We start from the raw sequence: 72,089 nt of genomic DNA, 5'->3' as shown, positions 1-72,089 counted from the left end.
TAAACACAGCAGAGCACTCTTAAACGCACGGCGGGAAGCAAAGGGAAAATTACGTTTAACGAAGCGCTTGGCTCCATTTACTCCGAGGGGAAATCTCCTGAGCAAAGTCCGTGTAGTTAGTCTGCCATGATTATTAAGCATGCGCCTGACTTCGTGTTGCCTAAAATGCATTAATAAATTACGTTTTTTTGGTAATTAAAAAATGAGGCGGTATTACTAATTTTATCGTGAATTATCATTTAACCGTTTACCGTTACATCCCTAGTCCATTAACTAGTAAAAAGTCAAGGGCGGTCACGGCATGTTCTTGCCGTCAATTTTCTAGGGCTTTACGTCAAGTCACAAAGGCGGTCGCGGCTTTTGCCGTGGTTTCCGTGGTTAAATTCGAGCCCTGAAATCAGTATTACAGATAATTCCCACCAATGGAATGATATTGGTGCAGATTTCAATGATTGTAATCCAAATCTAATTGTATAACTGCTCTAGCAGCATAGTGTTTCATTGATTGAAACAAAAAAAGGGAGCCAAATATTGAGAAGTCGTTCTTTTCAAAGAGCCATAAATCCCACAGCAGCTGATGGACGCTGTATTGAGAAAATTAAACCAACATCAAATAGTTTTTGTCTTTCGTTGTATACTTTTAGTGTGGGACAGATGCGTATATTGTCCACACCTGTCTCCATCTAAACACAGCAGAGCGCTCTTAAACGCACGGCGGGAAGCAAAGGGCAAATTACGTTAAACGAAGCGCTTGGCTCCATTTACTCCGAGGGGAAATCTCCCGAGCAAAGTCCGTGTAGTTCGTCTGCCATGATTATCAAGCATGCGCCTAACTTCGTGTTGCCTAAAATGCATTAATAAGTGACGTTTTTTCGGTAATTAAAAAAGTATCATTTAACCGCTTGCTGTTACATCCCTAGTCCATTAACAAGTAAAAAGTCAAGAGCGGTCACGGAATGTGCTTGCCGCCGATGATGGTCAGGTTTTAGGGCTTTACGGCAAATCACAAGGGCAGTCGCGGCTTTTGCCGCGGTAAAATTCGAGCCCTGTAACCAGTATTACAGATAATTCCCACCAATAGAATGATATTGGTGCAGATTTCAATGATTCTAATCCACATCTAATTGTATAACTGCTCTAGCAGCATGGTGTTTCATTGATTGAAACAAAAAAGGGATCCAAATATTGAGAAGTAGTTCTTTTCAAAGAGCCATAAATCCCACAGCAGCTGATGGACGCTGTATTGAGAAAATAAAACCAACATCAAATAGTTTTTCTTGTTCGTTGTATACTTTTAGTGTGGGACAGATGCGTCCGTCTCCAATATTGTCCACACCTGTCTCCATCTAAACACAGCAGAGCGCTCTTAAACGCACGGCGGGAAGCAAAGGGAAAATGACGTTAAACCAAGCGCTTGGCTCCATTTACTCCGAGGGGAAATCTCCCGAGCAAAGCCCGTGTAGTTAGTCTGCCATGATTATCAAGCATGCGCTTGACTTCGTGTTGCCTAAAATGCATTAATAAGTGACGTTTTTTTGGTAATTAAAAAATGAGGCGGTATTACTAATTTTATCATGAATTATCATTTAACCGTTTACCGTTACATCCCTAGTCCATTAACAAGTAAAAAGTCAAGGGCGGTCATGGCATATTCTTGCCGTCAATTTTTTAGGGCTTTACGGCAAGTCACAAGGGCGGTCGCGGCTTTTGCCGTGGTTTCCGTGGTTAAATTCGAGCCCTGAAATCAGTATTACAGATAATTCCCACCAATAGAATGATATTGGTGCAGATTTCAATGATTCTAATCCACATTTAATTGTATTACTGCTCTAGCAGCGTGGTGTTTCATTGATTGAAACAAAAAAGGGATCCAAATATTGAGAAGTAGTTATTTTCAAAGAGCCATAAATCCCACAGCAGCTGATGGACGCTGTATTGAGAAAATAAAACCAACATCAAATAGTTTTTCTCTTTCGTTGTATACTTTTAGTGTGGGACAGATTCGTCCGTCTCCAATATTGTCCACACCTGTCTCCATCCAAACACAGCAGTGCGCTCTTAAACGCACAGCGGGAAGCAAAGGGAAAATTACGTTAAACGAAGCGCTTGGCTCCATTTACTCCGAGGGGAAATCTCCCGAGCAAAGTCTGTGTAGTTCGTCTGCCATGATTATCAAGCATGCGCCTGACTTTGTGTTGCCTAAAATGCATTAATAAATTACGTTTTTTCGGTAATTAAAAAATTATTATTTAACCGTTTACCATTACATCCCTAGTCCATTAACAAATAAAAAGTCAAGAGCGGTCACGGAATGTGCTTGGCGCCAATGATGGTCAGTTTTTAGAGCTTTACGGCAAGTCACAAGGGCAGTCGCGGCTTTTGCCGTGGTTAAATTCGAGCCCTGTAATCAGTAATACAGATAATTCCCACCAATAGAATGATATTGGTGTAGATTTCAATGATTCTAATCCACATCTAATTGTATAACTGCTCTAGCAGCATGGTGTTTCATTGATTGAAACAAAAAAAAGGGAGAAGTCGTTCTTTTCAAAGAGCCATAAGTCCCACAGCAGCTGATGGACGCTGTATTGAGAAAATAAAACCAACATCAAATAGTTTTTCTCTTTCGTTGTATACTTTTAGTGTGGGACAGATTCGTCCGTCTCCAATATTGTCCACACCTGTCTCCATCTAAACACAGCACGGCGGGAAGCAAAGGGAAAATGACGTTAAACGAAGTGCTTGGCTCCATTTACTCCGAGGGGAAATCTCCCGAGCAAAATCCGTGTAGTTCGTCTGCCATGATTATCAAGCATGCGCCTGACTTCTAATCCACATCTAATTTTATAACTGCTCTAGCAGCATGGTGTTTCATTGATTGAAACAAAAAGAAGGGAGCCGAATATTGAGAAGTCGTTCTTTTCAAAGAGCCATAAGTCCCACAGCAGCTGATGGACGCTGTATTGAGAAAATAAAACCAACATCAAATAGTTTTTCTCTTTCGTTGTATACTTTTAGTGTGGGACAGATGCATCCGTCTCCAATATTGTCCACACCTGTCTCCATCTAAACACAGCAGTGCGCTCTTAAACGCACGGCGGGAAGCAAAGGGAAAATGACGTTAAACGAAGTGCTTGGCTCCATTTACTCCGAGGGGAAATCTCCCAAGCAAAGTCTGTGTAGTTCGTCTGCCATGATTATGAAGCATGCGCCTGACTTCGTGTTGCCTAAAATGCATTAATAAATTATGGTTTTTCGGTAATTAAAAAATTATCATTTAACCGCTTACCGTTACATCCCTAGTCCATTAACAAGTAAAAAGTCAAGAGCGGTCACGGAATGTGCTTGCCGCCGATGATGGTCAGATTTTAGGGCTTTACGGCAAATCACAAGGGCAGTTGTGGCTTTTGCCGCGGTTAAATTTGAGCCCTGTAACCAGTATTACAGATAATTCCCACCAATAGAATGATATTGGTGTAGATTTCAATGATTCTAATCCACATTTAATTGTATAACTGCTCTAGCAGCATGGCGTTTCATTGATTGAAACAAAAAGAAGGGAGCCGAATATTGAGAAGTCGTTCTTTTCAAAGAGCCATAAATCCCACAACAGCTGATGGACGCTGTATTGACAAAATTAAACCAACATCAAATAGTTTTTGTCTTTCGTTGTATACTTTTAGTGTGGGACAGATGCGTCCGTCTCCAATATTGTCCACACCTGTCTCCATCCAAACACAGCAGAGCGCTCTTAAACGCACAGCGGGAAGCAAAGAGAAAATGACGTTAAACCAAGCGCTTGGCTCCGTTTACACCGAGGGGAAATCTCCTGAGCAAAGTCCGTGTAGTTCGTCTTCCATGATTATCAAGCATGCGCCTGACTTCGTGTTGCCTAAAATGCATTAATAAATGACGGTTTTTCAGTAATAAAAAAATTATCATTTAACCGTTTACCATTACATCCCTAGTCCATTAACAAGTAAAAAGTCAAGAGCGGTCCCGGAATGTGCTTGCCGCTGATGATGGTCAGTATTTAGGGCTTTACGGCAAGTCACAAGGGCAGTCGCGGCTTTTGCCGCGGTAAAATTCGAGCCCTGTGACCAGTATTACAGATAATTCCCACCAATAGAATGATATTGGTGCAGATTTCAATGATTCTAATCCACATTTAATTGTATAACTGCTCTAGCAGCATGGTGTTTCATTGATTGAAACAAAAAAGGGATCAAAATATTGAGAAGTAGTTATTTTCAAAGAGCCATAAATCCCACAGCAGCTGATGAACGCTGTATTGAGAAAATAAAAGCAACATCAAATAGTTTTTCTCCTTTGTTGTATACTTTTAGTGTGGGACAGATGCGTCCGTCTCCAATATTGTCCCCACCTGTCTCCATCTAAACACAGCAGTGCGCTCTTAAACGCACGGCGGGAAGCGAGGAAAAATGACGTTAAACCAAGCGCTTGGCTCCATTTACTCCGAGGGGAAATCTCCCGAGCAAAGTCCGTGTAGTTAGTCTGCCATGATTATCAAGCATGCGCCTGACTTCGTGTTGCCTAAAATGCATTAATAAGTGACGTTTTTTTGGTAATTAAAAAATGAGGCGGTATTACTAATTTTATCGTGAATTATCATTTAACCGTTTACCGTTACATCCCTAGTCCATTAACAAGTAAAAAGTCAAGGGCGGTCACGGCATATTCTTGCCGTCAATTTTTTAGGGCTTTACGGCAAGTCACAAGGGCGGTCGCGGCTTTTGCCGTGGTTTCCGTGGTTAAATTCGAGCCCTGAAATCAGTATTACAGATAATTCCCACCAATAGAATGATATTGTGCAGATTTCAATGATTCTAATCCACATTTAATTGTATTACTGCTCTAGCAGCGTGGTGTTTCATTGATTGAAACAAAAAAGGGATCCAAATATTGAGAAGTAGTTATTTTCAAAGAGCCATAAATCCCACAGCAGCTGATGGACGCTGTATTGAGAAAATAAAACCAACATCAAATAGTTTTTCTCTTTCGTTGTATACTTTTAGTGTGGGACAGATGCGTCCGTCTCCAATATTGTCCCCACCTGTCTCCATCTAAACACAGCAGTGCGCTCTTAAACGCATGGCGGGAAGCGAGGAAAAATGACGTTAAACCAAGCGCTTGGCTCCATTTACTCCGAGGGGAAATCTCCCGAGCAAAGTCCGTGTAGTTAGTCTGCCATGATTATCAAGCATGCGCCTGACTTCGTGTTGCCTAAAATGCATTAATAAGTGACGTTTTTTTGGTAATTAAAAAATGAGGCGGTATTACTAATTTTATCGTGAATTATCATTTAACCGTTTACCGTTACATCCCTAGTCCATTAACAAGTAAAAAGTCAAGGGCGGTCACGGCATATTCTTGCCGTCAATTTTTTAGGGCTTTACGGCAAGTCACAAGGGCGGTCGCGGCTTTTGCCGTGGTTTCCGTGGTTAAATTCGAGCCCTGAAATCAGTATTACAGATAATTCCCACCAATAGAATGATATTGTGCAGATTTCAATGATTCTAATCCACATTTAATTGTATTACTGCTCTAGCAGCATGGTGTTTCATTGATTGAAACAAAAAAGGGATCCAAATATTGAGAAGTAGTTATTTTCAAAGAGCCATAAATCCCACAGCAGCTGATGGACGCTGTATTGAGAAAATAAAACCAACATCAAATAGTTTTTCTCTTTCGTTGTATACTTTTAGTGTGGGACAGATTCGTCCGTCTCCAATATTGTCCACACCTGTCTCCATCTAAACACAGCAGTGCGCTCTTAAACGCACGGCGGGAAGCGCTTGGCTCCATTTACTCCGAGGGGAAATCTCCCGAGCAAAGTCTGTGTAGTTCGTCTGCCATGATTATGAAGCATGCGCCTGACTTCGTGTTGCCTAAAATGCATTAATAAATTACGTTTTTTCGGTAATTAAAAAATTATTATTTAACCGTTTACCATTACATCCCTAGTCCATTAACAAATAAAAAGTCAAGAGCGGTCACGGAATGTGCTTGCCGCCGATGATGGTCAGTTTTTAGGGCTTTACGGCAAGTCACAAGGGCAGTCGCGGCTTTTGCCGCGGTTAAATTTGAGCCCTGTAATCAGTATTACAGATAATTCCCACCAATAGAATGATATTGGTGCAGATTTCAATGACTCTAATCCACATCTAATTGTATAACTGCTCTAGCAGCATGGTGTTTCATTGATTGAAACAAAAAGAAGGGAGCCGAATATTGAGAAGTCGTTCTTTTCAAAGAGCCATCAATCCCACAGCAGCTGATGGACGCTGTATTGATAAAATAAAAGCAACATCAAATAGTTTTTCTCCTCCGTTGTATACTTTTAATGTGAGACAGATGCGTCCGTCTCCAATATTGTCCACACCTGTCTCCATCCAAACACAGCAGAGCGCTCTTAAACGCACGGCGGAAAGCAAAGGGAAAATGACGTTAAACCAAGCGCTTGGCTCCGTTTACACCGAGGGGAAATCTCCCGAGCAAAGTCCGTGTAGTTCGTCTGCCATGATTATCAAGCATGCGCCTGACTTCTAATCCACATCTAATTGTATAACTGCTCTAGCAGCATGGTGTTTCATTGATTGAAACAAAAAGAAGGGAGCCGAATATTGAGAAGTAGTTCTTTTCAAAGAGCCATAAATCCCACTGCAGCTGATGGACGCTGTATTGAGAAAATAAAAGCAACATCAAATAGTTTTTCTCTTTCTTTGTATAATTTTAGTGTGGGACAGATGCGTCCGTCTCCAATATTGTCCACACCTGTCTCCATCCAAACACAGCAGAGGGAAAATGACGTTAAACCATAAATCCCATCTCCGACTTTCCAGAAAAATGGAGGATGCCAGTTGGGATACATTGCGAATGTCAAACGTGTCATTTTACAACAGTGTTTATTTGTTATTTTCAGACCCTTTTGTTATCGATGAAGTGGACGATCATCCCAGCACTCGCTGGGCCGGCCGCGCGCCACGTTCCTCGGACCCCGGCCAATCGCAACCTAAAGGCTCTCCCAGGAAAAAGAAGAAGAGGAAGAAGAAAGAGAAGCAAGACGTAGCCGAGGACGCGGGACGAGGTAAAAACAGAAAGGCAAAGCACAGCAGCAGGGACTGCAGGGTAGAAAAGCGAGAGATGAAGGTGCGGGACCTGGGACTCGGGTTCGACTCGGACGAGATCGTCCTCTTCAAGTTTTGCGTGGGCACCTGTCAGTCTTCCAGGACGAACTACGACCTGGCGCTGAAAGCCCTCCTGGAGAACGGCTCGCTCCCGCGACGCACCTCCCGCAAGGTCAGCAGCCACCCTTGTTGCCGACCCGACCGCTACGAGCCCGTGTCCTTCATGGACGCCCAGACCACATGGAGGACCATCCAGTCCCTATCCGCTGCCAGCTGCACCTGTATGGGCTGAGGGAGCTACCAGAAGATACAGGAAATGATTGGTTTCTCTTTTTGGGCGCAGCCAAGGACCAGAGGAGGCCATCACGGAGCCACAGTGTGGAGTCATTGTTACGTCCTCAAAGAGAACACTTGTTTCTGTGGACTAGGTGAACGTGTGACTGCTTCGCGTCACCTCGCGTGACACCCAGAGTGTCGACTCTGTGTTTATCTTGGAAAAGCAGCAAACAGACTGCTAAACGTTCAATATTTACTACTCACGCCGATGCCAGCTCTTCCCAGAAGTTCAATAACAAGTAAATGGGTTCAACGTTCAAGTGAGCCCAGCCAAATGGATGCCATGCATCTTCACGTATTACTGTATAAAAGTAAAATATATTTATTTCTGATAAGTTATTTATTTATTATAGCTTCGTATGAGAGCTGTTCCAGTCAACTCTGTATCGTGGATGTATATCTATTTATTGCCAAATGTCTGCTCCCATACGCTACATGAAGTTTGTTTCAGCCTGGTCATGAAGCGCCTCAAAAAACTCAGACCGAGCACCTGATACGGAACCTTCATTCTGCTTCTATTCTAGAGAGAACCAAAAACACCTTGATAGAGTTTGAAAATTCACCACAAACTGACGTCCAGTGGATTGACATTGTGTGCATAATAAATATATTTACTTTACAGTACCTCACATACTTGAGTCTGATGATTGATTGCTGTTGTGGCAGATGTTGACTCACCAGCCCTAACAACTACACTGGAAACATGCAATCATGTGTACACATCTGAACTTGTTCATTTAATTTCTCCTTTTAATTTGCATCTTTTTTTCAAACAAGACCCATTCCCTACTTTTGCCCAGATGAGGTATTTTTTAACAATAATAATGTTTTTTTTTGTTCTACTTCCGGTACCACTTACGGTTTTTATATTTCATCCTCCCGTTTACCTGTTTGTCACTCTCAGTCCAAGTCGATGTCGACCAGCTTTTTTTGGGGAAAAAAATATTTTTATTTGCTTCTTTTTTTTCAAAGAAGGGCCATTCCCCACTTTTTCCCAGATTAGGTATTTTTAGCAATAATTTTTTTTTTTGTCGTACTTCCGGTCCTACGTCCGGTTTTTATAATTCATCTATCTTTTTACCTGTTTGTCACTCTCAGTCCAACTCGATGTCGACCAGCTTTTTTATTTTTGGGAACAAATTATTTTAATTAGCATATTTTATTCAAAGAAGGCCCATTCCCCACTTTTGCCTAGATTAGGTATTTTTAACGATAATAATAGGTTTTTTTTGGTGGTACTTCCGGTACGACTTCCGGTTTTTGTAATTCATCTTCCTGTTTACCTGTTTGTCACTCTCAGTCCAACTCGATATCGACCAGCTTTTTTTTGGGAACAAATGATTTTAATCAGCATTTTTTTTTTTCAAAGAAGGCCCATTACCTACTTTTGCCCAGATGAGGTATTTTTAACAATAATAATGTTTTTTTTTGTTCTACTTCTGGTACCACTTACGGTTTTTATATTTCATCCTCCCGTTTACCTGTTTGTCACTCTCAGTCCAAGTCAATGTCGACCAGCTTTTTTTTGGGAAAAAAATATTTTTATTTGCTTCTTTTTTTTTCAAAAAAGGGCCATTCCCCACTTTTTTCCCAGATTAGGTATTTTTAGCGATAATATTTTTTTTTGTCGTACTTCCGGTCCTACTTCCGGTTTTTATAATTCATCTATCTTTTTACCTGTTTGTCACTCTCAGTCCAACTCGATGTCGACCAGCTTTTTTATTTTTGGGAACAAATGATTTTAATTAGCATATTTTATTCAAAGAAGGCCCATTCCCCACTTTTGCCTAGATTAGGTATTTTTAACGATAATAATAGGTTTTTTTTGGGTGGTACTTCCGGTACCACTTCCGGTTTTTATAATTAATCTATGTTTTTACCTGTTTGTCACTCTCAGTCCAACTCGATGTCGACCAGCTTTTTTTTGGGAAAACAATATTTTAATTTGCTTATTTTTTTCAAAGAAGGGCCATTCCCCACTTTTGCCCAGATTAGGTATTTTTAGCGATAATAATATATTTTTTTTGTCATACTTTCGGTACAACTTCCGGTTTTTATAATTCATCTATCTTTTTACCTGTTTGTCACTCTCAGTCCAACTCGATGTCGACCAGCTTTTTTTTGGGAACAAATGATTTTAATCAGCATCTTTTTTTCAAAGAAGACCCATTCCCTACTTTTACCCAGATTAGGTATTTTTAACGATAATAATAATTGTTTTGTTTTTTTTGTACTTCCTGTACTACTTCCGGTTTTTATCATTCATCTTCCTGTTTACCTGTTTTGAACTCTCAGTCCAACTCGATGTCGACCAGCTTTTTTTTGGGAAGAAATTATTTTAATTTGCATATTTTTTTCAAAGAAGACCCATTCCCCACTTTTGCCCAGAATAGTTATTTTTAACGATAATAATAGTTGTTTTTTTATGTACTTCCGGCACTACTTCCGGTTTGTATAATTCATCTTCCTGTTTACCTGTTTGTCACTCTCAGTCCAACTCGATGTCGACCAGCTTTTTTTTGGGAACAAATTATTTTAATTTGCATCTTTTTTTCAAAGAAGGCTCATTTCCCACTTTTGCCCAGATTAGGTATTTTTAACGATAATAATAGTTTTTTTTTTGTGGTACTTCCGGTAAGACTTTCGGTTTTTATAATTAATCTTCCTGTTTAGCTGTTTGTCACTCTCAGTCCAACTCGATGTCGACCAGCTTTTTTGGGGAACAAATGATTTTAATTTGCATCTTTTTGTCAAACAAGGCCCATTCCCCACTTTTGCCCAAATGGTATTTTTAACGATAATAGGGTTGTTGTTTTTTTGAGGTACTTCCGGATTTTATAATTAATCTTCCTGTTTACCTGTTTGTCACTCTCAGTCCAACTCGATGTCAACCATCTTTTTTTTGGGAACAAATTATTTTAATTTGCATCTTTTTTTCAAAGAAGACCCATTCCCCACTTTTGCACAGAATAGTTATTTTTAACGATAATAATAGTTTTTTTTTTTAATGTACTTCCGGTACTACTTCCGGTTTGTTTAATTAATCTTCCTGTTTACGTGTTTGTCACTCTCAGTCCAACTCGGTGTCGACCAGCTTTTTTGGGAACAAATTATTTTAATTTGATATATTCTGGCACTGTTGTTGTGTATTTTAATCCTATATTTGTGATGTTGGACGAGAAAGAGCACTGGAAATGTAGCCCGCTACATTAGCATCTCGAACTAGCTAGTTAGTTAGTTAGCTAGTTAGTTCTTGTCACGTGACACAGTTAAAAAGGTAAAGTGGCTCTCTTTATATTTTCCTAACAGCAGTATGTTGAAATGTGGACTGCACAATTTGACTTTGTAAGGAATTATTTAAATTGTGGCATTGTAACATACAGTACACATTACCATACATATTTCTGCTTACATAACTACAAGTAATAAGGTTCGCTGTCAGCTTTAACTCGTTTTTTTTGTGTTCTAGCCCCCTCTGCTGGTGCATGACAGGTAGGTCACTCACTGGAAATAATGAGCTCATCAGTGTCATTTTATTTCTCTGCACAAAAACCACATGTCATTCAACACATTTTTTTTCCTCACAGCAGTATCAAAATACACGCAAGTATGTGATATAAAACATGAATTAAGTTGTATACATTCACTTGTCCTTGCATCACTTTTATGTGGCACATAGCAGCATGTCCTTTAAAAAGTACACCTCGACACCATCATGCATTGTGTTTATAAACAAAAGCACATATATCTACATTTGAAGACAATATTGTACCCATGGGGTATATGTAGTAATCGTGTTATGTATACTTTTCCTTGCTTGGAAAATGGCACGGCAGAATTTTAATGCACTGTGTTTGTTTATGGACCTGCAGCTCATGTTTACGGTTCTAAAACAGACCAACCCTGAAGTGACACCGGAATCAAAACACCGCCATGTGCTGGTATGGCCCTCTTTCCATGTTGTTCTTTTTTTCAAATACACAAGCTGATAAGATGTTTTATGGGGGTCAGTGTTGTTAGACAGGCTGTCAAAAAAAAGAAAAATATGGCAAAATTTAAAAAGCACACCATTATAGATTTGTTGTGCCAGCAGGTTTAACTATTGACGTCATAATAATAGAATATTAGTCACAGTTTGTTGAAATATATCCATGGGCCGAACCATTACATACACACTTCCACTCAATCTAAAAAGATTCAATAGCCCCTATACTTACACTCACTTATCACAACATTGGCTACACCTGCACAGACCAATGACAACCAAAACGAGCTGTATCAAAACAACAATACTTAGTTTATTGTTACTGCATCATGCTAGGGATGGAGCTGTGGTTTAACTGGGTTGCATACGACGTCACGTCCGTTTTTCTTCTTAATTGAGACGACAGTCGAGCAGCGTGAGCGTAGCATTAAAACAAGTGAGAGCGAGTGTCGAGTTTGGGCAGAAAGTGTCGTATTGCTGTTCTGTTCTTGGGTGTTCCAGTCGTTCGAATAGAGAGAGTCCCGAAAAAAGTGGTAATAAAGTCAGGGAAAACTGCTAAAGTGCACTGAAAATTAAAAATAGCACTTTCATCATCTTGTGGAATACAATCGGACCATGCTCGTGTCTGCGGTGATCACTTTGGAAAATGTTTGTATGAACATTTGATTTGTTTGAGAAACTTCCTGTGATGCAATCCAGTTTATTCTCTACACTATTAGTAGTGTTTGAGAGCAGAGCTAAACATAAAGAATGGACAAGAGATGGCATTAGTTTGTGTTATTTTGTGGTTGCTATGTCTAAATATAACTAGAGGACCTGCTTGTGCAAATAAACGAACGTCATGTTAAGTCTTAGTAATAAATATTGGGATTGTTGGTCCAATCCACCGTATTTTTTTTGTCCATGTTCATAACAAAAACTAAAACTTAGTTGTTGTTGTACAGGAAAGACAAGTGTTTTATTCTACACGGATGACCACATTATAGCGTCTTTGGTGATATTTGTTAGCGTCAATAAAATATCCTTCTTAGTATTAGTAAAGTAGATGAATGAATCTCAACAGCATATACTGAATCTTCATATGGCTCGCAAACATTGCTGAACAACAGGGACATCTACAGCTAAATAATGAGACAAAATATCAACTTCACAGCATAAAAACAACTGCAGACATGAATTGTAGATGACACTAATATTTGTAGCAGGAAATCAACTGCAAACAAACTCATCCTTTTTCTCATTGGCGTCACGATCACAGCAGCACTCCTTATGTCAATCAAATACGTTACTTAGCAATACACCGATAAGTCCAACTTTGTCTTTCACCCTTTAATGTTTAATGTATGGACCCCTCAGATGTAAAGACATGATGTGCCTCTAATCTTTTCTTCTCTAAATCCTTGTAAGTGTCAAAGGAAGTGAGCAGTAACGTCTACTTCGGTGATGATGAATGGTTTAAATATTTCAAAAATGATTTGACGTAAGGGTGTGTAAATGCACTCCATCTTATTTTAAATATTTTTCCAGATGATATAGTTGTCTCCAAACCTTTCAAAATCAACCCAAATATGCACTGATGCAGGTAAATAAACAGGACTCCAGAGTCTAGACCAGGGGTCGGGAACCTTTTTGGCTGAGAGAGCCATGAAAGCCAAATATTTTAAAATGTACCGTATACTACCAAATAAACGCCCTTGTGCAAATAACCGCCCATGTCCTAATAGCCGCCCGGGGTCTGACCCCATTTTGTGAATTAACCGCCTCTTCCTAATAACCGCCCATGTCCAAATAGCCGCCCATGGGCTGTTATTTGCATAATTTGGATTAAAATCATATTGATTTCCTTAAACCCAATTTATAAGCTAAAAGGAAAAGCAAAGGTGCAATAATTCTGGTCATTACGGTAACAGCAGACGTTACGTGGGGATTCTGGGTAATCAACATACTGCAATGGGTCACCGCATATAGCGTAACACACACTCAACGACAACAACAAACCCACGAGGAAAAGTTTCAGCATGGCAAGTAGCAGTGAGTTGAATGAACAGGATACCGGTACACCACAACTGATGGACGGGAATACTTTAAGGGGGAAGAAGAACAGAAAGTTTGACTTAAAGTTCAAGCTAGCGGTTGTGAAGTATGCGGAGCAGAATTCTTGTTTGGCAGCGGCCAGGCAGTTTAAAGTTGACCCAAAACGTGTACGAGAATGGAAACAAAAAAAGGGAGAACTACTATCTCAGTCGGCAATCGATGGAAAACGGGCTCGCTTATCTGGTGGAGGTAGGAAGAAAGTGAGCGACGAGCTTGATGCTAATTTGTGTCAGTGGATACATCACGTATGCTTCTTTATTTAAAACTTGGAGTACTGTAGCCTTTATTTTATTTAAGTGACAGTATAATTGTTCTGTTTTGATGGTGGGTTTTATACTTGAGTACGTGGTACCATAATTTTATTTTTCCCGGTAGGCTGCTTTATTTAAAAAGTTTATTTATTTTTAGTATTGGTATTCTATTTGACAATTGTTGCACTCCTGCCATGTTGAGGCCTTGTTGATCTCTTGTCTTTTGATAGCCTACCTCATGTTGATCTCTTGTTTTTTTCTTTGTATGTTTACAATAGCTTTTACATTTAAAGTTTTTTGTACGAAAAAAAAACTACTGGACAGTAACCATTGTAACCAAATAATGGCCTGGTGCAGGTTGGTGCAAAAATAAATAAAAGCCTTGTGCAAATAACCGCCCATGTCCTAATAGCCGCCCGGGGTCTGACCCCATTTTGTGAAATAAACGCCCGGGCTACTATTTGGTAATATACGGTATTTCCGTGAGAGCCATATAATATTTTTTAACACTGGATACGACTAAATGTGTGCATTTTTAAGTAAGACCAACATTTTTTGAGTATAATGAGTCTCTTCTTCTTTTTAATAACATTGTTATTCTGAAGTGAAGTGAAGTGAAGTGAATTACATTTATATAGCGCTTTTTCTCAAGCGACTCAAAGCGCTTTACATAGTGAAACCCAATATCTAAGTTACATTTAAACCAGTGTGGGTGGCACTGGGAGCAAGTGGGTAAAGTGTCTTGCCCAAGGACACAATGGCAGTGACTAGGATGGCGGAAGCGGGGATCGAACCTGGAACCCTCAAGTTGCTGGCACGGCCACTCTACCAACCGAGCTATACCGCAGTCTTAAGCTAACCAATAATGAATAAAATAGTTCTTACCATAAATGCGACTTCTTGAACAGGCGCGGTAGAAAACGGATGGATGGATTAAAATGCATGAGAATGTTTTATATGTTGAACGTTATTTTTCACACGGTGATTACCAGCGGAATTATTCATTACTTATCGCTGTGTTTTCCAACCACTGTGCCGCGAGATACAGTCTGGTGTGCCGTGGGAGATTATATAATTTCACCAGTGACGTGCAGTCACTAGAGGATCATGGAAAGAAAAAAAAAATGTAAAAAGAAAACATTTTTATTAAATTGTTATATGTATTCAGTGATTATACTATAAAGTTATTTTCCATTTAACTTCACCAGTTTTAGATTATTTTTTATTTAAAATCGCTGAATTTTCACATTTGCCGTTCAAATACTGAGAAGAGACGGTGCGGTGAACAGCAGCCAGTTGAGGCACGTCACTCAGTGCCTCAACATGGATTGCGGACTCGGCTAACTGCTGGCCTGCTGTGCAGTGAGACTGTATTGCTATATGAATTATATTATACATTTCCATAGTTTAGTTAGCTGAGGTATATAATGTACAGTGTATTTTGTCAACAACTGCATGTGTGTAACGTATTTCTTGTGCTGAGCGATCATAAAACGGCTGCAAAAGACGCACTGGCTGAGGCTCGCAGTAATCCCGCCTCCTGCACCCCCGCCGTAGAAAGCACCCCCTGACGGGAGTGTTATATCAACTAAAGCCCACACTTAAACTATCCACGTGCAAGATTGAATCTATTTAAAAAAGTTATTTCATAAGAAGCCAAAAAGTGCAAAAACAATAATGTTCGTGTTGGAGGAGTTGTGAATGACTGCAGGGCCACAACATTAGGTACACCTGCAGACTGCAGGTGTACCTAATTCACAACTCCTCCAACACGAACATTATTGTTTTTGCACTTTTTGGCTTCTTATTAAATAACTTTTGTAGCGTATTTTTATGGGCTTTCCTCTTTGTGATGTTAAGTTCCTGTTATGCGCTGTTATACAGTATATGCCTTGAGCTCTTACTTTGAAGGCGCTAAGAGCGGAAGTAATGACACGTTGGAGTGGAGCGGAGGTTTTTGAAAGAATGTAAATAAAGTGGTCCTCGTGTAAACTGGAGCCTCCGTGTTTGTTATTTTGTAGTTTCATACAGTATAGGCGACATTTATAAACCCTCGGTTACACTTTTTTAAATAGATTCAATCTTGCACGTGGAAAGTTGAAGTGAGGGCTTTAGTTGATATAACACTCCCGTCAGGGGTGCATTAATCCAGCACAACAGCGGCGCATGGACTTCATTTATAAGTAAAGGTAAGACCATAATACCGTTTTTTTAATTAAATGTGCTTTTTTGTGTGCTACAGTTTGTATGTGTAAAGTTAAAGTTAAGTTAAAGTACCAATGATTGTCACACACACACTAGGTGTAATGAATTTTGTCCTCTGCATTTGACCTATCCCCTTGATCACCCCCTGGGAGGTGAGGGGAGCAGTGGGCAGCAGCGGCGCCGCGCCCAGGAATAATTGTTGGTGATTTAACCCCCAATTCCAAGCCTTGATGCTGAGTGCCAAGCAGGGAAGAATGCTGGTATGAGCTTTTAAACATAACCCGTTAACTGCTGCCAATCAAATGGTGAATAAGATACTCTTTAGGGTTCATATGTTTGTAAATCTGACTGTGATGAAGTCAGTGCCTCACCAGCCATCAACCTCACCGCACGTCACTGCATTTCACCTAATTGGGTTAAAAATATTATTTGCAAACCAGTAATTAGAGTCTGCTAATGATGTGTTGTTGTTGAGTGTCGGCGCTGTCTAGAGCTCGGCAGAGTAACCGTGTAATACTCTTCCATATCAGTAGGTGGCAGCAGGTAGCTAATTGCTTTGTCGATGTCGGGAACATGGTTAGTCGCGATCACAACATGCGGGAGGCAACGTGTAGGTAAAAAGGTATCCAACACTTAAACCAAAAATAAACAAAAGGCGAGTGCCGCTAAGAAAAGGCACTAAAACTGAACTGGCTGCAAAGTAAACAAAAACAGAATGCTGGACGACAGCAAAGACTTACAGCGTGCAGAACAGACAATCAACAATGTCCCCACAAAGAAGGATAGCGTCCGCACAACTTAAATAGTCTTGATTGCTAAAACAAAGCGGGTGCGGGGAATAGCGCTCAAAGGAAGACATGAAACTGCTACAGGAAAATAGCAACAAAAGAGGAAAAGCCAACAAAATAGGAGCGCAAGACACACAGGAAAACACCCAAAATCTCCAAATAAGTCAGGGGGTGATGTGACAGGTCGTGACAGTGCACCTACAATGAGACAAGAGCTATAGTGATGCATGCTTGGTTATGGTTTGAATTCATATCCAAAAATTGCGAGAATGACTTTTTATTGTCAATATCAACTACTGAGTTTCATTTTTTTTTTTATGTTTTCTGCTGGTGGTGTGCCTCAGAATTTTTTCAATGCCTTGGCTCAGAAACGGTTGAAAAACACTTGACTTATCGTGTTAAGCAATGTCAGCTAAGATTGATCTGAGAGCCAGATGCGGTCATCAAAAGAGCCACATCTGACTCGAGAGCCATAGGTTCCCTACCCCTGGTCTAGACCATCACCTGAAACCTTGCAACCCAGCTATAGGACGCTGTTGGTGTGCGGGCAGGTGTTCCTAATGTTGCGTCCAGTGATGGTGGTGACACATTCATGCCAGCTGCCACTGTTGAGACTAGAGATGTCCGATAGTATCGGCCGATAAATGCTTTAAAATGTAATATCGGAAATTATCGGTATCGGTTCCAAAAAGTAAAATGAATGACTTTTTAAAACGCCGCTGTACGGAGCGGTACACAGCCGGTAAAACACGGACGTAGTCTAGTATACTCTGGACTGAAGATGTGTGCCTTTGTTGTTTTGAGGCATGTTTGAAAAAAAATAATGCACTTTGTGAAAGTCAAAGTATAGTATTTCCCATAGTTGTAGTGAGTATCAGGATTATCTCAGGGAGAGCATGTCCCAATTTCCAAGCTGCTGTTTTGAGGCATGTTAAAAAAATAATGCACTTTGTGACTTCAATAATAGGGTTAGGGTTAGGGTTAAAAAAGTGCCATGTTGGCACTTTTTTCCATAACTGGAGTTGAAGTTGTTCTCTTATTTTGGAAAACCTTGTTTCTAGATTGGTCAGATCTAGTCTTAGATTTAGATTGGTCAGATTTAGTCTTTGACTTAGATTAGTCACATCTAGTCTTTGACTTCGATTGGTCACATCTAGTCTTTGACTTAGATTAGTCACATCTAGTCTTAGACTTAGATTAGTCACATCTAGTCTTTGACTTAGATTGGTCATATCTAGTCTTTGACTTAGATTAGTCACATCTAGTCTTAGACTTAGATTGGTCACATCTAGTCTTAGTCTTCGATTGGTCAGATCTAGTCTTTGACTTAGATTGGTCAGATCTAGTCTTTGACTTAGATTAGTCACATCTAGTCTTTGACTTAGATTGGTCAGATCTAGTCTTTGACTTAGATTAGTCACATCTAGTCTTAGATTTAGATTAGTCACAACTAGTCTTAGACTTAAATTGGTCAGATCTAGTCTTTGACTTAGATTAGTCACATCTAGACTTAGATTGGTCAGATCTAGTCTTTGACTTAGATTAGTCACATCTAGTCTTAGACTTAGATTGGTCACATCTAGTCTTAGTCTTCGATTGGTCAGATCTAGTCTTTGACTTAGATTAGTCACATCTAGTCTTAGACTTAGATTGGTCACATCTAGTCTTAGTCTTCGATTGGTCAGATCTAGTCTTTGACTTAGATTGGTCAGATCTAGTCTTTGACTTAGATTAGTCACATCTAGTCTTAGACTTAGATTGGTCACATCTAGTCTTAGTCTTCGATTGGTCAGATCTAGTCTTTGACTTAGATTGGTCAGATCTAGTCTTTGACTTAGATTAGTCACATCTAGTCTTTGACTTAGATTGGTCAGATCTAGTCTTTGACTTAGATTAGTCACATCTAGTCTTAGATTTAGATTAGTCACAACTAGTCTTAGACTTAAATTGGTCAGATCTAGTCTTTGACTTAGATTAGTCACATCTAGACTTAGATTGGTCAGATCTAGTCTTTGACTTAGATTAGTCACATCTAGTCTTAGACTTAGATTGGTCACATCTAGTCTTAGTCTTCGATTGGTCAGATCTAGTCTTTGACTTAGATTAGTCACATCTAGTCTTAGACTTAGATTGGTCACATCTAGTCTTAGTCTTCGATTGGTCAGATCTAGTCTTTGACTTAGATTGGTCAGATCTAGTCTTTGACTTAGATTAGTCACATCTAGTCTTAGACTTAGATTGGTCACATCTAGTCTTAGTCTTCGATTGGTCAGATCTAGTCTTTGACTTAGATTGGTCAGATCTAGTCTTTGACTTAGATTAGTCACATCTAGTCTTTGACTTAGATTGGTCAGATCTAGTCTTTGACTTAGATTAGTCACATCTAGTCTTAGATTTAGATTAGTCACAACTAGTCTTAGACTTAAATTGGTCAGATCTAGTCTTTGACTTAGATTAGTCACATCTAGACTTAGATTGGTCAGATCTAGTCTTTGACTTAGATTAGTCACATCTAGTCTTAGACTTAGATTGGTCACATCTAGTCTTAGTCTTCGATTGGTCAGATCTAGTCTTTGACTTAGATTAGTCACATCTAGTCTTTGACTTAGATTGGTCAGATCTAGTCTTTGACTTAGATTAGTCACATCTAGTCTTAGACTTAGATTAGTCACATCTAGTCTTAGACTTAAATTGGTCAGATCTAGTCTTTGACTTAGATTAGTCACATCTAGTCTTTGACTTAGATTGGTCAGCTCTAGTCTTTGACTTAGATTAGTCACATCTAATCTTGGACTTAGATTAGTCACATCTAGTCTTAGTCTTTGATTGGTCAGATCTAGTCTTTGACTTAGATTGGTCAGATCTAGTCTTTGACTTAGATTAGTCACATCTAGTCTTTGACTTAGATTGGTCAGATCTAGTCTTTGACTTAGATTAGTCACATCTAGTCTTAGACTTAGATTAGTCACATCTAGTCTTCGACTTAAATTGGTCAGATCTAGTCTTTGACTTAGATTAGTCACATCTAGTCTTTGATTTAGATTGGTCATATCTAGTCTTTGACTTAGATTAGTCACATCTAGTCTAGACTTAGATTAGTCACATCTAGTCTTAGTCTTCGATTGGTCAGATCTAGTCTTTGACTTAGATTAGTCACATCTAGTCTTTGACTTAGATTGGTCAGATCTAGTCTTTGACTTAGATTAGTCACATCTAGTCTTAGACTTAGATTGGTCAGATTTAGTCTTTGACTTAGATTAGTCACATCTAGTCTTTGACTTCGATTGGTCACATCTAGTCTTTGACTTAGATTAGTCACATCTAGTCTTAGACTTAGATTAGTCACATCTAGTCTTTGACTTAGATTGGTCATATCTAGTCTTTGACTTAGATTAGTCACATCTAGTCTTAGACTTAGATTGGTCACATCTAGTCTTAGTCTTCGATTGGTCAGATCTAGTCTTTGACTTAGATTGGTCAGATCTAGTCTTTGACTTAGATTAGTCACATCTAGTCTTTGACTTAGATTGGTCAGATCTAGTCTTTGACTTAGATTAGTCACATCTAGTCTTAGACTTAGATTAGTCACATCTAGTCTTAGACTTAAATTGGTCAGATCTAGTCTTTGACTTAGATTAGTCACATCTAGACTTAGATTGGTCAGATCTAGTCTTTGACTTAGATTAGTCACATCTAGTCTTAGACTTAGATTGGTCACATCTAGTCTTAGTCTTCGATTGGTCAGATCTAGTCTTTGACTTAGATTAGTCACATCTAGTCTTTGACTTAGATTGGTCAGATCTAGTCTTTGACTTAGATTAGTCACATCTAGTCTTAGACTTAGATTAGTCACATCTAGTCTTAGACTTAAATTGGTCAGATCTAGTCTTTGATTTAGATTAGTCACATCTAGTCTTTGACTTAGATTGGTCAGCTCTAGTCTTTGACTTAGATTAGTCACATCTAATCTTAGACTTAGATTAGTCACATCTAGTCTTAGTCTTTGATTGGTCAGATCTAGTCTTTGACTTAGATTGGTCAGATCTAGTCTTTGACTTAGATTAGTCACATCTAGTCTTTGACTTAGATTGGTCAGATCTAGTCTTTGACTTAGATTAGTCACATCTAGTCTTAGACTTAGATTAGTCACATCTAGTCTTCGACTTAAATTGGTCAGATCTAGTCTTTGACTTAGATTAGTCACATCTAGTCTTTGACTTAGATTAGTCACATCTAGTCTAGACTTAGATTAGTCACATCTAGTCTTAGTCTTCGATTGGTCAGATCTAGTCTTTGACTTAGATTAGTCACATCTAGTCTTTGACTTAGATTGGTCAGCTCTAGTCTTTGACTTAGATTAGTCACATCTAATCTTAGACTTAGATTAGTCACATCTAGTCTTAGTCTTTGATTGGTCAGATCTAGTCTTTGACTTAGATTGGTCAGATCTAGTCTTTGACTTAGATTAGTCACATCTAGTCTTTGACTTAGATTGGTCAGATCTAGTCTTTGACTTAGATTAGTCACATCTAGTCTTAGACTTAGATTAGTCACATCTAGTCTTCGACTTAAATTGGTCAGATCTAGTCTTTGACTTAGATTGGTCATATCTAGTCTTTGACTTAGATTAGTCACATCTAGTCTAGACTTAGATTAGACACATCTAGTCTTAGTCTTCGATTGGTCAGATCTAGTCTTTGACTTAGATTAGTCACATCTAGTCTTTGACTTAGATTAGTCACATCTAGTCTTAGACTTCGATTGGTCAGATCTAGTCTTTGACTTAGATTAGTCACATCTAGTCTTAGACTTCGATTGGTCAGATCTAGTCTTTGACTTAGATTAGTCACATCTAGTCTTAGACTTCGATTGGTCAGATCTAGTCTTTGACTTAGATTAGTCACATCTAGTCTTTGACTTAGATTAGTCACATCTAGTCTTCGACTTAAATTGGTCAGATCTAGTCTTTGACTTAGATTAGTCACATCTAGTCTTTGATTTAGATTGGTCATATCTAGTCTTTGACTTAGATTAGTCACATCTAGTCTAGACTTAGATTAGTCACATCTAGTCTTAGTCTTCGATTGGTCACATCTAGTCTTTGACTTAAATTAGTCACATCTAGTCTTTGACTTAGATTGGTCATATCTAGTCTTTGACTTAGATTTGTCACATCTAGTCTTAGACTTAGATTAGTCACATCTAGTCTTAGACTTCGATTGGTCAGATCTAGTCTTTGACTTAGATTAGTCACATCTAGTCTTTGACTTAGATTGGTCAGATCTAGTCTTTGACTTAGATTAGTCACATGTAGTCTTGGACTTAGATTAGTCACATCTAGTCTTAGACTTAAATTGGTCAGATCTAGTCTTTGACTTAGATTAGTCACATCTAGTCTTTGACTTAGATTGGTCAGATCTAGTCTTTGACTTAGATTAGTCACATCTAGTCTTTTACTTAGATTGGTCATATCTAGTCTTTGACTTAGATTAGTCACATCTAGTCTTAGACTTAGATTAGTCACATCTAGTCTTAGTCTTCGATTGGTCAGATCTAGTCTTTGACTTAGATTGGTCAGATCTAGTCTTTGACTTAGATTGGTCAGATCTAGTCTTTGACTTAGATTGGTCAGATCTAGTCTTTGACTTAGATTGGTCAGATCTAGTCTTTGACTTAGATTGGTCAGATCTAGTCTTTGACTTAGATTGGTCACATCTAGTCTTTGACTTAGATTGGTCAGATCTAGTCTTTGACTTAGATTAGTCACATCTAGTCTTAGACTTAGATTGGTCACATCTAGTCTTAGACTTAGATTGGTGAGATCTAGTCTTACACTTAGATTGGTCTTTTTGATTGATTGATTGATTGAAACTTGTATTAGTAGATTGCACAGTACAGTACATATTCCGTACAATTGACCACTAAATGGTAACACCCGAATAAGTTTTTCAACTTGCTTAAGTTAATCAATTCATGGTAAAGTTACATTGTTTAATGCATCCAGCGGGGCATCACTACCAAATTAGGCATAATAATGTGTTAATTCCACGACTGTATATATTGGTTTCGGTTGATATCGGTAATTAAGAGTTGGACAATATCGGAAATGGGCAGAAAAGCCATTATCGGACATCTCTAGTTGAGACCATTCTAAAGAGTTCTAAAAAGCAGTTCATTAAAGGTATTTCAGTGACTGACATGAGCTCGGGGTGCTGAATGTGCACGTGACCATCTCGCCTCTTCTGGCGTGCGCATGTCCCGGTGACGCCTTCACCGACTCCGACTCCTGCTTCGGATCGGCCGCTACTTCCTCTTCGCCTCCTTGCACGGCGGTCGGTTCGACGCTGAACGGGTGGAAGTTGACCCGAGCCGTGTCGTAGTCCCACGCGTGTCTCAGGGCGAAGTCCGTGAAAGACCGAGCGTTCCCGACGGCCGCTCGCTGCTCCACGTCTTTCCTGCGCAGCGACGCGTAGCTGGTGTCGTTTGTGTTCAAAGACGGCGGGGAGTCCTGACCCCCGACCCAGCCTATGTTGTCACCGGCGCTTTCTTTCACTCGGGTCATCGCCCGCTTCAGCCGCCCACAACCTTTGAGGAGCAGGTTCTTCCTGCACAGGATGTACACCCACGGGTCCAGAATGGGGTTGAAGGAGGCAAAACGGATGGCCAACAGGTCGCTGCGGTAGTCGGGATTCCCGCCAGCAGAAATGTACGCAGGATCGAAAATCTGGTTGACAAAGATTCTCACCTGACAAATAGAAGGAAAATAATATTATTGAAAACATCACAAACATTGGCAATCATATAGATGAGAAATAATCATGCAGCTCAAATACAAAACCCAAAACCAGTGAAGTTGGCACGTTGTGTAAATGGTAAATAAAAGCAGAATACAATGATTTGCAAATCCTTTTCAACTTATATTCAATTGAATAGACTGCAAAGACAAGATATTTAATGTTCACACTGAGAAACGTAATTTTTTTTTGCAAATAATCATTAACTTAGAATTTAATGGCAGCAACACATTGCAAAAAAGGGGCATTTTTACCACTGTGTTACATGGCCTTTCCTTTTAACAACACTCAGTAAACGTTTGGGAACTGAGGAGACACATTTTTGAAGCTTTTCAGGTGTAATTCTTTCCCATTCTTGCTTGATGTACAGCTTAAGTTGTTCAACAGTCCGGGGGTCTCTGTTGTGGTATTTTAGGCTTCATAATGCGCCACACATTTTCAATGGGAGACAGGTCTGGACTACAGGCAGGCCAGTCTAGTACCCGCACTCTTTTACTATGAAGCCACGTTGATGTAACACGTGGCTTGGCATTGTCTTGCTGAAATAAGCAGGGGCGTCCATGGTAACGTTGCTTGGATGGCAACATATGTTGCTCCAAAACCTGTATGTACCTTTCAGCATTAATGGCGCCTTCACAGATGTGTAAGTTACCCATGTCTTGGGCACTAATACACCCCCATACCATCACAGATGCTGGCTTTTCAACTTTGCGCCTATAACAATCCGGATGGTTCTTTTCCTCTTTGGTCCGGAGGACACGACGTCCACAGTTTCCAAAAACAATTTGAAATGTGGACTCGTCAGACCACAGAACACTTTTCCACTTTGTATCAGTCCATCTTAGATGAGTTCAGGCCCAGCGAAGCCGACGGCGTTTCTGGGTGTTGTTGATAAACGGTTTTCGCCTTGCATAGGAGAGTTTTAACTTGCACTTACAGATGTAGCGATCAACTGTAGTTACTGACAGTGGGTTTCTGAAGTGTTCCTGAGCCCATGTGGTGATATCCTTTACACACCGATATCGCTTTTTGATGCAGTACCGCCTGAAGGATCGAAGGTCCGTAATATCATCGCTTACGTGCAGTGATTTCTCCAGATTCTCTGAACCTTTTGATGATATTACGGACCGTAGATGGGGAAATCCCTAAATTCCTTGCAATAGTTGTTCTTAAACTGTTGGACAATTTGCTCAGGCCTTTGTTGACAAAGTGGTGACCCTCGCCCCATCCTTGTTTGCTTTTTTACCCAATCATGGCACCCACCTGTTCCCAATGAGCCTGTTCACTTGTGGGATGTTCCAAATAAGTGTTTGATGAGCATTCCTCAACTTTCTCAGTCTTTTTTGCCACTTGTGCCAGCTTTTTTGAAACATGTTGCAGGCATCAAATTCCAAATGAGCTAATATTTGCCAAAAATAACAAAGTTTACCAGTTCGAACGTGAAATATCTTGTCTTGCAGTCTATTCAATTGAATATAAGTTGAAAATGATTTGCAAATCATTGTATTCTGTTTTTATTTACCATTTACACAACGTGCCAACTTCACTGGTTTTGGGTTTTGTAAAACAGTTACTGATATTGCCAATACCAACATTGATACTTTGGAAAAGCAACAGGTTTTGTAAATAAATAATACACTTCTAACTGGAGATGTCCGATAATATCGGCCTGCTGATATTATCGGCCGATAAATGCATTAAAATGTAATATCGGAAATTATCGGTATCGGTTTTTTGATTATCGGTATCGTTTTTTTATTAAATCAACCTTAAAAAACACAAGATACACTTACAATTAGGTGCACCAACCCAAAAAACCTCTTTCCCCATTCACACTCATTCGCACAAAAGGGTTGTTTCTTTCTGTTATTAATATTCTGGCTCCTACATTATATATCAATATATATCAATACAGTCTGCAAGGGATACAGTCCGTAAGCACACATGATTGTGCGTGCTGCTGGTCCACTAATAGTACTAACCTTTAACAGTTAATTTTACTCATTTTCATTCATTACTAGTTTCTATGTAACTGTTTTTATTTTCTTTTTTATTCAAGAAAATGTTTTTAATTTATTTATCTTATTTTATTTTATTAATTTTTTTAAAAGTACCTTATCTTCACCATACCTGGTTGTCCAAATTAGGCATAATAATGTGTTAATTCCACGACTGTATGTATCGGTTGATATCGGTATCGGTAATTAAAGAGTTGGACAATATCGGAATATCGGATATCGGCAAAAAGCCATTATCGGACATGACTACTTTTAACCCATTAGTTGGTTTATTCGAGAATTTAAGCTTGTAGCTTTTCACTGATCATTGACACAGGTACCCAAAATAAATCTTATTAAAATAGGTTTATTCATGTTCTATAGGTGGGTTGCAATCACATGACCTAGAGGCACTTCTGGCTTTCAAGCCCATTAGATTACTGCTTATTTACCTGCATCAGTGCAGATTTAGGCTTATTTTGAAAGGTTTACAGGCAAATATAAAAGCGATCATGAAAAAATATTTAAAATACAAACCCCGTTTCCATATGAGTTGGGAAATTGTGTTAGATGTAAATATAAACGGAATACAATGATTTGCACATCCTTTTCAACCCATATTCAATTGAATGCACTACACTTGCACTTGGGAACTGAGGAGACACATTTTTGAAGCTTCTCAGGTGGAATTCTTTCCCATTCTTGCTTGATGTACAGCTTAAGTTGTTCAACAGTCCGGGGGTCTCTGTTGTGGTATTTTAGGCTTCATAATGCGCCACACATTTTCAATGGGAGACAGGTCTGGACTACAGGCAGGCCAGTCTAGTACCCGCACTCTTTTACTATGAAGCCACGTTGATGTAACACGTGGCTTGGCATTGTCTTGCTGAAATAAGCAGGGGCGTCCATGGTAACGTTGCTTGGATGACAACATATGTTGCTCCAAAACCTGTATGTACCTTTCAGCATTAATGGTGCCTTCACAGATGTGTAAGTTACCCATGTCTTGGGCACTAATACACCCCCATACCATCACAGATGCTGGCTTTTCAACTTTGCGCCTATAACAATCCGGATGGTTCTTTTCCTCTTTGGTCCGGAGGACACGACGTCCTCAGTTTCCAAAAACAATTTGAAATGTGGACTCGTCAGACCACAGAACACTTTTCCACTTTGTATCAGTCCATCTTAGATGAGCTCAGGCCCAGCGAAGCCGACGGCGTTTCTGAGTGTTGTTGATAAACGGTTTTCGCCTTGCATAGGAGAGTTTTAACTTGCACTTACAGATGTAGCGACCAACTGTAGTTACTGACAGTGGGTTTCTGAAGTGTTCCTGAGCCCATGTAGTGATATCCTTTACACACTGATGTCGCTTGCTGATGCAGTACAGCCTGAGGGATCGAAGGTCACAGGCTTAGCTGCTTACGTGCAGTGATTTCTCCAGATTCTCTGAACCCTTTGATGATATTACGGACCGTAGATGGTGAAATCCCTAAATTCCTTGCAATAGCTGGTTGAGAAAGGTTTTTCTTAAACTGTTCAACAATTTGCTCACGCATTTGTTGACAAAGTGGTGACCCTCGCCCCATCCTTGTTTGTGAATGACTGAGCATTTCATGGAATCTACTTTCATACCCAATCATGGCATCCACCTGTTCCCAATTTTCCTGTTCACCTGTGGGATGTTCCAAATAAGTGTTTGATGAGCATTCCTCAACTTTATCAGTATTTATTGCAACCTTTCCCAACTTCTTTGTCACGTGTTGCTGGCATCAAATTCTAAAGTTAATGATTATTTGCAACAAAAAAAAAATGTTTATCAGTTTGAACATCAAATATGTTGTCTTTGTAGCATATTTAACTGAATATGGGTTGAAAATGATTTGCAAATCATTGTATTCCGTTTATATTTACATCTAACACAATTTCCCAACTCATATGGAAACGGGGTTTGTAGGATGGAGTGGATTTTTATACTCTTAAAAATAATATTTTAACTAAACCATTTATCATCACCAAGAGGTTACTGCTACCTCACTTAATTTGACACTTACAAGGATTTAGAGAAGAAAAGATTGGGGGCACATCATGTCTTTACATGTGAGGGGGTTCACACATTAAACATTAATGGGTGAAAGACAAAGTTGGACTTATTGGTGCATCGCTAAGTAACGTATTTGATTGACATAACGAGTGCTGCTGTGATCGTGACGCTAATGAGAAAAATGATAAGTTTGTTTGCAGTTGATTTCCTGCTACAAATATTAGTTTCATCTACAGTTCATGTCTGCAGTTGTTTTTATGCTGTGAAGTTGATATTTTGTCTCATTATTTAGCTGTAGATGTCCCTGTTGTTCAGCAATGTTTGCTAATGATAACAAGACTCAGTATATGCTGTTGAGATTTGTTAAACTACTTTATTAATACTATGGCGGATATTTTCTTGATGCAAATATCACCAAAGATGTTATAATGTGGTCATCCGTGTAGAATAAAACACTTGTCTTTCCTCCACAACAACAAATACGTTTTAGTTTCTGTTATGAAAATGGAGAATAAAAGTACGGTGGATTGGACCAACAATAACAATATTTATTACTAGGACTTAACATGACGTTAGTTTATTTGCACAAGCAGGTCTTCTAGTTATATTTAGGCATAGCAACCACAAAAGAACACAAACTAATGTTATCTCTTGTCCTTTCTTTACGTTTAGTTCTGCTCACAAACACTACTAATAGAGTAGAGAATAAACTGGATGCCATGACAGAAAGTTTCTCAACTAAATCAAATGTTCAAACAAACAATACTAATACAGTAATAGGTATTGTCTATGAGCTAAACATATTTTAATGCAGCAGATACCCTTAGAGTTGAAAGAGTAGGTTTGTACTGACATTACCTTGTACTACACTATTATGTTGGATCCACTATGGACTGGACTTTCACTATATTATGTCAGACCCACTCGACGTCCATTGCATCCGGTCCTCTCCAAGGTTTCTCATAGTCATTCACATCGACGTCCCACTGGGTTGTGAGTTTTTCCTTGCCCTTATGTGGGCTCTGTACCGCGGATGTCGTTGTGGCTTGTGCAGCCCTTTGAGACACTTGTGATTTAGGGCTATATAAATAAACATTGATTGATTGATTGAGACTAGGGATGTCACGGTATGAAAATTTTGTATTACGGTTATTATCACCAAAATTATCACGGTTATCATTATTATCGCAGTAATTTTAAATGTGCTCAAAATTTTCAAAAACTACTTATACTGAAATCCTTGAACCAAGTTTTATCTAAAAAAAAACCCCCCACAAAAAATAGAAATGTATATATGTACCTCAGGTAGAAGGTTGAATGTGCATATGAAAGCAACACAAGCATTATAAACAAAGTAATATGGCAGAAACAAAATAATACTATAAATAAATACAAATACATGTGAATGATGGCACCTTATGGACATAAGACGTAAATGCACTTTTTGTCCATATAGATAAAAATAGTGTTCATACAGTATATGAGGTCAAGTCTTACATCATACTTGCCAACCTTGAGACCTCCGATTTCGGGGGGTGGGGGCGGGGTGTGGTCAGGGGTGGGGGTGGGGGCGTGGTTAAGAGGGGTGGAGTATATTTACAGCTAGAATTCACCAAGTCAAGTATTTCATATATATATATATATATATATATACATATATATATACATATATATATATATATATATATATATATATATATATATATATATATATATATATATATATATCAGTGACGTGCGGTGAGGTTGATGGCTGGTGAGGCACTGACTTCATCACAGTCAGATTTACAAACATATGAACCCTAAAGAGTATCTTATTCACCATTTGATTGGCAGCAGTTAACGGGTTATGTTTAAAAGCTCATACCAGCATTCTTCCCTGCTTGGCACTCAGCATCAAGGGTTGGAATTGGGGGTTAAATCACCAAAAATGATTCCCGGGCGCTGCTGCCCACTGCTCCCCTCACCTCCCAGGGGGTGATCAAGGGGATGGGTCAAATGCAGAAGACAAATTTCATTACACCTAGTGTGTGTGTGACAATCATTGGTACTTTAACTTAACTTTAACTTTACACATACAAACTGTAGCACACAAAAAAGCACATTTAATAAAAAAAACGTTATTATGGTGTTACCTTTACTTATAAATTAAGTCCATGCGCCGCTGTTGTGCTGGATTAATGCACCCCTGACGGGAGTGTTATATCAACTAAAGCCCTCACTTCAACTTTCCACGTGCAAGATTGAATCTATTTAAAAAAGTGTAACCGAGGGTTTATAAATGTCGCCTATACTGTATGAAACTACAAAATAACAAACACGGAGGCTCCAGTTTACACGAGGACCACTTTATTTACCTTCTTTCAAAAACTTCCGCTCCACTCCGTGTCATCACTTCAGCTCTTAGCGCCTTCAAAATAAGAGCTCAAGGCATATACTGTATAACAGCGCATAACAGGAACTTAACATCACAAAGAGGAAAGCCCATGAAAATAGGTTACAAAAGTTATTTAATAAGAAGCCAAAAAGTGCAAAAACAATAATGTTCGTGTTGGAGGAGTTGTGAATTAGATACACCTGCAATCTGCAGGTGCACCTAATGTTGTGGCCCTGCAGTCATTCACAACTCCTCCAACACGAACATTATTGTTTTTGCACTTTTTGGCTTCTTATGAAATAACTTTTTTAAATAGATTAAATCTTGCACGTGGAAAGTTTAAGTGTGGGCTTTAGTTGATATAACAATTCTACGGCGGGGGTGCAGGAGGCGGGATTACTGGAGCCTCAGCCAGTGCGTCTTTTGCAGCCGTTTTATGATCGCTCAGCACAAGAAATACGTTACACACATAGAGTTGTTGACAAAATACACTGTACAGTATATACCTCAGCTAACTAAACTATGGAAATGTATAATATAGTTCATATAGCAATACGGTCTCACTGCACAGCAGGCCAGCAGTTAGCCGAGTCCGGAATCCATGTTGAGGCACTGAGTGACGTGCCTCAACTGGCTGCTGATCACCGCACCGTCTCTTCTCATTATTTGAACGGCAAATGTGAAAATTCAGCGATTTTGAATAAACATAATCTAAAACTGATGAAGTTAAATGGAAAATAACTTTATCGTATAATCACTGGATACATATAACAATTTAATTAATTTTTTTTCTTTTTACATTTTTTTTCTTTCCATGAGGCAGGTGAGGCGGGGCCTCACCTGCCTCTAGTGACTGCACGTCACTGATATATATATATATATATATATATATATATATATATATATATATATATATACACACACACACATATATATATGTATATATATACACATATATAAGAAATACTTGACTTTCAGTGAATTCCAGCTATCCATCCATCCATTTACTACTGCTTGAATTCTAGCTATATATATATATATATATTTATTTTATTATATATATATATATATATATATATATATATATATGTATATATAAAAGAAATAATTGAATTTCAGTGTTCATTTATTTACACATATACACACACATAACACTCATTGTTGAGTTAAGGGTTGAATTGTCCATCCTTGTTCTATTCTCTGTCACTATTTTTCTAACCATGCTGAACACCCTCTCTGATGATGCATTCTGCTTCGTCTCCTTGTTGTGTGCGCAGTTGTGCACTGCACTCTCTAAAAGCCCTAGATGTTATTGTCACATATGCATGTACAGTAGATGGCAATATTGTCCTGTTTAAGAGTGTCACAACATTGCTGTTTACGGCAGACAAACTGCTTTACGGTAGACGAAAACGTGACTGCTGTTGTTGTGTGTTGTTACCGCGCTGGGAGGACGTTAATGAAACTGCCTAACAATAAACCCACATAAGAAACCAAGAACTCGCCCTCGATCATTCTACAGTTATAACGTCATTGGGCAGGCACGCTGTTTATATTGTGGGAAAGCAGACGTGAAAACAGGTCAGGTCCGCATGGACCTGGAGGGGGCGTGGCCTCCAGCTCCGCCGGAATTTCGGGAGATTTTCGGGAGAAAATTTGTTCCGGGAGGTTTTCGGGAGAGGCGCTGAATTTCGGGAGTCTTTTCCGGTAGGGTTGGCAAGTATGTCTTACATATAGGACTGCACAATTATGGGCAAAATATTTAATATTGAAATTACAATTACAAATCATGATTATTCATTATGTTATGTAAAACAGTGTTGGGGTGTGAACGCGACGCCATCATCTAATAAAAAGGCTCTAGATAAACGTTATCTATATATTTAAAGACAAACATTTGTGTTTTTGTTCATTAATTGTATCAGCATGTCAGATTTTTTTATTACATGATGCTTTTATCTCTATTTTTACATTTTCACAGAGAGAGGTATTTTTTAAGTTATGTACTTATATTTACATGTACTAATGTGTGTACATGTACATGCAGATCCATGGAGGGTTTGAGCAGAACTCTATCATGTAGGTATTAACTATATGCCATAAAACATTAACAAAATGCTATGTCCTAATAATGGTTATTAAAGTAATTACTTTGTGGAATGAAAAAAAACAAGTAATGTAAAAAAACATGTTTACTATTTGATATCAATATAAAACACAAAGCAGTTTGGCTAAAGAAGATGAAATCAAATAAACAACAACCATGTATTTCAGTGCAACAGTTTGGGTAACAAAAATAAACCGGAGTGATGCCTCTCACATCCAACACACAATCTTTGTGCCTCACCGACAACTCAGCCTGCGTTCAATTCAATGAGATTACAAAACATTTGAGCTAGTATTGATGTTATTTGAACACTGACAAAGTTAGCAGCTAAATAAAGGAGGAGTGAGCATCCCAGTAAACAAACTAAGGACTTTACAAACAAGTTGTGGCAACGTTCACGACACATCGCCTGCTGCATGCTAACTCTCAGTCCTAGCAGCTGATGGAAGGACGCTAGCTGCACGTTTAAAATGAAACTGCAACATCAAATATTTTTCTCCTCCGACAGCAGCAATGCTGTCGGAGGAGTTGTTGTGTGTTTAAGAGCGCAAGCTCTTAAACACACACCGAGACTCCACGGAAGTAGAAGCGATTGAAATGAAGTGAAACAAAGCGATTGGCGCCGTTAGCTCGGAGAGAACATTTTCAAAACAAAGTCCCACCGCCATGTTTCGCGAGACAAACGGCTCTAGAGCGCAGGCGCTACGGCACTTAAAGGCCTACTGAAACCCACTACTACCGACCACGCGGTCTGATAGTTTATACATCAATGATGAAATCTTAACATTGCAACACATGCCAATACGGCCGGGTTAGCTTACTAAAGTGCAATTTTAAATTTCGCCCAAAATATCCTGCTGAAAACGTCTCGGTATGATGACGTCTGCACGTGACGTCACGGATTGTAAAGGACATTTTGGGACAGCATGGTGGCCAGCTATTAAGTCGTCTGTTTTCATCGCAAAATTCCACAGTATTCTGGACATCTGTGTTGGTGAATCTTTTGCAATTTGTTCAATGAACAATGGAGACAGCAAAGAAGAAAGCTGTAGGTGGGAAGCGGTGTATTGCGGCAGGTGTTGTGCCGGATAACGCCCCCCAGCCGTAGAATGCACCCCCTGACTGTTGTGCCGGATAACACAGCCGGTGTTTCATTGTTTACATTCCCGGAAGATGACAGTCAAGCTTTACCATTGGCCTGTGGAGAACTGGGACAACAGAGACTCTTACCAGGAGGACTTTGAGTTGGATGCGCAGACGTGGTACCGTGAGTACGCATGCAGCTGCGGCTTCCAAACATTTGATCGCTTGCCCGTACGTGCGTACCGCTATGTGCATGTCACGTACGTAACTTTGGGGAAATATATGTGCTGTATGAACTTTGGGGAGGTGAACGGTACTTTGGGCTGTGGGATTGAGTGTGTTGTGCAGGTGTTTGAGTTGTATTGGCGGGTTATATGGACGGGAGGGGGGAGGTGTTTGTTATGCGGGATTAATTTGTGGCATATTAAATATAAGCCTGGTTGTGTTGTGGCTAATAGAGTATATATATGTCTTGTGTTTCTTTACTGTTTTAGTCATTCCCAGCTGAATATCAGGTCCCACCCGCCTCTCACAGCATCTTCCCTATCTGAATCGCTCCCACTGCCCTCTAGTCCTTCACTCTCACTTTCCTCATCCACAAATCTTTCATCCTCGCTCAAATTAATGGGGAAATCGTCGCTTTATCGGTCCGAATCGCTCTCGCTGCTGGTGACCATGATTGTAAACAATGTGCAGATGTGAGGAGCTCCACAACCTGTGACGTCACGCGCATGTCGTCTGCTACTTCCGGTACAGGCAAGGCTTTTTTATCAGCGACCAAAAGTTGCGAACTTTATCGTCGATGTTCTCTACTAAATCCTTTCAGCAAAAATATGGCAATATCGCGAAATGATCAAGTATGACACATAGAATGGACCTGCTATCCCCGTTTAAATAAGAAAATCGCATTTCAGTAGGCCTTTAAGTGTTCAGGAAGTAAGCAGTGTTGCCTAAAATGCATTACTAAATGAAGTTTTTTCGGTTTTTAAACATTTAAACCGAACTAACTGTCTGGAATTTTACCACGGTTTATCATTATACCATTTATCGCAGCACTGGGCAAATTAAGGCCCGGGGGCCGCATGCGGCCCGTTAAGCTTTTCAATCTGGCCCGCCGGACATACTCAAATTGTTTTTTTTAGATCTTTAAGATGGAAAGTGTAGGTGCCATTATGATGTGCAGTGATGTTTTCAAATGACTGTAAGTCTTGAACTATACAAAGTATTTAAATGGTTGGAATCTGCGCTTTTGCATGACATGCGAGTTACTGTGGTAATCTAATTAGTTACTATGGTAATCTGAGTCACAGCAGCTCAGACGAGGCACCAAGCAGTGTGGGTGGGGAGCATTTCCACAGAGTGTTTCCAGAGCGGCCAGCTTGAATTGCGGGTGTCAGGGACAGACGCGGAAGGAAATTATTTACAACAAAGTTCTAAAGCTTAGTGATGTATCAGATAGTAGTTGTTGTTTTTTAACCCTTCGCGTTCATATTTCACTGTGGTTGTTGCATTTGTGTTGCGTTTCGCTTGATTGTAAAATATGTCGATCGAGAGGGGGTGTGACGTTCATATGTTGTCAATATTCAGTGTTTTATCGTTCATAGTTAATATTGTAAATCCCACATTCTGTATTTTCATGTACATTCTGAGTGTCTCATTCAGTAAAAAAAAAAAAATTCCATTCCGTTTCTTAAAGGGGAACATTATCACAATTTCAGAATTGTTAAAACCATTAAAAATCAGTTCCCAGTGGCTTATTATATTTTTCGAAGTTTTTTTCAAAATTTTACCCATCATGCAATATCCCTAAAAAAAGCTTCAAAGTGCCTGATTTTAACCACCCGTCCATTTTCCTGTGACGTCACATAGTGATGCCAACACAAACAAACATGGCGGAAAGAACAGCAAGCTATAGCGACATTAGCTCGGATTCAGACTCGGATTTCAGCGGCTTAAGCGATTCAACAGATTACGCATGTATTGAAACGGATGGTTGTAGTGTGGAGGCGGGTAGCGAAAACGAAATTGAAGAAGAAACTGAAGCTATTGAGCCATATCGGTTTGAACCGTATGCAAGCGAAACCGACGAAAACAACACGACAGCCAGCGACACGGGAGAAAGCGAGGACGAATTCGGCGATCGCCTTCTAACCAACGATTGGTATGTGTTTGTTTGGCATTAAAGGAAACTAACAACTATGAACTAGGTTTACAGCATATGAAATACATTTGGCAACAACATGCACTTTGAGAGTGCAGACAGCCCAATTTTCATCAATTAATATATTCTGTAGACATACCCTCATGTCAGCAGGCCAGGGAAGCTAGGGTCGATATTCTTCTCTTGATCATCTTCGGGACGGTGTGAGCCAAGACATCCAGGGGGGTTTAGCTCGCTCATCTGCGGGAACAAACTGCCGCCATTGCTTGCCGTGCTACCGAGGTACCTTTGTCCCTGAATTGCTCACACACTCCGGCAGATTCAATGGGGGTCTGGCGGCAGATTTCTTTGACTTTATTGTTGGAAATGCATCTGCTTTGAGTGTCGCAGGATATCCACACATTCTTGCCATCTCTGTCGTAGCATAGCTTTCGTCGGTAAAGTGTGCGGAACAAACGTCCAATTTCTTGCCACTTTCGCATCTTTGGGCCACTGGTGCAACTTGAATCCGTCCCTGTTCGTGTTGTTACACCCTCCGACAACACACCGACGAGGCATGATGTCTCCAAGGTACGGAAAACAGTCGAAAAAACGGAAAATAACAGAGCTGATTTGACTCAGTGTTCGAGAAAATGGCGGATTGCTTCCCGATGCGACGTCACATTGTGACGTCATCGCTCCGAGAGCGAATATTAGAAAGGCGTTTAATTCGCCAAAATTCACCCATTTAGAGTTCGGAAATCGGTTAAAAAAATATATGGTCTTTTTTCTGCAACATCAAGGTATATATTGACGCTTACATAGGTCTGGTGATAATGTTCCCCTTTAAGGCGGTCTGTCAAAAGGTTTTTAGCATTCGATCAGACATTATTGTGAGGTTTTGTATTAGTGTTCCTAAAAAAAAGATATACCGGCCTCCAGACACATTTTTTTCTCTAACTTTGGCCCCCCGAGGCAAAATAATTGCCCAGGCCTGATTTATCGTTACATCCCTACCTTGTACACTTTTTATAGTATAAAGGTATACTTCTGGCCTCCAAAAGACCAATATTGTACTTTTGAGAGGACATTCCTAAACATTTTTTATCTATAAGTAGTAGGGGTGTACTAATATGAAAATGTCATATCACGGTAATCATTATTGCGGTATTGTTAAATGTGCTGAAAAAGTACTTATAAACACTGAAATCTTTAGATTTTCTTTTACATAACTAAAAAACAGAGCCAATGTTAGAAAGCCAACTTTTTTGCATGTTTTATGTAGGGCTGCAACAACTAATCGATTAAATCGATTAAAATCGATTATCAAAATAGTTGGCGATTAATTTAGTCATCAATTCGTTGGATCTATGCTATGCACATGCACTGATGCTACGTTTTTTTTTTTTTTTTTTTAACCTTTATTTATAAACTGCAACATTTACAAACAGCTGAGAAACAATAATCAAAATAATAGGGGTGTAACGGTGCGTGTATTTGTATTGAATCGTTTTGGTGCAGGGGTTTCGTTTCGGTGCGGAAGTGTAACGAACGAGTTTCCACACGGATATATTAAGTACCTTACTGCACGTTGTGTAAACAATACTCAAAATGCCGGACATTTGAAGCATTTAAGAAACACTGCCCGGACAGCCCCGCAAAAGAGGACATGTCCGGTGAAAAGAGGACGTATGGTCAGGACCTAGCCCGTTAGCTGCTAGCATGCTAGCAAAAGAGGACAACCGGCCGCTGCTAGCATGCTAGCAGCTAACGGGATAAGTCCTGACCATACGTCCTCTTTTGCGGGGCTGTCCGGGCGGTGTTTCTTAAATGCCTTAAATGTCTGGCATTTTGAGTTAGGGTTGCGTGTATTTTCAATGTACGTTCAAGGGTTAAGCATACTTGCCAACCCTCCCGGATTTCCGCTTTCCCGCAATATAAACAGCGTACCTGCCCAATCACGTTATAACTGTAGAATGATGGAGGGCGAGTTCTTGGTTTCTTATGTGGGTTTATTGTTAGGCAGTTTCATTAACGTCCTCCCAGGCGGTAACAACACACAACAACAGCAGTCAAGTTTTCGTCTACCGTAAAGCAGTTCGTCTGCCGTAAACAGCAATGTTGTGACACACTTAAACAGGACAATACTGCCATCTAGTGCATTTGATGAAAGCACTTTTGTGCGTGCCACACAGCAATGCATCATCAGAGAGGGTGTTCAGCATGGTTCGAAAAATAGTGACAGAGAATAGAACAAGGATGGACAATTCAACCCTTAACTCAACAATGAGTAGATGAGTGTTATGTGTGTGGAAATGTGTAAATAAATGAACACTGAAATTCAAGTATTTCTTATATATATATATATATATATATATATATATATATATATATATATATAATAAAATAAATATATATTTATAGCTAGAATTCACTGGAAGTCAAGTATTTCTTGTATATGTATATATATATATATATATATATATATATATATATATATATATATATATATATATATATATATATATATATATATATATATATATATATATATATATGAAATACTTGACTTGGTGAATTCTAGCTGTAAATATACTCCTCCCCTCTTAACCACGCCCCCCCAACCACAACCCCACCCCACACCCCCACCCCCACCCACATCTCGAAATCGGAGGTCTCAAGGTTGGCAAGTATGGGGTTAAGAAGGTTAAAAAAACAAAGAAATTGTGCGTGCAGCAGCATTGGTGATGGAGGGGCAGAGACAGAGAGAGAGAGAGAGAGAGAGTTATGATAAACGCGCATGCGTCGTCAGGCTCTGCTTTTTATCCATAGATTTATCACATTAAATTTTTTATTATCTATAGCAGGGGTATCCAAAGTGTGCATTTTTGTAACATTTTCCTTGTTTTATTTGGCAAGTTGAAAGAACATGGCGCCAGTATGCTGTTTTCCCCCCCAATAAAATACTGGAAAGGATAGAAATGTAGTTTGTCTCTTTTATCCGATTATTAATCGATTAATCGAAGTAATAATCGACAGATTAATCGATTATCAAATTAATCGTTAGTTGCAGCCCTAATATGGATATATATATATGTGTATATGTATGTATGTATGTATGTATGTATATATATATATATATATATATATATATATATATATATATATATATATATATATATTTATATATAGAAACTATATAACTATATAAAACTATATATAAATATATATATATATAAACTATATAAATATATAGAAACTTCCTCAACGTCACTTTCAACCTGAGAAATAACAGCTACCAACCATTCACGAAATCCAACACAACACTCCAATACGTGCACCATGACAGCAACCACCCACCCACCACCACGAAAAGAATACCTACCGGAATTAATAAAAGGCTATCGATGCTGTCATCTAGCAAAGCTGAATTTGACCAAGCAACCCCCCTGTACCAAAAAGCCTTTGATGAAAGCGGATACAATTTCACCCTCACCTATGAACCCACGCCAGGAAACCAACCAAAAAAGAACAGAAAACGAAACAACATCATCTGGTACAACCCCCCATACAGCAAAAACGTCTCAACTAACATTGGCCACAAATTCCTCACTCTGATTGACAAACACTTCCCCAAAGGCAACACCCTAAGAAAAGTATTCAACAAGAACAACATTAAATTGAGCTACAGCTGTATGAACAATATACGACAAATTATCTCAAACCACAACAAAACAATTGCAAATGAGCCGTCGGCCCCCGGACAGAGCGACCCCAAAACCAACAAAGGCTGCAACTGCCGCAAGAAACCTGATTGCCCTCTCAACGGGGGGTGCTTACAAACATCAGTTGTTTACCAATCTAAGGTAACACGCAAGGACATTAACACATCCGACACATATGTAGGATTAACCGAGGGAGAGTTTAAAACCAGATGGAACAGTCACAAGGCTTCTTTCAGGAACCAAAACCTGCGGAATACCACAGAACTCAGCAAACACATTTGGGACCTCAAAGACAATAATGTTGAATATTCAATAACATGGCAAATTCTTGCATCCAGCACACCTTACAATAGTGGTAATAAAAGATGCAACCTATGCTTGAAAGAGAAACTGTTTATTATATACCGTCCAGACCTGTCATCCCTCAACAAGCGCAGCGAAATTGTATCAGCATGCCGCCACAGACGGAAACACCTCCTAGGTAACACATGAGCCAATCACCACGCCCCTACGCCAGCCGGTACCCACCCACTCTGTGCCCTATATAAACCATGGTATGTGAATGCTTCCATTAAAATCTCCTGATGATTGAGGGAACCCCTCATGAAACAGGCCTGTAGAGATGAAGTAGTCTTGTGATTTTTTTTTTTTTTTCCCACACATACATATATTGCGCTCTACTACGGTATCGAGCACTATTTTTTGGATAACCTTATTAAGACATATATTCCGCTCCAAATTGACATTTGTTGAGCACTGTACGACGATCAGAAATGGAAAAATTCAACATCGACTACTTCACGAAGAACATTCCCATACCCGCGCAGAATGACTACAGGCTAAGGCTCATAGAAAAGACGGAACACTTCCTAAGAAGGATGCGGTGGAAAGCACATTTTTTCCTCCACCCTGAAACAAAAGGAACGCAAAAGAAAACTTACGGATTCAAATCTACCAAGAACCCACCCACAGTTGAGGAACTAAAGGATTTTGAGAACGACATGCTCAAAATGATACAATCAGTCAAATTCAAGCCAGTCCGCAACCCACTCCTCACCAAGCTGAAAAATGACAAGGAGCGCATCAAGAAAGTAAACAACCTCATCATAGCCGCCGATAAAACCACAAACTTCTACAGAATGGACATACCAGAACATAACACCTTACTGGACAGAAGCATCACCAAATCATACAAAAAAGCACAACCCAACACTTTACAGAACATCCACCTGGAAAATAAAAGGATCGCGGCTGAACTGGACATTGAGGACAGGGTGGACGCCACAGCCAACAAGGAAGCCTTCATCACATTGAAGGACCACAAACCCAACTTCGCAAATAACCCAACATGCCGACTAATAAACCCAACTAAATCTGAAATAGGAAAAATCAGCAAAATAATCCTGGACAGAGTCAACACAAAAATCAAGGACAAAACACCACTCAACCAATGGAGAAATACAGCAGCAGTAATCAAATGGTTCAACAACATCCAAGACAAACAACAGCACAACTTTATCTCCTTCGATATCGAAGAATTTTACCCTTCCATCACGCAAGACCTACTGACTCAAGCACTAGACTTCGCCTCAGACTACGACTCAATCACAGGCAACAAAAGAAACATCATCATCCACGCAAAAAACTCCATTCTCATCCACAACAGTACACCATGGCAAAAAAAGAACAATGCAACATTTGACGTCACTATGGGAAGTTTTGACGGAGCAGAAACGTGTGAACTCGTTGGGAGTTTCCTCCTCTCCCAGCTCGCTAGCCTCAACCTGAACCTTGGTATTTACCGTGATGACGGACTGGCAGTGTGTCGCGCCTTGCCAAGGAGCAGCGAGAATACCAAGAAGGGCATATGCCAAATTTTCAAAGAGAACGGCCTACGGATCACGATTGAAGCCAACAAGCAAACCGTCAACTTCCTCGACGTCACTTTCAACCTGAGAAATAACAGCTACCAACCATTCACGAAATCCAACACAACACTCCAATACATGCACCATGACAGCAACCACCCACCCACCACCACGAAAAGAATACCTACCGGAATTAATAAAAGGCTATCGATGCTGTCATCTAGCAAAGCTGAATTTGACCAAGCAACCCCCCCGTACCAAAAAGCCCTTGATGAAAGCGGATACAATTTCACCCTCACCTATGAACCCACGCCAGGAAACCAACCAAAAAAGAACAGAAAACGAAACAACATCATCTGGTACAACCCCCCATACAGCAAAAACGTCTCAACTAACATTGGCCACAAATTCCTCACTCTGATTGACAAACACTTCCCCAAAGGCAACACCCTAAGAAAAGTATTCAACAAGAACAACATTAAATTGAGCTACAGCTGTATGAACAATATACGACAAATGATCTCAAACCACAACAAAACAATTGCAAATGAGCCGTCGGCCCCCGGACAGAGCGACCCCAAAACCAACAAAGGCTGCAACTGCCGCAAGAAACCTGATTGCCCTCTCAACGGGGGGTGCTTACAAACATCAGTTGTTTACCAATCTAAGGTAACACGCAAGGACATTAACACATCCGACACATATGTAGGATTAACCGAGGGAGAGTTTAAAACCAGATGGAACAATCACAAGGCTTTTTTCAGGAACCAAAACCTGCGGAATACCACAGAACTCAGCAAACACATTTGGGACCTCAAAGACAATAATGTTGAATATTCAATAACATGGCAAATTCTTGCATCCAGCACACCTTACAATAGTGGTAATAAAAGATGCAACCTATGCTTGAAAGAGAAACTGTTTATTATATACCGTCCAGACCTGTCATCCCTCAACAAGCGCAGCGAAATTGTATCAGCATGCCGCCACAGACGGAAACACCTCCTAGGTAACACATGAGCCAATCACCACGCCCCTACGCCAGCCTGTACCCACCCACTCTGTGCCCTATATAAACCATGGTATGTGAATGCTTCCATTAAAATCTCCTGATGATTGAGGGAACCCCTCATGAAACAGGCCTGTAGAGATGAAGTAGTCTTGTGATTTTTTCCCCCCACACATACATATATATATATATATATATATATATATATATATATATATATATATATATATATATATATATATATATATATTTGTTGTACATAATGTGTGCTGGGGTCCCTTTCCAGGAACATTCATACAAAAACTCACAGTAATGTCTGATAGAATGCTAAAAATGTTATGACAGACCACCTCAAAAAAAGCCGAATGGAATTTTACATATTTTCATGTACACCCAGAATGTACATGAAAATAAAGAATGTGGGATAATTAATAATAATAATAATAAATAATAAAACACTGAATACGAAACAACATATAAACGTGGCTCCTTTTACTTCTCAGACCACCTCCTCGATCGACAACTTTTGCAATCAAGCAAAACGCAACAAACATGCAACAAACATGGCGAACCCAAAGGTAAAAACACCTACGATCTGATATCATATCTTTTCTATGCAGATTTGTGTTGTAAAAAATCTGCTTCGGCATCTGTCCCTCACACCCGTCTTTCAGGCTGTCTGCTCTGGAAACAAACCATTGAAGTAAAGCCAACCATTGAAGTACTTTCTACAGTTCAGGACTTACGGTCATTTGAAAACGACACTGCACATTATAACACCAACTACAGTTTCCATGTTAAAGGTCTACAAAAAATATTTGGAAAATCTTACCGGGGCGTACCTTGCCCGGGTCTGTGCTACAGCGTGTTTGGCAAGAGCATAACTACCGAGTTGACGTGTGCCGACATATTGAACACTTTGGAATAAACTTATGATGTTTACTACAAACCCCGTTTCCATATGAGTTGGGAAATTGTGTTAGATGTAAATCTAAACGGAATACAATGATTTGCAAATCCTTTTCAACCCATATTCAGTTGAATATGCTACAAAGACAACATATTTGATGTTCAAACTGAAACATTTTTTTTTTTTGCAAATAATCATTAACTTTAGAATTTGATGCCAGCAACACGTGACAAAGAAGTTGGGAAAGGTGGCAATAAATACTGATAAAGTTGAGGAATGCTCATCAAACACTTATTTGGAACATCCCACAGGTGAACAGGCTAATTGGGAACAGGTGGGTGCCATGATTGGGTATAAAAACAGCTTCCCAAAAAATGCTCAGTCTTTCACAAGAAAGGATGGGGCGAGGGTCACCACTTTGTCCACAACTGCGTGAGCAAATAGTCAAACAGTTTAAGAACAACGTCTCTCAAAGTGCAATTGCAAGAAATTTAGGGATTTCAACATCTACTGTCCATAATATCATCAAAAGGTTCAGAGAATTTGGAGAAATCACTCCACGTAAGCGGCATGGCCGGAAACCAACATTGAATGACTGTGACCTTCGATCCCTCAGACGGCACTGTATCAAAAACCGACATCAATCTCTAAAGGATATCACCACATGGGCTCAGGAACACTTAAAAAAACCACTGTGACTAAATACAGTTTGTCGCTACATCTGTAAGTGCAAGTTAAAACTCTACTATACAAAGCGAAAGCCATTTATCAACAACACCCAGAAACGCAGTCTGCTTCGCTGGGCCTGAGCTCATCTAAATGGACTGATACAAAGTGGAAAAGTGTTCTGTGGTCTGACGAGTCCACATTTCAAATTGTTTTTGGAAATATTCGACATCGTGTCATCCGGACCAAAGAGGAAGCGAACCATCCAGACTGTTATCGACGCAAAGTTCAAAAGCCAGCATCTGTGATGGTATGGGGGTGCATTAGTGCCCAAGGCATGGGTAACTTACACATCTGTGAAGGCACCATTAATGCTGAAAGGTACATACAGGTTTTGGAACAACATATGCTGCCATCTAAGCGCCGTCTTTTTCATGGACGCCCCTGCTTATTTCAGCAAGACAATGCCAAGCCACATTCAGCACGTGTTACAACAGCGTGGCTTCGTAAAAAAAGAGTGCAGGTACTTTCCTGGCCCGCCTGCAGTCCAGACCTGTCTCCCATCGAAAATGTGTGGCGCATTATGAAGCGTAAAATATGACAGCGGAGACCCCGGACTGTTGAACAACTTAAGCTCTACACAAAACAAGAATGGGAAAGAATTCCACTTTCAAAGCTTCAACAATTAGTTTCCTCAGTTCCCAATCGTTTATTGAGTGTTGTTAAAAGGAAAGGCCATGTAACACAGTGGTGAACATGCCCTTTCCCAACTACTTTGGCACGTGTTGCAGCCATGAAATTCTAAGTTAATTATTATTTGCAAAAAATTAAGTTTATGAGTTTGAACATCAAATATCTTGTCTTTGTAGTGCATTCAATTGAATATGGGTTAAATAGGATTTGCAAATCATTGTATTCCGTTTATATTTACATCTAACACAATTTCCCAACTCATATGGAAACGGGGTTTGTACATTTTTGTTTACAGACATTGTTTGTTATAGAAGTTTTAAATTTGCACTCTATTCATCTCACTGTGGGAGATGATTACGTGCAATGCTACATTTTTGTTAACAGAAGTATTTTATTCAAGACAGAAGTATAAATTAAGGAAGCACTTAATTTAGTTCTTTGAAAATGATTCCATAAAAAGTACAATTTATATCTGGTCTAAAAAAAACAACATTATACAAATTAAAATGGTGCTAAGAATGAGATATAGTGTCAATTCTACTACTTTTTGATCAAATAAAAAACACAAATTATTTTAATAATCTATCATGTATTCATTGGTTTCTATAAAAAGTAGGGGGGAAATCGGGACAAAAATCCTGAATCGAAGTTTTTGTGAAAAAAATTTAAGTTTTTTTTTTTTCAGGCCATATCGCCCAGGCCTACTTGCTTGTAGCCTCAGTGGCAAAGTCAGTAGCTCATTGCAATGAATATTTGACCTGAGAACATGTTTAGCACATGCTCAGTAGGGTTAGGTAGCTCAATTCAACAGAACACTGGATTTGGCCCCTGGCCCACCAGTTGGTTAGGCCTGGTGTATAGTTTGTGGATGTACAATCACATGTACTGTTTTGGCTTCACTATTTATAGCATGTTCCTGTACTTATTTGTATAGATGGAAATGTACACATGGTCAAGTAATTAGTCCAATATTGTTATGTCATGTCTGTGTGATCATGTTTTTGTTTTGGTCATGTTCGTTTTGGTTTTTGGACTTTTTGTGCACTTTTGTTTTGTCACCATAGCAACCATTAGTTTTCACCTGTCACGTCACGCACCTGTTTCACATTATGAGTCACGCACCTGCTTTCACTAATCATGTCCATAGTATTTAAGTTCATTCTTTTCAGTTTGTCGTTCTGACGACATCTCCACATTTATGCTTCTGTACACTCTTCATCCTCTAAGATCCTGCTTCATGTCCCATGCCAAAGTAAGTTTTTGTTCCATGTTTATAGTCTTTTTGTTTTTCATAGTTTGTTCTCCGCCATTGTGCGCGCCTTTTGTTTACTTCCTTGTTTTGTAGTTATAGTGTTAAATAAAAATGTACTTACATTCCCGAGCCAACTTTCCGTTGCATCCCGGAAAAGCTAACACCCAGGACCAAGTCCTGACAGGTTACACTAATATTGGCAGAAGTGGATTCTTAGGTGGACAACTTCAATTTTGATAATGGTTGATAATATTTTAGCTGGTTTTGGTGCCAATCCAATTACCACTAGTGCAGGGGTCGGCAACCCGCGGCTCCGGAGCCGCATGCGGCTCTTTGATCACTCTGATGCGGCTCAGCAGCTTACTTGCTGAACCCCCCAATTTTTCCGTGAGACTTCCGGATTTCAGTGCCTCTCGCAGAAAACTCCCGGGATTAATATTCACATATTTTCACCCTTACAGCTATAATAAGGGCGTGTCATGATGGTACAACATTTGGCGCCCTCTACAACCTGTGTTAACAGCGTGCCAGCCCAACACTTGTTGTACAAAATACATTTTCTGCTTGCACACGTCCGCGACAGCAAGGCATACTTGGTCAATAGCCACACAAGTTACACTGACGGTGACCATATAAAACAACTTTAACACTCTTACTAATAATGCGCCACACTTTGAACCTGCATGGGATTCTGGGTATTTGTCCTGTTGTGTTTATGTTGTGTTACGGTGCAGATGTTCTCCCGAAATGTGTTTGTCATTCTTGTTTGGTGTGGGTTCACAGTGTGGCGCATTATTAGTAAGAGTGTTAAAGTTTTTTTTATACCGCCACCGTCAGTGTAACCTGTGTGGTTGTTGACCAAGTATGCCTTGCTGTCACCTATGTGAGCAAGCGGATGCCCCATACAACATGTGACTGATCAGGCACGCTGGTTGTAGTGATGCTGTACCATCTCGGCATGCATGACGCTGACAAGCGCTATTCATTTGGAACCCGCGTGTCGCACCAGCTTCAAAATTCCATACAAAGGTGTAGGCGGTGTGTCTGAGACCCCTGGATTATACATAGCACAAAGCAAAAAAAAAAACTTTGTGTACAGTGTTATTTCATTTAAAATTTCAAAAATTTTTGCGGCTCCCATTGTTTTCAATAATTTGTGAAACTGGTCAAAATGGCTCTTTGACTGATAAAGGTTCTTTTACTAGTGGTACACAGGCTCCATCTAGTGGTGCGTCAAAGAATCACTTGTTTTAAGTACAAACCCCAAAACCAGTGAAGTTGGCACGTTGTGTAAATGGTAAATAAAAACAGAATACAATGATTTGCAAATCCTTTTCAACCTATATTCAATTGTATAAACTGCAAAGACAAGATATTTTATGTTTGAACTGGAAAACTTTGTTATTTTTTGCAAATATTAGCTCATTTGGAATGTGATGCCTGCAACATGTTTCAAAAAAGCTGGCACAAGTGGCAAAAAAAGACTGAGAAAGTTGAGGAATGCTCATCAAACACTTATTAGGGGCGGCCGTGCCAGAAACCTGAGGGTTGCAGGTTCGCTCCCCGCCTCTTGACATCCAAATTGCTGCCGTTGTGTCCTTGGGCAGGACACTTCACCCTTTGTCCCCGGTGCCGCTCACACTGGTGAATGAATGATGAGTGAATGATAGGTGGTGGTCGGAGGGGCCATAGGCGCAAATTGGCAGCTTCGCCTTCCGTCAGTCTACCCCAGGGCAGCTGTGGCTACAAATGTAGCTTACCACCACCAGGTGTGAATGAATGATGGCTTCTCACTTCTCTGTGAGCACTTTGAGTATCTAATAATAGTAAAGCGCTACATAAAATCTAATTCATTATTATTATTATTATTATTATTATTATTATTATTATTTGGAACATCCCACAGGTGTGCAGGCTAATTGGGAACAGGTGGGTGCCATGATTGGGTATAAAAGTAGATTCCATGAAATGCTCAGTCATTCACAAACAAGGATGGGGCGAGGGTCACCACTTTGTCAACAAATGCGTGAGCAAATTGTCGAACAGTTTAAGAACAACATTTCTCAATGAGCTATTCAAGTAATTCAGGGATTTCGCCATCTACGGTCCGTAATATCATCAAAGGGTTCAGAGAATGTGGAGAAATCAAAGCACGTAAGAAGCTAAGCCTGTGACCTTCGATCCCTCAGGCTGTACTGCATCAACAAGCGACATCAGTGTGTAAAGGATATCACCACATGGGCTCAGGAACACTTCAGAAAACCACTGTCAGTAACTACAGTTCGTCGCTACATCTGTAAGTGCAAGGTAAAACTCTACTATGCAAAGAGAAAGCCATTTATCAACAACACCCAGAAACGCTGCTGGCTTAGCTGGGACCTAGCTCATCCAAGATGGACTGATACAAAGTGGAAAAGTGTTCTGTGGTCTGACAAGTCCACATTTCAAAATGTTTTTGGAAACTGTGGACGTCGTGTCCTCCGGACCAATGAGGAAAAGAACCATCCAGATTATTATGGGGCGGTATAGCTCGGTTGGTAGAGCGGCTGTGCCAGCAACTTGAGGGTTGCAGGTTCGATCCCCGCTTCCGCCATCCTAGTCACTGCTGTTGTGTCCTTGGGCAAGACACTTTACCCACCTGCTCCCAGTGCCACCCACACTGGTTTAAATGTAACTTAGATATTGGGTTTCACTATGTAAAGCGCTTTGAGTCACTAGAGAAAAGCGCTACATGAATATAATTCACTTCATTTCACTTCACATTATAAAAAGCCAGCATCTGTGATGGTATGGGGGTGTATTAGTGCCCAAGGCATGGGTAACTTACACATCTGTGAAGGCACCATTAATGCTGAAAGGTACATACAGGTTTTGGAGCAACATATGTTGCCATCCAAGCAACGTTACCATGGACGCCCCTGCTTATTTCAGCAAGACAATGCCAAGCCACGTGTTACAACAGCGTGGCTTCATAGTAAAAGAGTGCGGGTACTAGACTGGCCTGCCTGTAGTCCAGACCTGTCTCCCATTGAAAATGTGTGGCGCATTATGAAGCCTAAAATACCACAACGGAGACCCCCGGACTGTTGAACAACTTAAGCTGTACATCAAGCAAGAATGGGAAAGAATTCCACCTGAAAAGCTTCAAAATGTGTCTCCTCAGTTCCCAAACGTTTACTGAGTGTTGTTAAAAGGAAAGGCCATGTAACACAGTGGTAAAAATGCCCATGTGACAACTTTTTTGCAATGTGTTGCTGCCATTAAATTTAAAGTTAATGATTATTTGCAAAAAAAAAAATTTGGTTTCTCAGTGTGAACATTAAATATCTTGTCTTTGCAGTCTATTCAATTGAATATAAGTTGAAAAGGATTTGCAAATCATTGTATTCTGTTTTTATTTACCATTTACACAACGTGACAACTTCACTGGTTTTGGGTTTTGTATACGCAAACACGTTATCGTTCGAAGTGTGCGTAATGTTACAGTGCCCAGATGTATTAAATATACTTGTTGAATAAAAACCATTCCTTGTTTTTAATGAATACTTAGGCCTACTATGCCACTGTATTTTAACGTTGGTCATTATGGTGGTACTTGGAGAGCCAAGTGTTTTCTGAGGTGCTACTTGGTTAAAAAATTAATAATTGAGAAATACACCATCCAGCTGCTGCATATTGAAGGAGTGACATAGTGGTGATAATATGGGGACGGCGTGGCACAGTTGGGAGAGTGGAGCAAGACACTTCACCCATGCTCCTGATGGGTCGTGGTTAGGGCCTTGCATGGCAGCTCCCGCCATCAGTGTGTGAATGTGGAAATAGTGTCAAAGCACTTTGAGTACCTTGAAGGTAGAAAAGCACTATACAAGTATAACCCATTTAGTAAGAAGTGAAATAGAGGTACTAATAGTAAGAAGTGAAATAAAGGTAATAATAGTAAGAAGTGAAATGGAGGTAATAATAGTAAGAAGTGAAAGAGAGGTACTAATAGTAAGAAGTGAAATAAAGGTAATAATAGTAAGAAGTGAAATGGAGGTAATAATAGTAAGAAGTGAAAGAGAGGTACTAATAGTCCATCCATCCATCCATCCATCCATCTTCTTCCGCTTATCCGAGGTCGGGTCGCGGCGGCAGCAGCCTAAGCAGGGAAGCCCAGACTTCCCTCTCCCCAGCCACTTCGTCCAGCTCCTCCCGGGGGATCCCGAGGCGTTCCCAGGCCAGCCGGGAGACATAGTCTTCCCAACGTGTCCTGGGTCTTCCCCGTGGCCTCCTACCGGTCGGATGTGCCCTAAACACCTCCCTATGGAGGCGTTCGGGTGGCATTCTGACCAGATGCCCGAACCACCTCATCTGACTCCTCTCCATGTGGAGGAGCAGCGGCTTTACTTTGAGCTCCTCCCGGATGACAGAGCTTCTCACCCTATCTCTAAGGGAGAGCCCCGCCACCCGGCGGAGGAAACTCATTTCGGCCGCTTGTACCCGTGATCTTGTCCTTGTCTTGTACTAATGGTAAGAAGTGAAATAGAGGTACCGTATTTTTCGGACTATAAGTTGCAGTTTTTTCCATAGTTTGTCCGGGGGTGCGCCTTATACGACTTATGTGTGAAATTATTAACACACTAGCGTAAAATATCAAATAATATTATTTATCTCATTCACGTAAGAGACTAGACGTATAAGATTTCATGGGATTTAGCGATTAGGAGTGACAGATTGTTTGGTAAACGTAAAGCATGTTCTATATGTTATAGTTATTTGAATGACTCTTACCATAATATGTTAGGTTAACATACCAGTTGGTTATTTATGCCTCATATAACGTACACTTATTCAGCCTGTTGTTCACTATTCTTGATTTATTTTAAATTGCCTTTCAAATGTCTATTCTTGGTGTTGGCTTTTATCAAATAAATGTCCCCAAAAAATGCGACTTATACTCCAGTGCGACTTATATATGTTTTTTTCCTTCTGTATTATGCATTTTCGGCCGGTGCAACTTATACTCCGGAGCGACTTATACTCCGAGAAATACGGTACTGATAGTAAGAAGTGAAATATAGTTTGAAGTGAAATAGAGGTAATAATAGTAAGAAGTGAAATATAGGTAATAATAGTAAGAAGTGAAATAAAAGGTAATAATAGTGAGGAGTGAAATAAAAGGTAATAATAGTGAGGAGTGAAATAAAGGTAATAATAGTAAGAAGTGAAATTGAGGTAATAATAGTAAGAAGTGAAATAGAGATAATAATAGTAAGAAAAGAAACAGAAGTAATAATAGTAAGAAGTGAAATAAAAGGTAATAATAGTAAAAAGTGAAATAGAGGTAATAATAGTAAGAAGTGAAATAGAGGTAATAATAGTAAGAAAAGAAACAGAGGTAATAATAGTAAGAAGTGAAATAAAAGGTAATAATAATAAGAAGTGAAATAAAGGTAATTATAGTAAGAAGTGAAAAAGAGGTAATAATAGTAAGAAGTGAAATAAAAGGTAATAATAATAAGAAGTGAAATAGAGGTAATAATAGTAAGAAGTGAAATAAAAGGTAATAATAGTAAAAAGTGAAATAGAGGTGATTATAGTAAGAAGTGAAATAAAGGTAATTATAGTAAGAAGTGAAATAAAAGGTAACAACCGTGAGTGAAATATAGTTAATAATAGTAAGAAGTGGAATAAAGGTAATAATAGTAAGAAGTGAAATAGAGGTAATAATAGTAAGAAGTGAAATAAAAGGTAATAATAGTAAAAAGTGAAATAGAGGTAATTATAGTAAGAAGTGAAATAAAAGGTAATAACAGTGAGTGAAATAGAGGTAATAATAGTAAGAAGTGAAATAAAGGTAATAATAGTAAGAAGTGAAATAGAGGTAATAATAGTAAGAAGTGAAATATAGTTAATAATAGTAAGAAGTGAAATAAAAGGTAATAATAGTAAGAAGTGAAATAGAGGTAATTATAGTAAGAAGTGAAATAAAAGGTAATAACCGTGAGTGAAATATAGTTAATAATAGTAAGAAGTGAAATAGAGATAATAATAGTAAGAAGTGAAATAGAGGTAATAATAGTAAGAAGTGAAATAGAGGTAATAATAGTAAGAAGTGAAATAAAAGGAAATAATAGTAAGAAGTGAAATAAAAGGTAATAATAGTAAGAAGTGAAATAGAGGTAATTATAGTAAGAAGTGAAATAAAAGGTAATAACAGTGAGTGAAATAGAGGTAATAATAGTAAGAAGTGAAATAAAGGTAATAATAGTAAGAAGTGAAATAGAGGTAATAATAGTAAGAAGTGAAATATAGTTAATAATAGTAAGAAGTGAAATAAAAGGTAATAATAGTAAGAAGTGAAATAGAGGTAATTATAGTAAGAAGTTAAATAAAAGGTAATAACCGTGAGTGAAATATAGTTAATAATAGTAAGAAGTGAAATAGAGGTAATAATAGTAAGAAGTGAAATAAAAGGTAATAATAGTAAGAAGTGAAATAGAGGTAATAATAGTAAGAAGTGAAATAAAAGGAAATAATAGTAAGAAGTGAAATAAAAGGTAATAATAGTAAGAAGTGAAATAGAGGTAATAATAGTAAGAAGTGAAATAAAAGGTAATAATAGTAAGAAGTGAAATAGAGGTAATTATAGTAAGAAGTGAAATATAGTTAATAATAGTAAGAAGTGAAATAAAAGGAAATAATAGTAAGAAGTGAAATAGAGGTAATTATAGTAAGAAGTGAAATTGAGGTAATAATAGTAAGAAGTGAAATAAAAGGAAATAATAGTAAGAAGTGAAATAAAGGTAATAATAGTAAGAAGTGAAATAGAGGTAATTATAGTAAGAAGTGAAATAAAGGTACTAATAGTAAGAAAGGAAACAGAGGTAATAATAGTAAAAAGTGAAATAGATGTAATTATAGTAAGAAGTGAAATAGAGGTAATAATAGTAGAGCTAATAATAGTAAAGATAATAATATTGCACATTTGAGGGGATGATTAGTGCTTACCACTAGAGGGATGGAGCACACCAGGAAAACGATGGTCATGAAAACGAGCAGCCAGAACATTTGGATCTCAGCCGCCGAGGTGACGGACTGCAGTCGCGGGAAGCGGCGCCGCGACGCCCCCTGCTCGCACACCTCCGCCCGGACAATCCCGGTCCTCTGGTTCATGCCCACCAGGGACCGGCAGACGGCCAGGTTGCACAGCACGGTGACGGCGATGAGCAGCAGCATCACGCCGCCGTACAGGAAGGAGTAGCAGGCGCCGAGCGCATCCGTCGCCCTCCAGTCCAGGAAGCACCAAGTCCCCGGGAAGTGTCTGACGTGCCGGCCGAAGCCGAAGCTGGGCATGATGCACAGCACGATGTTGGCCAAGTAGGCGGCGAGGAGCGCGAAGCGGGCCATGGTTCTGTCTATGTGCTGCGAGTAGAAGTAGGCGTGGTTGATGGCCAGGTACCTCTCCACCGCCATGGCGCACAGGATGGACATGCCCGCCGAGCCGAAGAAGAGCATGGAGAAGGAGAAGAAGTGACACAGCAGCGTGCCGCCGGGCCAGCGGCTGGCCACGTAGGTGGCGATCACCACCGGGCTGGTGAAGCACGTCCCCAGCAGGTCCGTGATGGCCATGCCGCACACCAGCGTGTAGAAGGTGGTCTCCTTCTGCTCCTTCTTGGACACGCACAGCACCACGATGGCGATCAGGTTCCCCAGCACGCCCACGCCGAACATCGTGGCCGAGGTGACCAGGGACTTGGACTCCAGCCGCAGCGTGGGGAACGCGCTGTGGTTGTGGGGCGGCTCGGAACCGTTGATCATAATGGAAGGGCGAAAAAGGAACTTTCTTTTAAAGTCGATCGAGCCCGTGGTGGGGAAAGTGTTCATCCCACGGACACATGATGGGAAGTTGCTCAAGAGAGACTTGGTGGCTTCCACGCGCGAGTGTTTCTATCCCGCATGAAGGCGCGCCTGTTTACGCGTACGCGCTCTCCTGTGCGGGTATTTAAGCGCGCTGCTGATGTCAGCGCTGTGACGCGCACCGTCCGCTCCCCGTGGACACTCTTTCTCCCGGCAAAGACCTGCTGGTGAATAGTCGTCACGCGGGGAGGGGGCACGCTAAACCGTGGATGATTAATGGCAATATAGCAGTGGTCCCTAACCCTTTTTGCACCACGGACCGGTTTAATGGAGGCATTATTTTCAGGAACCGGCTTTCCACTCGTGCCAGATACACTATATTGCCAAAATATTTGGCCACTCATCCAAATGATAATAAATAGAGATGTCCGATAATATCGACCGATAAATAAGTTAAAATGTAATATCGAAAATGATCGGTATCGGTTTTTTTATTATCAGTATCGTTTTTGTTTTTTTTGTTTTTTTATTTGTATTTTTTTATTAAATCAACATAAAAAACACAAGATACACTTACAATTAGTGCCATACTTGCCAACCTTGAGACCTCGGGAGGTGTGGGGGTGTGGGAGTTGGGGGGGGGGGGGGGGGGGGCGTGGTTAAGAGGGGAGGAGTATATTGACAGCTAGAATTCACCAAGTCAAGTATTTCATTATATATATATATATATATATATATATATATATACATCCTGAAAATATGCAAACAAAACTGTGTTTGGATAATTGATACTTCAAACTTGCATAAATAAATATTAAGGAATATAACATAACTTGGCTTCTGAGAGCTTCAAAATGTAATGAATAAAATGTTAAAGTTGTTGATAAACAAGCAATTATTTTAATAATTAAATATGGTCATTTTAAATGAATTATTATGATCATTTAAAATTAATTATTTCAAATATGTTTATTTTAATGTATAATTCTATGGCTGAGTGTAATAAGGAGTCAGAAAAAATACAAATAAAAATATAATTAATTTTGATGTTTTTAGCTAAATATAGTAAAAAAAAAATTTTTTTTAATTAATATATATATTTATTTTTAGGTAAGATAAACATAATAATACAATTTATCTGTAGTCTGGATGATTTAGTTCTTGTCACCCTATTGTCCTCCCGTCATGAAAAAAGGCTGTCCTCACTCAGGTCGCATGGAGCTGGAGGGGGCTGAAAATCGGGAGATTTTCGGGAGAATATTTGTCCCGGGAGGTTTTCGGGAGAGGCGCTGAATTTCGGGAGTCTCCCGGAAAATTCGGGAGGGTTGGCAAGTATGATTAGTGCACCAACCCAAAAAACCTCCCTCCCCCATTCACACTCATTCACACAAAAGGGTTGTTTCTTTCTGTTATTAATATTCTGGTTCCTACATTATATATCAATATATATCAATACAGTCTGCAAGGGATACAGTCCGTAAGCACACATGATTGTGCGTGCTGCTGGTCCACTAATAGTACTAACCTTTAACAGTTAATTTTACTAATTTTCATTCATTACTAGTTTCTATGTAACTGTTTTTATATTGTTTTACTTTCTTTTTTATTCAAGAAAATGTTTTTAATTTATTTATCTTATTATTTTATTTTATTAATTTTTTTTAAAAAGTACCTTATCTTCACCATACCTGGTTGTCCAAATTAGGCATAATAATGTGTTAATTCCACGACCTTATGTATCGGTTGATATCGGTATTGGTAATTAAAGAGTTGGACAATATCGGAATATCGGATATCTGCAAAAAGCCATTATTGGACATGACTACTTTTAACCCATTAGTTGGTTTATTTGAGAATTTAAGCTTGTAGCTTTTCACTGGTGGGTTGCAATCACATGACCTAGAGGCACTTCTGGCTTTCAGGCCCATTAGATTACTGTTTATTTACCTGCATCAGTGCAGATTTAGGCTTATTTTGAAAGGTTTACAGGCAAATATAAAAGCGATCATGAAAAAATATTTAAAATAGGATGGAGTGTTTTTTTTTAAAAGGACCTTATCTTCACCATACCTGGTTGTCCAAATTAGGCATAATAATGTGTTAATTCCACGACTGCATATATCGGTTGATATCGGTATCGGTTGATATCGGTATCGGTAATTAAAGAGTTGGACAATATAGGCATATCGGATATCGGCAAAAAAACATTATCGGACATCCCTAATAATAAATAATAATAATAAGAGATTGTATTTGTAAAAAGCAATTTACATTGAAAACAACCTCAAAGTGCTACAGTGTATAAACAAATAAAAATAAAAAAAGATAATAAATAAATAAAAACTAGAACAGCCAAATAGCTAGAATTAGTATGCATATATCTAAAAAAAAAAGGCTTTAAAAAAAAAAAGGGGGTTTTAAGCCTTTTTTAAAAGCATCCACAGTCTGTGGTGCCCTCAGGTGGTCAGGGAGAGCGTTCCACAGACTGGGAGCGGCGGAGCAGAAAGCCCGGTCTCCCATTGTTCGTAGCTTTGTCCTCGGAGGTTGGAGGAGGTTAGCCTGTCCGGAGCTGAGGTGTCGTGTGGAGGATTTGGGGGTGAGTAGTTCTTTGGAGGTAGAGGGGGGGCATTTCCATGGAGGCACTGGTGGGTTAGTAGGGAGACTTTGTATTCAACCCTGAGTGGAACAGGAAGCCAGTGAAGGGATTTGAGAGTTGGTGTGATATGGTCATATTTCCGCACTCTCATCAGGATCCGAGCAGCACTATTCTGTATGTATTGCAGCTTCTGGATGTTCTGAACATCAAATGATGTTAAATAGTGAATTATATTTATATAGCGCTTTTTCTCTAGTGACTCAAAGCGCTTTACATTGTGAAACCCAATATCTAAGTTACATTTAAACTTAGGGTGGCACTGGGAGCAGTGTCTTGCCCAAGGACACAACGGCAGTGACTAGGATGGCGGAAGCGGGGATTGAACCTAGAACCCTCAAGTTGCTGGCACGGCCACTCTACCAACCGAGCAATACCGCCCCATGATGAGAATCAGGTGCCCTAATCCAGTGTTTTTCAACCACTGTGCCGCGGCACACTAGTGTGTCGTGAGATACAGTCTGGTGTGCCATAGGAGATTATCTAATTTCACCTATTTGTGTTCAAAATATCTTTTGCAAACCAGTAATTATAGTCTGCTAATGATGTGTTGTTGTTGAGTGTCGGTGCAGTCTCGAGCTCGGCAGAGTAACCGTGTAATACTCTTCCATATCAGTAGGTGGCAGCCGGTAGCTAATTTCTTTGTAGATGTCGGAAACAGCGGGAGGCAGTGTGCAGGTAAAAAGGTGTCTAATGCTTAAAACAAAAATAAACAAAAGGTGAGTGCCCCTAAGAAAAGGCATTGAAGCTTAGGGAAGGCTATGCAGAACGAAACTAAAACTGAACTGGCTACTAAGTGTCACGACTTGGTCCTGGGTGTGTGCTTTTCCGGGATGCAGCGGAAAGTTGGCACGGGCGAGACGGGAACCAAGGTACATGATTTATTTATTAAAAAAAAGATCAAACAAAAAACGCGCACAATGGCGGAGAATAAACTATGAAAAAACAAAAAGACTATAAACATGGAACCAAAACTTACTGTGACAAGGGACATGAAGCAGGATCATAGAGGAGTGTGCAGAAGCATATATGGGGTGCGGTATGGGGTGCGAGGTCGTCAGAAAAACAAACTGAAAAACACTGAACTTAAATACTACAGACATGATTAACGAAAACAGGTGCGTGACTCAAGACGTGAAACAGGTGCGTGACGTGACAGGTGAAAACTAATGGTTGCTATGGTGACAAGACAAGGGAGTGAAAAGCCAGAAACTAAACAAAACATGACTTAAAACAAAACATGATTACACAAACATGACAGAGCCCCTCCCTTAAGGACAGATACCAGATGTCCATAAAAATTAACAAGAGTCATGGGAGGGCGGGAGGGGGACATGACGGTGGGTCGCCAGACCACGTGTCCCCGTATCCACCGGGGCAGAGTTAGGTGGCGGCGGCGAGTGGAACGCCGCTGCAGCAGGCGAGGCGGGCGCCCAGGGAATGGCCACATTCGTGGCCGACTGGGAGGTGGGCGCACTTGGCGTGGCGGGCGACCAGGTAGCGGCCATATCCGTGGCCGACGAGGAGGCAGGCGCGTTGTCATCGTGGCCGGCGTGGCTTGGCGTGGTGAGTCAGGCGGCGAAGCTCGACGTGGCGCGTCAGGCGGCGAAGCTCGGCGTGGGTCTTGGTATAGGTCTTGGTCTTGGCGTGGGTCTTGGTCTTGGCATGGCGGGTCTTGGTCTTGGCATGGAGGGTCTTGGTCTTGGTCTTGGCATGGCGGGTCTTGGTCTTGGTCTTGGCATGGCGGGTCTTGGTCTTGGCATGGCGGGTCTTGGCGTCGTGAAGCTGCGACTGGCGGCACTTGGCGTCGTGAAGCTGCGACTGGCGGCACTTGGCGTCGTGAAGCTGCGACTGGCGGCACTTGGCGTCGTGGAGCTGCGACTGGCGGCACTTGGCGTCGTGGAGCTGCGACTGGCGGCACTTGGCGTCGTGGAGCTGCGACTGGCGGCACTTGGCGTCGTGGAGCTGCGACTGGCGGCACTTGGCGTCGTGGAGTTGCGACTGGCGGCACTTGGCGTCGTGGAGCTGCGACTGGCGGCACTTGGCGTCGTGGAGCTGCGACTGGCGGCACTTGGCGTCGTGGAGCTGCGACTGGCGGCACTTGGCGTCGTGGAGCTGCGACTGGCGGCACTTGGCGTCGTGGAGCTGCGACTGGCGGCACTTGGCGTGGAGGGTCTTGGTCTTGGGCTTGGCGTGGAGGGTCTTGGTCTTGGGCTTGGCGTGGAGGGTCTTGGTCTTGGACTTGGTGTGGAGGGTCTTGGTCTTGGACTTGGCGTGGAGGGTCTTGGTCTTGGACTTGGCGTGGAGGGTCTTGGTCTTGGCTAGGCAGTGCTTGGCGGCGTGGAGCTGGTACCGGAGCTTGGCATGATGCGGCTAGGCGTGGTGCGGGTACTGGAGTCTGCCGTGGAACTTGGCGTGGTGGAGCTGGTGCTAGCCTTGGTGCGGCAACAGGTGCAGCGACAGGTGCTAGCTGAGGAGCTAGCCTTGGACCAGGTGGAGGTGGCCTAGCTGGGGGTTGCGGCTTGGCAGGTCGGAAGACTGGTGAGGGCGGTCTTGCTGGAGGCTGTGACTTGACAGGTCGGTAGACTGGTGGTGGCGGCCGTGAGGGAGGCTGTGGCTTGGCATGGTGATGCCGAGCCACCCCACCAACACAGCTCCCGACCCCAGCCCCCCCCTCAAGGGGCGGATACCAGACGCGCTCCCTGCGGTCTGGAACTCTCTGTAGGGGTGGGCGGGGGAGGGCAGAAATTTCCCCTTTATTTTGGCCAAATTGTTTTGTTTTTTTATCCCCCACCTGGGGTTGTGTGAGCGGAAAAAAAGAAAAAAATTGTGACGGGGGCGGGACTTGAGTCTTGGGGGGCGGGGCATGAGTCTTGGGGGGCGGGGCATGAGTCTTGGGGGGCGGGGCATGAAATTGGGATGGCTGTGACTGACTAGACCTGATTTCTAAAAACATGTTTTGATAATGCTTTATCAAAGACATGGCATTAGAGTTTTTAGCTGGAGGCGGGTGATTTAAAGAAAAAGTATTGAAACAAAAATCCTGGTCTGTGATGTCATCATGGGGAAGCCGGGCAGACTGCTGCTTGCTTCCGCCCGGAGGGGGCGGGGCTTGTGGGAGCGGCGTGTCCTGCTGGCTCGAGGAAGTTTTTCCCCGTCCTTGGCGACGTTTCCGGGACGGAAGCGACGCGCCGATCGGCACCAGCTTGCCTTCATTCCCCCACATCATCCCCCTGCGCTCCCTGGGGGAAAAGCGCAGCGTCTCTGCCTCCATGGCGCGCAGCACCTCCCAAGAAGCTTCATCCGCATTGTCCAACTCGGCCAACTTCCTTGCGGAAAAGCGGGTCTGCTGACGACCTACTGTCACGACTTGGTCCTGGGTGTGTGCTTTTCCGGGATGCAGCGGAAAGTTGGCACGGGCGAGACGGGAACCAAGGTACATGATTTATTTATTAAAAAAAAGATCAAACAAAAAGCGCGCACAATGGCGGAGAATAAACTATGAAAAAACAAAAAGACTATAAACATGGAACCAAAACTTACTGTGACAAGGGACATGAAGCAGGATCATAGAGGAGTGTGCAGAAGCATTTATGGGGTGCGGTATGGGGTGCGAGGTCGTCAGAAAAACAAACTGAAAAACACTGAACTTAAATACTACAGACATGATTAACGTAAACAGGTGCGTGACTCAAGACGTGAAACAGGTGCGTGACGTGACAGGTGAAAACTAATGGTTGCTATGGTGACAAGACAAGGGAGTGAAAAGCCAGAAACTAAACAAAACATGACTTAAAACAAAACATGATTACACAAACATGACACTAAGTAAACAAAAACAGAATGCTGGACGACAGCAAAGACTTACTGTGGAGCAAAGACAATGTACATCCGAACATGACATGGCAATCAACAATGTCCCCACAAAGAAGGATAAAAACAACTGAAATATTCTTGATTGCTAAAACAAAGTAGATGCGGGAAACATCGCTCAAAGGAAGACATGAAACTGCTACATGAAAATACCAAAAAAAGAGAAAAAAACACCAAAATAGGAGCGCAAGACAAGAACAAAAACACTACACACAGGAAAACAGCAAAAAAAAACTCCAAATAAGTCAGGGCGTGATGTGACAGGTGGTGACAGTACACCTACTTTGAGACAAGAGCTATAGTGATGCATGCTTGGTTGATTGAAACTTTTATTAGTAGATTGCACAGTACAGTACATATTCCGTACAATTGACCACTAAATGGTAACACCCCAATAAGTTTTTCCACTTGTTTAGGTCGGGGTCCACGTAAATCAATTCATGGTTATGGTTTAAAGTCATATCCAACAATTGTGACAACGACTTTTTACTGTCAACTGAGTTTTGTTTTTTAATGATTTCTGCTGGTAGTGTGCCTCCACATTTTTTCAACGCAAAAAATGTGCCTTGGCTCAAAAAAGGTTGAAAAACACTGCCCTAATCACTTGGCCTGGTGTATAAAATCAAGCACTTAGGCATGGAGACTGTTTCTACAAACATTTGTGAAAGAATGGGCCGCTTTCAGTGATTTCCAGCGTGGAACTGTCACAGGATGCCACCTGTACAACAAATCCAGTCGTGAAATTTCCTCGCTCCTAAATATTCCAAAGGCAACTTTATTAGTGGCCTAGTGGTTAGAGTGTCCGCCCTGAGATCGGTAGGTTGTGAGTTCAAACCCCGGCCGAGTCATACCAAAGACTATACAAATGGGACCCATTACCTCCCTGCTTGGCACTCAGCATCAAGGGTTGGAATTGGGGGTTAAATCACCAAAAATGATTCCCGGGCGTGGCCACGGCTGCTGCTCACTGCTCCCCTCACCTCCCAGGGGGGGATCAAGGGTGATGGGTCAAATGCAGAGAATAATTTCGCCACACCTCGTGTGTGTGTGACAATCATTGGTACTTTAACTTTAACTTTATTATAAGAAAAGTGAAGAGTTCGGGAACAACAGCAACTCAGCCAGCAAGTGGTAGGCCACGTAAATTGACAGAGAGGGGTCAGCGGATGCTGAAGCGCATAGTGCAAAGACTTTCTGCACAGTTAGTTGCTACAGAGCTCCAAACTTCATGTGACCTTCCAATTAGCCCACGTACAGTACGCAGAGAGCTTCATGGAATGGGTTTCCATGGCCGAGCAGCTGCATCTAAGCCATACATCACCAAGTCCAATGCAAAGCGTGGGATGCGGTGGTGTAAAGCACTAGAGCAGTGGAGACGCCTTCTCTGGACTGATGAATCACACTTTTCCATCTGGCAATCTGATGGACCCGTCTGGGTTTGGAGGTTGCCAGGAGAACGCTACATTTCGGACTGCATTGTGCCGAGTGTGAAATTTGGTGGAGGAGGAATTATGGTGTGGGGTTGTTTTTCAGGATTTGGGCTTGGCCCCTTAGTTCCAGTGAAAGGAACTTTGAGCGCTCCAGGATACCAAAACATTTTGGACAATTCCATGGGATGGCACTTCAAGTTCACATGTGAGTAAAGGCAGGTGGCCAAATACTTTTGGCAATATAGTGTAAATACAGCAAGAATTCTGTCACTTTTATATTTGAAATGTTGATGAATGTGCATTGTATCATGTCACAAAGTTAGAACAAACATAACAAATGGCAACTTCCTATGAGGGGTTTTATCGTACATCTATAAACAAGCTCATTGGTGTGTCTCGTGCCCGGGTGTCAAACTCAAGGCCCGCGGGCCAGATCTGGCCCTCCACCTCATTTTACATGGCCCGCAAAAGCCTGGAAATAGTATGGCAAATGTTTAAAATTAAAAAAAATAAAAACATTATTATCTTTGTAACAGCACTTTTCTTGACCCAGATCTACAAAACCCAAAACCAGTGAAGTTGGCACGTAGTGTAAATATTGTCATGTCTGTGTGATCATGTTTTGTTTTGGTTATGTTCGGTTTGGTTTTTGGACCCCTTGTGCACTCTTGTTTGTTTTGTTTCCATAACAACCCATTAGTTTTCACCTGTCTCATGTTTTGCACTCGCGCACCTGTCACTAATCATGTCACTGTTATTTAAAGGCCTACTGAAACCCACTACTACCGACCACGCAGTCTGATAGTTTATATATCAATGATGAAATCTTAACATTGCAACACATGCCAATACGGCCGGGTTAGTTTACTAAAGTGCAATTTTAAATTTCGCGCGAAATATCCTGCTGAAAACGTCTCGGTATGATGACGTCAGCGCGTGACGTCGCGGATTGTAGAGGACATTTTGGGACAGCATGGTGGCCAGCTATTAAGTCGTCTGTTTTCATCGCAAAATTCCACAGTATTCTGGACATCTGTGTTGGTGAATCTTTTGCAATTTGTTCAATGAACAATGGAGACAGCAACGAAGAAAGCTGTAGGTGGGAAGCGGTGTATTGCGGGCGGCTGCAGCAACACAAACAGAGCCGGTGTTTCATTGTTTACATTCCCGAAAGATGACAGTTAATCTTTACCATTGGCCTGTGGAGAACTGGGACAACAGAGACTCTTACCAGGAGGACTTTGAGTTGGATACGCAGACACGGTACCGTGAGTACGCTTCCAAACATTTGATCGCTTGCCCGTACGTGCGTGCCGCTATGTGCATGTCACGTACGTAACTTTGGGGACTTTGGGGAAATATATGTGCTGTATGAACTTTGGGGAGGTGAACGGTACTTTGGGCTGTGGGATTGAGTGTGTTGTGCAGGTGTTTGAGTTGTATTGGCGGTTATATGAGGTGTTTGTTATGCGGGATTAATTTGTAGCATATTAAATATGAGCCTGGTTGTGTTGTGGCTAATAGAGTATATATATGTCTTGTGTTTATTTACTGTTTTAGTCATTCCCAGCTGAATATCAGGTCCCACCCGCCTCTCACAGCATCTTCCCTATCTGAATCGCTCTAGTCCTTCACTCTCACTTTCCTCATCCACAAATCTTTCATCCTCGCTCAAATTAATGGGGAAATCGTCGCTTTCTCGGTCCGAATCGCTCTCGCTGCTGGTGGCCATGATTGTAAACAATGTGCAGATGTGAGGAGCTCCACAACCTGTGACGTCACGCTACTCGTCTGCTACTTCCGGTACAGGCAAGGCTTTTTTATCAGCGACCAAAAGTTATCATCCTTTCAGCAAAAATATGGCAAAATCGCGAAATGATCAAGTATGACACATAGAATGGACCTGCTATCCCCGTTTAAATAAGAAAATCGCATTTCAGTAGGCCTTTAAGCCTGTCTTTTTCTGTTGATTGTCCTGGTGACATTACCCATACTACCCCTGTTACGCCATTGATCACGTGTTCCATGCCATAGATTCCTGCTCTGTCAAGTAAGTTTTTGTTATTAATGCCACAGTTAGTGACTTTAGTTTCATGTTCATAGTTTTTGCCTTTGTGCTAGATTCATTTTCATTAGCCAAGTTTGTACTTCCGCCCTTGTGCGCGCTTTTTGTTTATTCCTTTTGTTAGTGTTAAAATAAATGATGTCCTTACCCTCACGCCATGTCCGATCCAGCTTTACTTGCATCTTGGGAAAACAAAACCCTCATAGTCCACGTATTGACAAATATTGGTTTAAAAAAAACTGTTTGCTGCTACACACACACACACACACACACACACACACACACACACACACACACACACACACACACACACACACACACACACACATGTTATCATTTGGAATGGGGACCAAGTTTTTGATCATGACTTGTGGGGACCACCCTTACTACAGGTTGTGGAGGCATAACATTTTTTGGGTAAAATGGTCACTGCCCAGTTAGCTCATACACGTCTTTAAATCTCTGGATTGATGAAGTAATGTGCTGATCATTCTTACTGGGGACCCTGGGGAAAAAGAGTTAATATAGTTCATGGGGACCAAATTTAAATAATTTTGCATAATTCACACAAATTTGTACGTGACTACCGAGGTCTATTAAAAAATTAAAAAATAAGTTCAAATTAAATATGACATGATGCTCAGAATACAGCACTACAGCTGTCCTCTTATAGGAAGTTTCACCACTTAAATGTTAAAGCAAATCCTGCATTTTCTGTGACATTAGGGTGTACCCCGCCTTCCGCCCTAATGCAGCTGAGATAGGCTCCAGCACCCCCCGCATCCCCAAAAGGGACAAACGGTAGAAAATGGATGGATGGATGGATGGAAGTTGTCTGCAACTCCAACTACCATATAAAGTAACTTCTTAATAAAAAAAAAGCCTTTTACCCAAAAATGCGTTACTCGTTGAAAAACATCACAAAAATGGTTCATAGTTTTGAAAACCCAGAAATTGAGTTAAAATAATACCATTAAAACCCAAAAAATGGATTGCTCTGCATAAAAATTATTTTAAAAATTTAACCCAACACTCGCAACTCATAAATTGGGTTATCAAAATAACCCAGCATTTTTTTTTTGTGAGTACTGAGTTTGTCTTGCACAGTCTTTATCCGTACGATATCGCAGACGATATGCAAATTTCTGTCGGGAATGTTTGTCAAAAAGCGAAGTACAACCGTACTTTTCGGACGGTGTCCATCAAAACCTAACACTATTTAGATAATTGATGAGCCTTTTGTCTGCTTTTTGCGTATTGCCGCAGCATGTTGGGGACATTCAGGAGTGCTTCATGTCAATATTTGCCTGTACTTTCATTTTTTATGCTTTTATTTTATATAAAATTGTTGTGGGTTACATGTGCTAAGTTGTATTTCTGGGCTGAATAAGTCAAAAAATCCAATAAAGAAATGTTTAAAATAAAAAACTAAACATTATTATTGTCAGGTTTGTCACTGACAGTTTTGTTATGTTTTGGTTTTCCCTCTGTCTTTATTTCCTGTAAGCGCTCTTATTTTGGTTCAGTTTCCTGCTAGTCTACCTGAGCGCTGTTCCCCTCAGCTGCGGCTGATTGGCACCTGGCCACACCTGGTGTCAATCAGCCAGCTACTATTTAAACCTGCCTTGCCCTCCAGTCTGTGCTGGAGTATTGTCTACCTGTCCTTGTCGATGTGATTGTCGTTACTACTTGTCATCGTAGCGGTAAGCTGTCCCTGATAGCTATTTGTGGTTTGCTTTCTCCTAGCTTCTTGTTTTCCTGTTAGCCAGATCTTGTTAGCTGTTAGTAGTAATGGGTTGATGAGGCGTCATGAAGCGTTTCGACACATTGCAAAACTGTATTGATACTGTGTCGATACTGTGTCACTAAATACTGACATCTGCTGGACATTAAAAATCCCTACAAGCGAACTATGGACCGACTCAACTGACACTGATTTTATGCCCTAGTACAGGTGTCACCAACCTTTTTGAAACCAAAAACTACTTCTTGGGTACTGATTAATGCGAAGGGCTACCAGTTTGATACACACTTGAATAAATAAATATATTGTCATTTGTAAGTTACACGTAAGTGTGATTTAAACAAGAATAGCTAAATAAATAAATTTATATATATAAAAAAATGGGTATTTCTGTCTGTCATTCCGTCGTACATTTTTTTTTCCTTTTACGGAAGGTTTTTTGTAGAGAATAAATGATGAAGAAAACACTTAATTGAACGGTTTAAAAGAGGAGAAAACACGAAAAAATTTAAAATAAAATTCAATTTCGACTCTTTAAAATTCTAAATTCAACCGACAAAAAGAAGAGAAAAACTAGCTAATTTGAATCTTTTTGAAAAAATTTAAAAAAGAATTTATGGAACATCATTAGTAATTTTTCCTGATTAAGATACATTTTAGAATTTTGATGACATGTTTTTAAATTGGTTAAAATCCAATCTGCACTTTGTTAGAATATTTAACAAATTGGACCAAGCTATATTTCTAACAAAGACAAATCAGTATTTCTTCTAGATTTTCCAGAACAAAAATTTTAAAAGAAATTCAAAATACTTTGAAAGAAGATTTAAATTTGATTCTACAGATTTTCTAGATTTGCCAGAATAATTGTTTTGAATTTTAATCATAGTAAGTTTGAAGAAATATTTCACAAATATTCTTCGTCGAAAAACCAGAAGCTAAAATATTTATTATTCTTTACAATAAAAAAAACAAAAACATTTACTTGAACATTGATTTAAATTGTCAGGAAAGAGGAAGAAATTTAAAAGGTATATTTGTTTAAAAATCCTAAAATAATTTTTAAGGTTGTATTTTTTCTCTAAAATTGTATTTCTAAAAGTAATAAGAAGCAAAGTAAAAAATAAATGAATTTATTTAAACAAGTGAAGACCCATCCATCCATCCATTTTCTACCGCTTATTCCAAGTGAAGACCAAGTCTTTAAAATATTTTCTTGGATTTTCAAATTCTATTTGAGTTTTGTCTCTTTTAGAATTAAAAATGTCGAGCAAAGCGAGACCAGCTTGCTAGTAAATAAATACAATTTAAAAAATAGAGGCAGCTCACTGGTAAGTGCTGCTCTTTGAGCTATTTTTAGAACAGTACAGCGGGCGACTCATCTGGTCCTTACGGGCTACCTGGTGACCGCGGGCACCGCGTTGGTGACCCCTGCCCTAGTATATACAATAATATAAACCAAGTCATTGTATTTCATTTAGGATTATTTCATATCTTCATTTAAATAAAAATATATTTTTGTCTTTTTTAGATACAGTCAATAAATAATGTGAACATGTATCATTACATGGAAATCTAAGAGAACGTGTTGTGGATGATTGTGGACTGGGAATTTTTTTTATTTTATTTTTTACACATTTAAAAAAAAAAAAAAAAAAAAAAAAAGTTTTTCCGACGTATTACATTTTAGACTATTTCTCTTCTTAGTTATTATTTCACCGGCTGTAGAAAAGAGCCGCTCACAGGGCACAGAAGAGGCGTCAGTGCGACACAGTTCGCGTATCGGTCACGTTACCAAAACAGCTCATGATCGGTCACGTGACTTTCTAAAAGCGGTACGCGCACCGACACAGGGTTTTGCTCTATGAGCTCGACGCATGCGCCGATGCATCGGTGTTGCAGGACCCATCACTACTATTTGTAGTTTGCTTTCTCCTAGCTTCTTGTTTTCAATCAATCAACCAGATCCTGTTAGCCGTTAGCTAGTGATGGGTTGATGAGGCGTCATGAAGCGTTTCGACACATTGCAAAACTGTATTGATACTGTGTCGATACTGTGTCACTAAATACTGACATCTGCTGGACATTAAAAATCCCTACAGGCAACCTATGGACCGACTCAACTGACACTGATTTTATGACCTAGTACAGTGGTTCTCAAATGGAGGTACGTGTACCCCTGGGGGTACTTGAAGGTATGCCGAGGGGTACGTGAGATTTTTTTTTAAATATTCTAAAAATAGCAACAATTCAGAAATCCTTTATAAATATATTTATTGAATAATACTTCAACAAAATATGAATGTAAGTTCATAAACTCAGTGAAGCACAAGCTCAGGTTTGTCACTAAAATGTCTGTCAAAAAGAACTGTGAAAAGAAATGCAACAATGCAATATTCAGTGTTGACAGCTAGATTTTTTGTGGACATGTTCCATAAATATTGATGTTAAAGATTTTTTTTTGTGAAGAAATGTTTAGAATTAAGTTCATGAATCCAGATGGATCTCTATTACAATCCCCAAAGAGGGCACTTTAAGTTGATGATTACTTCTATGTGTAGACATCTTTATTTATAATTGAATCACTTGTTTATTTTTCAACAAGTTTTTAGTTATTTTTATCTTTTTTTCCAAATAGTTCAAGAAAGACCACTACAAATGAGCAATATTTTGCACTGTTATACAATCTAATAAATCAGAAACTGATGACATAGTGCTGTATTTTACTTCTTTATCTTTTATTTTTTTCAACCAAAAATGCTTTGCTCTGATTAGGGGGTACTTGAATTAAAAAAAAAATCACAGGGGGTACATTGCTGAAAAAAGGTTGAGAACCACTGACCTAGTACCGGTATATACAATAATATAAACCAAGTCATTGTATTTCATTTAGGATTATTTAATAACTTCATTTAAATAAAAATATATTTTTTGTCTTTTTTAGATACAGTCAATAAATAATGTGAACATGTATCATAACATGGAAATCTAAGAGAACGTGTTGTGAATGAGGATGCTTGTGGACCTGGAATTAAAAAAAAATTTTTTTTTACACATTTTTATTTAAAAAAAAAACAGTTTTTCTAACGTATTCAATTTTAGACGCTTTCTCTTCTTAGTTATTATTTCTCCGGCTGTAGAAAAGAGCCGCTCACAGGGCACAGAGGAGGCGTCAGTGCGACACAGTTCGCGTATTGGTCACGTGACCAAAACAGCTCATGATCGGTCACGTGACTTTCTAAAAGCGGTACGCGCACCGACACAGGGTTTTGCTCTATGAGCTGGACGCATGCGCCGATGCATCGGTGTTGCCGGACCCATCACTAGCCGTTAGCTATTTCCAGTTTTTCTGTTTGCTGGTTCCTGTTTTCAGTTTGGCTATTCCTAGTTCCTGGTTTGTGTTTTTTCTTTATTGTGGACATTAAATCATGTTTTCCTGCACCAATCCTGCCTTCTCTTGGGGTTCGTCACCCAACACTTCGTGACAATTATCTTTGTAACGGCACTTTTCTTGACACAGATCTACAAACCCCAAAACCAGTGAAGTTAACACGTTGTGTAAATGGTAAATAAAAACAGAATACAATGATTTGCAAATCCTTTTCAACTTATATTCAATTGAATAGACTGCAAAGACAAGATATTTAATGTTCACACTGGAAAACTTTGTTGTTTTTTGCAAATATTAGCTCATTTGGAATTTGATGCCTGCAACATGTTTAAAAAAAGCTGGCACAAGTGGCAAAAAAGACTGAGAAAGTTGGGGAATGCTCATTAAACACTTATTTGGAACACCCCACAGGTGAACAGGCTAATTGGGAACAAGTGGGTGCCATGATTGGGTATAAAAGCAGCTTCCATGAAATGCTCAGTCATTCAGAAACAAGGATGGGGCGAGGGTCACAACTTTATGAACAAATGCGTGAGCAAATTGTCGAACAGTTTAAGAACAACATTTCATAACCAGCTACTGCAAGGAATTTAGGGATTTCACCATCTACGGTCTGTAATATCAAAAGGTTCAGAGAATCTGGGGAGAAATCCCTGCACGTAAGCGATGGTGTTACAGACCTTCGATCCCTCAGGCGGTACTGCATCAAAAAGCGACATCAGTGTGTAAAGGATATCACCACATGGGCTCAGGAACACTTCAGAAAACCACTGTCAGTAACTACAGTTGGTCGCTACATCTGTAAGTGCAAGTTAAAACTCTTCGATGCAATTCCTTTTGGGAGGACATTTTTGACACAATTGGAAAAGCATACGGTCAAAAGTTTCCTCCCAACCCATTATCAGCCATTTTTGGCGTATGCCCCGATAACATGTGCCCGGTACCACTAAAACGCGCTGTTGCTTTTACGACCTTGCTGGCCAGGCGATTGATCTTGTTTAATTGGAAGCTGGCTCGCCCGCCATCACACGGCCGTTGGATTAGAGAGGTTCTCTACAATCTAAAACTGGAAAAACTTAGGTTTTCGCTAAAAGGCTCGGCTCAAGCATTTGAAAGCTCATGGAGTCCTTTCTTGCTGTATGTCAACTCTCTTGACCTATGCCCAGACGCAGATGAGGAATAATCTCAGTTTTATTTATTAGTATTATTTTATTTTATTATATATTATTATTATTATTAAATTTTTATTTTTATTTTATTATTATTATTATATATATATTTTTTTTATACATATATATATATTTTTTTCTCCCTCTCTCTTCTTTTCAGCCCGTCTGTCTGTCTCTGGCCTTGTGTGTGTGTGTGTGTGTGTGTGTGTGTGTGTGTGTGTGTGTGTGTGTGTGTGTGTGTGTGTGTGTGTGTGTGTGTGTGCGTGTGCGTGTGAGTGAGAATGTGTCTGTCTTTGTCGTCTTACTTGTTATATAATTGTGCCATTTGTCCCTCGTTGGTGGGACCTGAGTGGGGTGGGAGGGTGGGTGGGTGGTTTGGGTTTTAAGGGAAAGGGTCTGAATAATTTACTGACTTTAAAATTGTACTGTTTCGACTTGCACTTTTTTTCTGTCTATTTGAAAATGCCAATAAAAAAAGTTGGAAAAAAAACAAAAAACTCTTCTATGCAAAACGAAAGCCATTTATCAACAACACCCAGAAACGCTGCCGGCTTCTCTGGGCCCGAGCTCATCTAAGATGGACTGATGCAAAGTGGAAAAGTGTTTGACGTGTCCACATTTCAAATTGTTTTTGGAAACTGTGGACGTGGTGTCCTCCGGAACAAAGAGGAAAAGAACCATCCGGATTGTTCTAGGCGCAAAGTTGAAAAGCCAGCATCTGTGATGGTATGGGGGTGTATTAGTGCCCAAGACATGGGTAACTTACACATCTGTGAAGGCGCCATTAATGCTGAAAGGTACATACAGGTTTTGGAGCAACATTTGTTGCCATCCAAGCAACGTTATCATGGACGCCCCTGCTTATTTCAGCAAGTCAATGCCAAGCCACGTGTTACAACAGCGTGGCTTCATAGTAAAAGAGTGCGGGTACTAGACTGGCCTGCCTGTAGTCTTCCATTGAAAATGTGTGGCACATTATGAAGCCTAAAATACCACAACGGAGACCCCCGGACTGTTGAACAACTTAAGCTGTACATCAAGCAAGAATGGGAAAGAATTCCACCTGAGAAGCTTCAAAAATGTGTCTCCTCAGTTCCCAAACGTTTACTGAGTGTTGTTAAAAGGAAAGGCCATGTAACACAGTGGTAAAAATGCCCCTTTTTGCAATGTGTTGCTGCCATTAAATTCTAAGTTCATGATTATTTGCAAAAAAATAAAATGTTTCTCAGTCTTTGCAGTCTATTCAATTGAATATAAGTTGAAAAGGATTCGCAAATCATTGTATTCTGGTTTTTATTTGCGAACTTCACTGGTTTTGGGTTCTGTAGATTGTGCCGATACAAGAACATGTCTGACAAATATGAAATATATTTTAATAATTGTGCGTGTAACTGTTTAGCCTAAAATTAGCCTCATTTTCTGTTTATATTTGTAGGCTTATATTTAATTCAGATGAGGTCATTATATTGTATATGTAATACAGGACTTGAGTCCCGATCTAATGAGTTGATTTACATCCTGAAAAGACCTACTTTGTGGGCCAGCACTCAGCACCAAGGTCAGCTCCTTTCACTAACGCGCTGCTGTTGAAATCCACACAGCCATTTGTCACTATTAGAGCTTCTACTAAAATGTGTTATAATAACATGTGTTTTCTCCCAGTGAACACCAGCTCATGTCTGCTAAACATGCATTTTGGACGCCCACTTTCCATTTGACGGCTGACTCTGACCTTGCGAGGAAGCAAGCAGAACTGAGAGTAAACTTTTGTGTTTTTGTTTTTATCTTCTTTCAACTTGTAGTGGTGTCTCAGGTGGATGCACTGCAGGCGTCGTCACGCCGGCGCCTTCGAGAACAATCTTGAAGAAGGAAAAGATGTCATCAGGTATGGAAACGGAAGTGATTATGAATAAACAGTGTTTTGTGTTCGGCTTCAAAAGATTCAATCTGTGCTACGGTTATGAAGAGAAAGAAAACGTTAACAATTGAAGACTTGGTTGTGTCATGTCTGTGTGATCATGTTTTGTTTTAGTAATGTTTGGTTTTATTTTTGGACTTTTTGTGCACTTTTGTTTTGTTTTGTCACCATAGTTACCCATTAGTTTCACCTGTCATGTCACGCACCTGTTTTGAGTCACGCACCTGTTGTTAATCATGTCTGTGTTATTTAAGCTTTTCATTTTCTGTTGTTCGTCCCGGTGTCATATCCTTTCTAACCCTGCTATCCTCTCGTTTCAAGCCCTGTTCACGGTCCCATGCCACAGTAAGTGTTTTGTTATTTCGTGTTCAGTTTCTGCCTTTGTGCAAGTTTTGTTTTCATTCGCCAAGTTTTTTTTACCTCCGCCATTGTGCGCGCTTTTCGTTTATTCCTTCTTTTTTTTTTGTAAGTACATTTTTATTTAAAGACTATAAATACAAAAAAAGGAAGTAAACAAAAGGCGCGCACAATGGCG

At 40.1% G+C, this 72,089-nt stretch overlaps 3 protein-coding genes across 3 annotated transcripts in view; 2 read left to right on the top strand and 1 right to left on the bottom strand.

The window, feature by feature from the left end:
• Nucleotides 1–8,077, top strand: part of artnb (artemin b) — a 134,377-nt gene extending 126,300 nt beyond the window's left edge. Inside the window, exon 6 of the mRNA XM_061929821.2 lies at nt 6,944–8,077. Within this exon, the coding sequence (XP_061785805.2) occupies nt 6,944–7,440 (497 nt within the window). The 3' untranslated portion in view covers nt 7,441–8,077. The remainder of the gene's footprint in view (nt 1–6,943) is intronic.
• A 14,905-nt stretch (nt 8,078–22,982) lies between these two features.
• Nucleotides 22,983–53,338, bottom strand: ptger4c (prostaglandin E receptor 4 (subtype EP4) c). Its single transcript, XM_061930686.2, has 2 exons — nt 52,463–53,338; nt 22,983–23,552 (listed from the first exon to the last, which is right to left on the bottom strand). The coding sequence occupies exons 1-2, from the start codon at nt 53,336–53,338 to the stop codon at nt 22,983–22,985; spliced, it is 1,446 nt and encodes a 481-aa protein (XP_061786670.2).
• Nucleotides 53,339–71,438: 18,100 nt separating this feature from the next.
• The window catches only part of pif1 (PIF1 5'-to-3' DNA helicase homolog (S. cerevisiae)), a 148,520-nt gene continuing 147,869 nt past the window's right edge, over nt 71,439–72,089 (top strand). The window contains exon 1 of the mRNA XM_072912875.1: nt 71,439–71,521. The gene's annotated coding sequence lies outside the window, so the exon portion shown is untranslated. The remainder of the gene's footprint in view (nt 71,522–72,089) is intronic.

Source organism: Nerophis lumbriciformis, linkage group LG03 (assembly GCF_033978685.3).
Source record: "Nerophis lumbriciformis linkage group LG03, RoL_Nlum_v2.1, whole genome shotgun sequence".
NCBI lineage: Eukaryota > Metazoa > Chordata > Actinopteri > Syngnathiformes > Syngnathidae > Nerophis > Nerophis lumbriciformis.
Note: the sequence above shows the minus strand (reverse complement) of the source record. Positions and strands in the feature narration are given on the sequence as shown.

What these genes read in the sequence shown, in the direction of transcription:
- ptger4c (XM_061930686.2), bottom strand. Translation starts at nt 53,338, where the DNA reads ATGAACACTTTCCCCACCACGGGCTCGATCGACTTTAAAAGAAAGTTC. An exon ending in TGTGCTCCATCCCTCTAGTG is followed by an intron (nt 23,553 to 52,462) that starts GTAAGCACTAAT and finishes TCTATTTGTCAG; the next exon opens with GTGAGAATCTTTGTCAACCA.